The sequence below is a fragment of the Phoenix dactylifera genome, chromosome 17 (genome assembly GCF_051530095.1).
Source record: "Phoenix dactylifera cultivar Ajwa chromosome 17, Ajwa_hap1_PhDact_Kaust_v1.1, whole genome shotgun sequence".
NCBI classification, from domain to species: Eukaryota; Viridiplantae; Streptophyta; class Magnoliopsida; order Arecales; family Arecaceae; genus Phoenix; species Phoenix dactylifera.
Genome location: NC_143206.1, coordinates 10,016,210 through 10,077,705, shown reverse-complemented (window position 1 = coordinate 10,077,705; position 61,496 = coordinate 10,016,210). Strand labels below are relative to the sequence as shown.

Genomic DNA, 61,496 nt, shown 5'->3' with positions numbered 1-61,496 from the left:
AACTTGAGAAGACCATCTTCGCTCTCATCATCTCGGCTCGGAGACTCAGGCCTTACTTCCAAGCCCACACGATAGCTATATTGACCGACCAGCCTATGAAGCAAATATTGCAGAGGTCGGATCGTGCGGGGAGGATCGCCAAATGGGCGGTCGAGCTCGGGGAATTCGACCTCGAATATCGGCCCAGGCCGGCTATCAAAGCTCAGATACTCGCCGACTTCATCGTGGAGTGCACCCTTCCAGACGACCCCGAGCTACCACCCGAATCCGTGGAGGAGGCCCCGAGGCAGCCATGGGTCCTGCACTCGGACGGGTCTTCGACCTCGGGGGGCAGCGGGGCCGGACTTATCCTCACCAGTCCAGACGGAGTGGTGGCCGAGCAAGCTTTGTGCCTCGAATTTCCGGCCTCGAACAATGAGGCCGAGTATGAGGCTCTTATCGCCGGGCTCAAGCTGGCGAAAGAACTAAAAGTGGAAGACCTGACGGCCTTCAGCGACTCCCAGCTGGTAGTGAACCAGATCCAAGGAGATTTTGGAGCTAAAGAGCCATCCATGCAAAAGTATCTCCAAAAGGTGCGGGAACTCATATCTGCCCTGAATTCTTTCAATATTCAGTATATTCCCAGAGCGAAAAACCTCAGGGCAGACCAGCTATCCAAATTGGCAACCTCCCGCATGAGCGAGCTTCCCAAGGGAACAGCGCTCGAGTATCTTCAGATCCCCAGCACGGAGGAACCCGAGCCCACCATGTGCATCGACTCCGAGCCAAGCTGGATCGATGGGCTCGTCTGCTACCTTCAGGACGGAACTCTACCTCATGACGAGACGGAGGCTCGCCGAATCAAGCGCCAGGCCCCCCGGTATGTCTTGTACGAGAACAGACTCTATCGGCGATCATTTACTTCTCCCCTTCTCAGATGCCTCCGCCCCTCCGAGGCGGACTATGCCCTCCGAGAGGTCCATGAAGGGATTTGCGGAAATCACCTGGGAGGTCGGGCATTAGCCCATAAGGTCCTGCGACAAGGATATTATTGGCCCACACTCCAGAAGGATGCAACGGATTTCGTCCGGAAGTGCGATCGGTGCCAACGAAACGCCAATATCCAGCACCGACCTTCAGCTCTACTGACCTCCATCATCGCCCCCTGGCCGTTTGCCCAATGGGGGATCGACATCCTGGGGCCCTTTCCCCTGGCCACCGGACAGAGAAAGTTCCTGGTCGTCTCCATCGACTACTTCACCAAATGGGTCGAGGCCGAACCCGTCGCCCGGATCACCGAGCAAAAGATGCGGGACTTCGTGTGGAAGTCCATAATCTGCAGATTCGGACTACCCCGTATCCTTATATCTGACAATGGTCGACAATTTGACAATGTTCATTTCAGGGAATTTTGCTCTGAGCTCGGCATTGATCACCGTTTCACCTCGGTCGCTCACCCCCAGACAAACGGAGAAACTGAGGTAACTAACCGCACTATTTTGCAGGGACTCAAGGCTAGGCTTGATCGGTCCAAAGGACAGTGGGTCGAGGACTTGTACAATGTCCTTTGGGCGTACCGGACCACGTTCCGACTGCCCACGGGAGAGACCCCCTTCAACCTAGCATACGGCACTGAGGCCGTCATCCCGTTGGAGATCGGCCTGCCTTCTCCAAGGGTGGAGCATTACGACCCCGACACCAATTCCTCCCAGCTCAGGAGCAACTTGGACCTCGTCGAAGAGACAAGAGAGGTTGCCCGGGTCCGCATGGCGAGATACCAACAGCGAACGGCCCAATACTACAACTCTAGAGTCAAGCCCAAGCTCTTCAAAGTGGGGGACCTCGTCCTCAGGAGAGCCGAGGCTTCTCAACCGACCGAGCAAGGAAAGCTCGCCCCAAATTGGGAAGGGCCGTATCAGATTGCCCGGGTACAACGACCAGGGGCGTATAAATTAAAGTCCCTAGAGGGGACCCTGATCCCGCAAAGCTGGAACTCCGAGAATCTACGAATGTACTACCAGTAAAACCCTTAGGGGTTCAAGACCATCAGGACAATGGACTCAGCTTCCTTTTCGCAAATAATTCTCTTATCTTGATGGCTGTAATTCTCTTCTAATGTTGGGTCGTCTGTGATCCTCAGATTCTCCGGCCAAAATCGGGATGCCTCGAGGCTCGACCGTAGAGTCCCAAACTCCCTCGATCTCGAGAAGTATCGCAGGACGATGAAACATCGGCATGACGCAAGGATCCCTCGACTAAGGTCGGGATGCCCCGAGGGTCGACCGTAGAGAACCAGACTCCCTCGACCTCGGGAAGAAGCCGTGAGGGGTGGAAAGGGTGGCTCCACCCGGGGCGCCACAAAGTGGACCCCCGGGAGCGGTCGACGATCCCCGATCCCCGAAGCGAGCGATCCCCCGACTAAGGTCGGGATGCCCCGAGGGTCGACCGTAGAGAACCAGACTCCCTCGACCTCGGAAAGAAGCCGTGAGGGGTGGAAAGGGTGGCTCCACCCGGGGCGCCACAAAGTGGACCCCCGGGAGCGGTCGACGATCCCCGAAGCGAGCGATCCCCCGACTAAGATCGGGATGCCCCGAGGGTCGACCGTAGAGAACCAGACTCCCTCGACCTCGGGAAGAAGCCGCGAGGGGTGGAAAGGGTGGCTCCACCCGGGGCGCCACAAAGTGGACCCCCGGGAGCGGTCGACGATCCCCGATCCCTGAAGCGAGCGATCCCTCGACTAAGGTCGGGATGCCCCGAGGGTCGACCGTAGAGAACCAGACTCCCTCGACCTCGGGGAGCGTCGCAGGTCGGTAGAGCGTGCCCAGACCCGCCGACCTGACGAACGATCCCCCGACTAAGGTCGGGATGCCCCGAGGGTCGACCGTAGAGAACCAGACTCCCTCGACCTCGGGAAGAAGCCGTGAGGGGTGGAAAGGGTGGTTCCACCCGGGGCGCCACAAAGTGGACCCCCGGGAGCAGTCGATGATCCCCGATCCCCGAAGCGAGTGATCCCCCGACTAAGGTCGGGACGCCCCGAGGTCCGACCATAGGGTCTCAAGCTCCCTTGACCTCGCAAAGAGCTACAAATCAATAAAGCCTCCCCAAATCCTCTCAACCTCGACGGACGCCGTTGGGTCCGTGAGAAGCCCGAGCCCCCTTAAAGTCAAGAATGACTCCGGAGGTCGACGAGGAAGGGAGGCAACCTACTCCACCATGCGAAGCATAACTCTGAGAATGCAAGAGGTACATCTAACTAGACGCCCTCCTTGTCAAATTTTATCTACATACTGCTGAGCGGAATCTCATCCAACGTTGGAGTCTTATCTCGCCCCAAAGCCGGGCTTCTCCAATAGGTCGGCTTAAGACCGACCTCCTAACTACATTATGCGTGCTCCGTCCGTCAAGTCTCCACAATTTGTACAAAGTCTTCATATATTAGGGCCCAACTCGGCTCCCCTACGTAAACTCCGATGTTTAGCTGAGAAAGTGGTCCCGGCCACGAGGGCACCAGCCAAACACAGATACCAAGGCAATCTTTGAAAATTCCAGCCTTGCTTACCGAAATCTCGGCAGAGTCCGAGAACGATAACTATGAAAACCTTCGGCAATAACTTGTTTATTAGCCCGCGCTCCCTATGAGGGGTTCGGAGTTGAGTTCGGAAATCCGACTAAACTCCCCGAATAGCAGCACGCACAGACCTAGTCCGGTCTTACTTGAAGGGCTAAGGCCCGACCTCAATGCCTTGGGACTTCTCCGAAGGCCGAACGCGACGACTTTCGCGATTCAAAGATCCGAGTTATGGGACTTAAAGAAATTTGCTAGAAACCCAAGCTCGGGGCTCCCTTTGGTCGGAATGACTGAAATCCGAGAAGGCCAAGACATAACTCAGGAAAAAGGGCAACTTCGTTAAGCAGCCCGAAAACTAAAATACATAGTTATAGGTCGTCAAGGCGGTTAGCTAAGGCTCTAGCCGCATTCACGACAAGAAAGGGAAAGACGAGCACAGAATGATAAAAGTATTCTTCATTGACAAAGGGCCGGAAGGCCAATTACAGAATTGGAGGTCGACCATTCAAAAGCCGACCTCGGATACAATGAAAAAGAAAAAAATACGCTAAGTCCTAAGCGGCGGGAGCAACATCCGGAGGGTCGTCTGGCACAGTGATGACCTCAGGACCTTCAGCCGGTACGAGCTCAGGGTCGGGGGCAGGGGCCTCGGGTGCCGCCCCCGGGGCGCCGTCAGTCTCGGCCGCCGGTGCCACCTCCGGGACGCCGTCCGTCTCGGCCGCCGTCGCCGCCTCCGGGACGCCATCCATCTCGACCGCCGTCGTCGCGGGCTCGGCAGGGTCTTGTTCGTACAATCCTGCCTCGGATGTCAAAATGGCAGGAAGGTCTTGCATATCGGACCCGTAGCCCAAGTCCATCCTCGGACGGACTGTCGAAAGGTCATACTGGGGGCAGTACCGGCGCATCTACAGCCGAAAGTTATCGAAGCCCCGGAGGAACCCATCCACCGTCTCCTCCTCGAGCATGTCGCGGAACTCCTGCGACCCCTTGAAGAGCTCCACGGCGTGATCAGCCCGCTCAAGTGCCCTCCTCTCTCGGGCCTCAAGCTGCTCGATTCGGAGGCAGGAAACCCCGTCCTCATACTTAAGGGCCGCGACCTCGGCCTGGACCTCCCCCAAGCGCGCCTCCGTACCGCGCATGGCCGACCTGGTCAAGGCGTGGGCGGCTCGTTCCTCCCCGAGCACCTCCGCAATAGCGAGGCGCTCGGCCTCGGTGGCCGCCCTCCGAGCCTTGGCCTCGGCCAGTGCCGCCTCCAGCTCGACGATCCTTTTTTTGGCCGGCTCCAGCTGCTGGCCGAGCTGTCGGGCTTCCTCCTGACACCCATGGGCGATGAACGCCAAGGTGTTGAGTTCGTGAATATGCTGAAAAGCGGGAAGCGAAGACATCGTGAGTTGAAAAGCACACAAGTTCGCTAGTAACTCGAGGAAATTAAGAAGGAAGCTTACCCGGGCGGTGTTGCAGTAAGCACTGTCAACGACCTCCTCCAGCGAAATGTTCCGGAACTCAGCTCGGTCCCTGGAAGCATCGCGCGCCGCAACACGGAGCGTGCGACCTCGGCATCATGGATGGCCGAGCTCCCCTCGGGAATAGGGGAGCCCGGCTCAGCTGACTCCTCCCGGAAGACCCGGGAAGGGCCCGGCATGCCCGAGCCCGAGGTCCCGGAGCCGCTCGCTTCGGGGCCCCGAGTCGGCTCGGGCCCTGGGCGCTGCAGCCGGATCGTAGACGGCCCCTCCCGCTGGGCAATAGGGGCGGGACAAGGAGGGGCCGATGGACCCGCCTCGATGACGACCCGCGCCCGCCTCGGGTCAGCTGTGGAGGCCCCCGCCTCGGGGCCACTCGTCCCGGCCGACGTCGAAGCGCCGTCCAACCTCGCCCTCTTCCGAGGTTGGGGCATGGCCCCCCCGGCCTCGGCCTCTCGCCTTCTCAGGCGGGAAAAAAGCGATGTGTTGCTGGTCGGCATATGGGGAATATCTGAAATCAAAAATTTTGTTAAGTGTCAGACCAATGGCAGTAAAAGCAAAGGACAAGGAAAGAAAATAACGCAACCACCCTTACCCTCGGGGCGCGCCGAGCTCAGACCCACGCTTGCTAGGGCGTCCTCCCGCAGGAGCTCGGTCAGGTCGTTGCCCCTCCCGAGGGCTCGCAAAGAGTCCAGGGTCCTCAGCTCCCTCCTTGAGGGCTCGGAGAGCTTGTTGAGGGCCTTCAACCGAGGGTGCCCCCACGTCGGGTCAAACCCCCAAGGCGCCTCGGACGCCAGGAAGAAAAACTTCCCCTTCCACTCATGAATCGAGGAAGGGGCGCCCTGAAAGAGTGACATACCGCCCCGAATGGCGAAGTATAGCCACCCTGCGTCCGCCGGATTCTTCTTCAACAGAAAACACCGGCGGAAAAGACCTACTGAGATCGGGATCCCGTGCCCGAGGCACAGGGACAAGAACCCGACTATCGTCCTTCACGAGTTCGGAGCCAACTGCGCCGGGACGAGCTGGTACTCGGCCAGCAGGTTGTTCACGAACTCGTGAACGGAAAACCGCAGGCCAGCCCAGAGCGTCTCGCGGTAGACCGCGATCCGACCTGGGGGCGGCTGCGTCACCCTGTCCTCCGGCCCCGCGGTTTCAAGGCGAAACCCGGGCTGGAAGAAAAAACGGGAGCGGATCAACTCCAGCTCCTCCTCTGACAGACTCGACCCTACCTCCTCGGGACCCAAACCCATTCTTACAGAAAAATAAAGGGGAGGAAGAAAGGAAGGAAACCCTAGATAAAACAGGGTGAAAACCTACTGGACATCGCCGGAAATCGCTCCGGGCACCAACAGCAAGGTTCGGTTGAGGAAGGAAGTAAGGGAGAAAGACAACAAAAATAAGAGGCAGCCAAATAAAACCTTTAGGGCAACCTCGAGGGGTTTATATAGACCCCCCTGACGGCCCAGATCAACAGGGTCGGTTCCCATCCCCCGACCGGGTTGCGCCACGTGTCGACCTCGGAGGCCGAGGCACCGTATTCACTCCGGATTAATAAATCGGGTACGAAATCGAAGCGTTGTCCCATCGGATCTCGGGGCCTCATCATGGGTCCGCAGAATCAAATCGTCTTGAGGAACGAGCGGACGCCACCCCCGCTCCCCTCATTTAATAAGGCCCTGAGACACGTGGAGCCCCGACGTAGCCTCCAACTCACCAGATCCATGATCCGGTAGCACGAGGTCGGAAACGTCCGACCTCAGATCATGCCGCGTGTCCATTTTGAAACGTAAAACGGCACACTCATTAATGAACGGGGAGCCTCGACCACAGGATCGAGGCGCCGTCTCGTCGAGCTCGAGGACCCTCATCATGGATCCGCCGCACAAAGCGACCTTGGCGATCCAAGAGACGCCACCCCCGCTTCAAGAAGCGTAATGATGCGAGCTTCATCATAAGTTCGCTGAATAAAGCAGCCTCGAGACGTCAAAGGGCGCAGGTTTCACCATGAAAACTCCGAGAAGCGCAAGGGTGCGGACGAGACTCGCCCCCCAACTTTAGCAATAGACTTTACTTCCCACGTCCGAGCCCACAAGCCGCTCGAACTCGGAAGTCGGGGGGTAGTGTTGGGGGGAATAAGATTTTTTCCCCCAAATGACACAAATGCCCCTAAGAAGCCGCACAACCTCCGACCCTGGACGGCCGAAGTCGGCGTCCGACCTCGGAACGCCCGACCTCAAGATGACTGACCTCGAGACCTCCGGTCTAAGAAAAACCCCGATGTTCGAGGTCTACTCTTGTCAACCACCTACTACGGCCGTGCACCTCTGAGGTCCGGCCGAGGACCATACCCTGACGCCCCTCTGGCATTTATTGCGCATGGCCGCCGTAACCCTCCGGCTCACTCAACAATTAATGCGGATCTCCGGCTTACTCCACAATTAATGCGGATTTCCGGCTTACTCCACAATTAATGCGGATCTCCGACTTACTCCACAATTAATGCGGATCTCCGGCTTACTCCACAATAAATGCGGATCTCCGGCTTACTCCACAATAAATGCGGATCTCCGGCTTACTCCACAATTAATGCGCATGGCTCCTGTCATCTACGGACTCTCAGCTCTCCACGACAAATTAGCCCAGCAGAGTCTAGTCGACTATGATAAGTCTCTGATCTCGGCCATACCTCCGACACCAATGCAATAATTCGCCTGGTAGCGTGTTAGTTCGGGTTGTACGACGCCCTCACCGCCGACATCAGTGCAATAATTCGCCTGACCGTGCGCCGACCTGAACAACATGCCGAGCCGTACTACGGCTTCGCCCTGTTACATCGCAGGTAAACCGACCCCCGCCTATAAAAGGGAGCCTTGGCCTCTCAGGAGGGGGTCGGAAGATGGATGCACTCTACAGACACTGTTTATCTCTCTTTTTACACTATTTGCCCCCTCCCTGACTTGAGCGTCGGAGGGCCGGCGCCGGAAAACCCGGCCACCGGTTCGTGTGCAGGCACCCAGACGGAGGACGCCGCCAGCTGACGGATCGCCGCCTCGCCACGAGGACCAACTGCTCCTTCTTTCCGATCACACCAGACAGAGGACGCCGCCCGCCGACCGGTCGCCACCCCGCCGTGGTGACTCGCCGCTCCCTCTCCCTCAACCGAAGATTGCCCCCGGGTCCAATTTCCAGCAACAGCAGCGATTGTGAGTTAGCTGTACCCGGCCAAGGGATCCGACAGGGACGAGCTCCAGGTTCTCGCAGTGGCAAATCTAAATCATAAGCCCGTCTGGATCATTGACGAAGAGCCGGTCGATTGTGTGTACCTCATCTTCGTCCTCTTCAATCTCTCCTCCATCGCCGTCGTATCCTAACGCTGCAAAAGTTCGATGTTAAGCTACTGGAGAATTATTGATTGATTCGATTGTACAAAAATTCGTGCTAGCATATATTTAGTTCGACATTGGTTATAGACCATATAAATCTTGAATATTTGGAACTCAAACTAATAACAACTTCCGGCTAACCTTTGTTAGTGTCTGTTGTTACAAACTGATTGATCCTATCTAACCTAAAAGGAGATGTGGTTGTCCATGGGGTCGAGCTAGGTCGGACAAGCATCGGGCTAGCCGCCATTGTGCTTCTTATGGACCAAGTGAATTCCGACGCTCATAGTTGAATGGCCTGCACCCCAAGAAAAAGAATGCTCTTAAAAGAGAAGTATGAAATGGAAGGTTGGTAGACGAGGTGTGAGCTAATGAGCAACGAGGCTGAGACTGGGGGCCATCGAAGTTGATATCGGAGGATGAAGATACATGCAGTGGCTTACCTGTCTACTATTAAGTGATGGCACTGCTCTAAAATCATAGGCTACGTGGTAGTTAGAGGAGTCGACAATCTTTGAGTGGCGAGTTGAGTGTATATCCGGGAGGAATGGATGCTTTCCATGAATTTCTTTTATGTTGTAAAGCTTGGTTAGTTTGATATCGGCTATGACGTCGTAGCTGTTTGCTTCCATTTTTTATGGAGATCTTTGTACTTTTGAAATGGTATTAGGGGTACAGTTGGTGTATGGTCAGAATCGGAATAGATTAGGATGAAAATCGGAATGACCATATGAAATATTTGATTCTTGATTAGATTCAGCTGACTCAAAAATTAGTTTTTTGAAAAATCAATTAAATAGAGAGAGAGATTTTTAAAAAATTATTTTTTAAATAAACTAGGTGGAATAGAATTTGAATAATGAAGGAAGAGTAGGGTTGGTTTTGGGAGATCCGAGCAACCCTCATTCCTCCAGAGAATAGGAATGAGGATGGGACTTTCTCCAACCGAACAGCAAGAGTGAAAATCACATATTTTTATTTTTATTCCAAAATCCAACTTCTCGCAATCAAATATGTCCCCGGTCTCTATAAGAAAACACTGTCTTTTTGTTGTTTCTTTTGTTTCTATTTGTCGCCATACAAGTACTGCAGGCTGATACGTGATTTGTTGGATGGTTGGGATACTGTCGATGTAAATTCAACACGGATGTAATTTTTTTAAAAAGAAAATTAACAAATGATCATAACCTCATCTATCCTTTCCCTCCATAGTTGAGATTAGGGGCTTCAATGTTTACCTAATTTATATTAGGGCACGGCATTTTTTTTTTAATTTTAATGGTGTTAAGGATATGTTCAGTTGCTTGAAAAAGATCTGGGAAAAACAAAGCCTTCGAAAAAGTCAGAGTTTTCCAGCCATCTGATAGGTACGGTAATTAAAATAATATAACAATGAGTTTTCCAAATCTGACTAAATATCTTCATTTCCTTGGAAAATATTTTCCTTTTCTTTCACTTTACTGCAGCTTTTCAAACAACCAAGCAAACCATAAGGACCTGCAGGCCTTAGAAGAAAATATGGAAGGGAATTAAATACATTTTTTGTTGAACAGGAATTAAATGCTTCTCCACAATGCTGGATCTTCTAACAGGACGAAGGGCTCAAAAAAATAAAAGAAAAAAATCCATGTAATTTTTCTAGCCCACATATCACCCAATCAGGATCCGAGATGACTTGATCATATATTATGTTAGGACATAAGTCTTGAGTTTTGTAAACCCAGATGGACTCAGGCTTGGCACCGGTTTAGATCCAACGAATTCAGCTGACATAAGGTACATAGTTTTACTACCTTCTTATCCCTTTCTTTCAAAGCTAATGAACTACACTTCAGATTGATTCACTAGTGGATGGTTCTGAGGATAAGGAGGAAATTAAGCTTTCCAAATGAGATAACTCCGAAGATATTCGATCCAATCCAAATTGTAATCAATCTAACTCAAACCCAATCTAGCTCCGATTCTACCAGGACCCAGCCGCGACCAAGATTTGGATGGGCAGACGAGTAACTCTCCAACAAGTCTTCATCCAGGTTAGGGGACACCCTGGCTTTGACGTCCCTAATAAGATGTACGAAATTGATCAAATAATCAAATCTCCATTTTAATTAATACATTCTTATAATTATCTATAAGAATGGGTTTAGAATGGATTTCCCTTGCGCTTTGCCTTGTAAGCGTAGCCCAACAAATTGCCCTGTAACGTCTTTTTTTTTTTTTGTGCACGAATGCAGAACCACACAATGCCCAAATGACCATCCTGATATAACTTTATCCACCATGGAGCTGCAATGCAACAAATGGAACCAACTAAACATCGTATGCTTCAATCAAATTTTGATGGAATTTTGCAGGAAGAATTCCACCAAGGTGAACTGCCGTGGGAGATTTGATCATACACTTCTCAGACAAAGTTTAAAATGACCTTGATGCATTATCTTTCTAAATATACAGAGATCTGGGGGGAGATAATAGATGAGGTCCTAAAATTCTTTTTTTTTGTTTTGTCTTGTCTTTGTAAGCTAAAATAACAACAGCTTAAGTGTCAAGACTTTGGACCACAAAGCAAAACCAAAGTTAGAAACAAAATGAACAAACAATCATCTTACAACAAAAATTGTAAACAATCAGCGGCCCAAGAGGTCTGATTCACTCAAAATTGCTAATCTTTTATGGCAAGGGACCTTCAATGCTCCTGTTAAGGTGCATAGGAGAGGACAGGTTATTAAAGATTTATAAATGACACCAGAACTTATAAAAAAATTTGACTAAAAAAAAAAAAGGCATGTCATGTGTACATGGACTAGCTCTGGCGAAAGAATGCCGCCCCAAGGTACACCTTACACTCTCACGCTCTGCCTTGTCTTTATCATTCGCTTCAGTGCTGCAAGCCAGAAGTTGCACTCGTCCCAGTCACTTGTTGTCAGAAGAACCTGACAAATTTAATATTAGTTGAATGAAGCATCCAGGAAAGCTAATGAACTACAAGGACTAGCAAGCCTAATTAATGGGTTAAACAGTAAAATAGGTTACCAGAAGGTAATAAGATTAAAAACAAATCGGATACGGATCAGATACTAGCATATTTATATCTATATTTATTTTATTTGACGAATTCAGATATAGATACGGATGTTAGTCAGACATAAAAATTCATATCCATATTTGTTTTAAATAGAGACGGATACAAATCGGATACCGAAAGTATAGATATAAATACAAATACAAATCACATAATTAAATTTTATAGCTATAGAATTAAAGATATTACTAAGTAGATGATAAATCAAGTTAATAGCATGTTAATATTTAACATGAGCATTTATTTTTACAAAAAAAATATAAGTACTAATATAAAATTAAATTGGATTACAAATAAAATTGGATATTCGGATACAGATTTGATAATTGTCTATCCGTATCTATATTCATTTTTCTTTGACGGATATAAAAACGAATACGAATATTAGTCAGATGCTCAAATTTCTACGATTATATCCATATACGAATAGATTTAGATACGAAAAAGGATCCGGACGGATGTTATCCGATCCACTGTCACCCCTATAAGGTAATCTAACTTCAAAAAGCACAGTGAGTTTTAAAATGTTTTTGGAAAAATTTCGAAAGACAAACCAAAAAATCAAACATGCAACAGGATCTTGACCAAACTGCCAGACATAAGAAAACAAAAAAGGAGAGGGTTTACCAATGCTCGCTTTGTTATAAGATGGGAATTCTATACTCTTAAGAAGAGAAGCTAGATATGCGGTCCACAAAATAGTTCTGAAAAGTCGTAAAGAAACGCCAGTTGCCGGTGACCTTATAATTAGGAGTCAAATAAATATCACTATTATTCTTCAGCAGAAACTATTATATAATCATGTGGGTTAGTGGCACAGAAACAAAAAGCTCTCATAGCTGCAGAATAGCGCAAGCAACAAATGTGAAATAATGACGTATAGGTGTATAATTACTCTAACTACAAAATTGTCCACTTAAGATTTCTTTTTTGTAATTATATGTTTTTAAAAAAATCTGATACCGTGATTAATGTTTTACAGCAGTAACTTTTGTAACAAATCAGTGTACCTGGATGTGCAATGCACCAGCATAGTCCCCACCATCCAACGCTTGGCAGAGTTGACCAAGTTTAGATGCAGCATTTGGAGATACATCCCCAGTATTGAGCTTTGCAAACAAAGCTCCAATTTTCCTCGAGTTGTCCTCAATTTCTCGCTTTTTAGATGGATTTGCACGAGATCCTCCAAGAGCTTCTGACGACTCATGGTAGAGTCTGGTCAACGTTGTGATAACAGGCCTCAGCTCAGCTGTAAGTCCACAAGCAAATGCACGTTAGCACTGCATATACAAGTCCATAACTGAGATGCGTTCTAGACTTAGAACTGATGGCCCATATCTATGAACGTATACTGACACAAATCCCCACAATTACCTTACCCTGGAGAAACAGAAACGTCCAAAAGCATTGGTAAAACAAGAGTGACAACAAAGAAGATAGAAAAAGTAGACCAATATTATCATGTACAAACAATTTGATGCAGGTTCCAATAATGTTCATTTGTTTCACTCGAAATTATTACTTGCCTCTATGCTGCTCAGTGATAATAGGCTCTCGATGCGAACAATATAAAATCAATTACTAAATTATTGGGAAGGAAAAAAAAAAGTAACGCTGGCTCCTTCTTGCATTCAAATTTGTAGTATACAAAAATGAAAAGTAGGGATCACAAGAAAAAACTCTAATAGTCAGCAGAAACTATCCATACCTATAGACAAACTGGATATTCAGAAGAAAATCCAAATGTTGTTGAATCACTTTAAGACAGACGCAACAAGCACTACCTCTCATGGTTAAAGAAATAATTTGAATTACAAAAAACCATTTCTTACAATGCATACATATGCATGTATGTACAAAAATATGCATGTATGTTTGTTTGTGCATGATGCATTTGTGAATTATGAGTTCTATGAATTTGAGATATCGTGAGTGACGAGAAACACAGTTTCTTTATCCTTGATATGATACTTGAATACCGAATGTAATTTTATCAAAATAAACTCATTTTCGATTCCTATTGCAAAAAATCATTGATCATGATTTATACGTAACTAATAAAAAGTGCTTCAAAAGAATTGAATGTTTCAGATTTTCAAGTGGCTGAAATGATCTGATTACTGAAACAGGCGTGGACCATCTCGGCATGGTTCAGGCACCTGGGGCAAAAACATGTTTCCCAATATTGCCGTTTCACCCAAAATACCACTGTTTTGGGTAAAACGACCTAAATGCTTCTTCTTTACCAGTTTCAAGTTAAGTGCTCTGACTTGCAGCTGGCCAACATATAGATTCAAATGAACTTTAATCTTAAATTCAAATTTTTGGCACATGGAGGTAGTACATGTTTCCCACACTGCTTTTATAAGCATGCGAAGCTCAATTTCTGGTCAGGATATTTAGACATTCCAGAGTTACAACAGGGAAAGGAAGTAAAAGCATTGGTCTGACACAGTCCAACGTCTCCAAAATATGGCTTGACGAGTCAAATATGGCTCTAAGGGTAACTGGACTAATATCAACATCATTTTTTTAAGCCATGTTTTGACAGGCCTGGCTACATAGGTACAACAAGGCAAAGTTAGCTAAGCCAGACACGTGAATATGAGATATACATTTTCCAGGCCATTATATGTATGAACCAGAAGTGTGAGAGATGCAGAGCTGATATTTTCAGATAAATAGTAGTGCCATTGATTTTGGGCATGCATGTATTGAAATTACCAGGCACATTTGAAGTATCCACTGTTAGCACTGTAGGAGGAGGAGCTGGAGGGGCAGCAATTGGCTGCACTTGTGATGAGTAGCTTGGACTAGAAGGTTGCGCAGGGCTGATGCTTGAACTCCGAACAAAACTTGGATTGGAAACTGGAATAAAACCCCTAGGTGCAGGGGTAGGTGCCACAGCTGCCAGAAATTTGAGATCAGTAACCGATCCCAGTTGAGATGCACCAAGACCATGAGAAGTGGGTAATGGTGATCCAGATCGATATGTAGGATTAGCTACTCCCTGTCACAAACATGAAAAAAAAAAAACAAAAGCATTAATTAGTTAGAAAACGTAAATATCTTTCCGCAGTGAAGTTCCAAGGATATATAGCATACAGACCGGGTACAGCTGAGAACCCAAGCTAGGCTGCTGGTATTGATCCACGTTTCTAAGGGTGGGTGGGGTTGCAGGAACGAAGGGCCTCACTGCAGGCTGTGATGCAGCAGGAGGTGGGGCAAAATTTGGCTGTTATCAGACAAAATTGTTAAAGGCAAATAGACTGGTATAACAGATGGATTATTATGACTACAATAGCAAAGTACTTACATAAGTAATGGTGAACAAAACATTTAACAATTCTTATCCAAAACTAAAACATATTTTAAAAGGATGCAAGTGAAAATCAACATTTCATTAGCGTGCATTAATATAGTAGCAAGTTTGGAAAGCTTCTAAATGGTACATACTGAATTAGGATTCATTTCATTTGTTGAGAACTTTTCTAGCGCTGCTCTTAATTCAATGAGGTCCTATCATCATATTTAATTAGGGACAGAACCTTGGAAGGTATAGACATCCGTACAAAAGACAAGTAATAAACTTAGAAGTGAAATACGCTACGGAAAAGAAAGCAAAAAAAGTTGAATGTATAGAGCTTGTGTAACAATCAGTAAGCCTCCACACGGGCATGATTATGGTTCGACATTTATTGAAAGACATTTTGGATTTTAACAATCATCAAATCTTTGAAAGGAAAGGACCATTCACAGATCATCAAATTGACCTCTGTCTCATTCTGTAAAGATTCTAGGAAGAAAAAGACATGCCCTCTGGCCCAACCATATATATACATATATATATATACATACATATATATATATATAATTATATATATATATATATATATATATATATATATATATATATATATAGCTACTCTGAGAAGACTTGAAGAGGGAGGTCAAATTAAGTGTCTGTTCAGGATGTCAGATTATGGGCCAGGTTTCCTACTGGCACGTAATTAATACAACAAATGACGTTGGCTCCATAAGAGACTTACAAGACGTGTGAGGTTTGAACAAGACCTATTATCAATCGATTAAATCTAGCAGCATAAAGCTGTTTCAATGCAACTTTAAACTAAGAGAAAGAAAATTGTACTGACTGTATGGAAATAGCAAATTTAAACCAGAAACTCATAAAGTACCAAGAAGGAAATGTATATCAGCGATAGTGAGGAAAAAAGTTATAGCGAAAATAGTTATAGCTTCATTTTTAAGGATTGTTTGGCTCGTTGCAGGCCAGCTGCAGGGTGGGCAAGCCTCACCCCTCAGCCAATTTGGCTACAAGACACCCACAGCCCCAAGTCATGCACCCCAACCCAAACTGCTCCATGCCCTCCAACTTCTGCACATCCCCCCCCCCCCAATGCCCCCTCACCAACTGCTCACCTCTCCTCCACTCTCCTTCAATTCTACCCCTTCCCGCACCTTGCTCCTCCCCCGTTAGCATTGAGCTACCGCTTCTCTCCTTCCCCTTCTTCTGCCCCTCCCCTTGCTGATGCCAGATCACTGCTCCCCCTTTCCTTTCCCTTGTCCTCCACTTGTACCCCCTCACACACCCTGCCTCGCCCCTTGCTGACACCGGATCATCGATTCCCCCCTCCTGTCCACCCTCAGCCACCACTACCCTCTTCCGCACCCCAAACACCCCCAATGTTGGTGCCAGCCACCATTCTCCACCACCCCTTGCCAATGCTGGACCCCTCTATCTTCTTTTTGTAGGTGCCCCCTCCACCTCTCCTTACCCCTCTTCTCTTTTGCCTTCCCTATCTCTCCTTCTTGCTTCTCTCCCCATCATCTTTTCCTATATCTCTTCCAAAGAGGTGAGATCCAACCTTCTGTAGGTCACTTGCATGCAGCTTCGGCTGCAGCTGGATCTCACCTACAAGGCTCCAAACTAGTTTGCAATATTGGTGCATAACAGCTCCTATTGGGAGTATCTTGCCATACTAGTAGTGGACCAATACTCGGTACGAGGGGCATATCGAGTGCCGGCTTGTACCAAGTGTATCGACACTGTACCAACAGGGTACTAGTATAGGGCCCGAAACCAAGATTGTGAACCTTGCTCCAAACATCCTCTCAATCATATTTTGGGATTTAGTTTTAGATTAAATCTGGAGAGCTGAACAAGTCTTAGAATTGTTTCTTTTTAGTTTGGGATCCAAATATTTATAAGAGAAGGTAAATATTTTTTTTTTCTTGCAATAGGATTTGAAGTTGGTTAAAAGTTCATTTTTAGGTCAAACTACACTATCAAAATCTAATGATTATAATAGCTAAGTTCCATGTCCTTAGAACTGCAACATATTGTTTTCCACAAGTTTCGATCCTCACTAAATAGGATTTCACATACATCTACAAATTTTAGTATTCTAAGTGATTAACGATTCTAATCCCATAGGATGGGGCCTTCCTGGGTTTTCCATGGAATAAGACATGCCACCACCCTACCTCTCCCCGACCATCAGGATGGGGACACCGAAAAAGATGTTGGGACATAATGATGGGATGGTGCTGCATTATAAAACCTCGCCAGAAACCCCACAGGGACTTGAATCCTTGTGAGTAATTCTGAGATAGAAATCCAGTGGAACAGGATATTTTCCTCTCTCCTCTTTTACTTATTCTTATTTCTCCCCCCTATTAATCTCATCAGCTGTCCTCTTTTATTAACGCTTTATTACACTGTAAATCAGATCTGAGCCAAACTGATATGATCTCTACAATTAGCCCACATTCTCTCTCTAATAATTTACTAAGATGCCCACAAACCCTAGCTTAATTCTCAAACCAAATGATCTTTTAGATCCTTTGATTGTACCCTCTTGAATTAGATTACCTCAGATACGGTCTTAAAAAAATTATTCAAAATATATTTTTATTTAAAATTACTCAGTGAGCGTTTAGTTTCACTATTGCTTCTTAACACAAAATCCAAACTCCCGATAACAAACCCTAGCAAGTCCCTATGGTCACTTTCTTTATGATGAAAACTGAAATCTATCCTTTTAGTTCTCAGCAGCAAGCAAAGCAATTATTTATAAACTCTATGGTTTTCGTACATTCTTCGCCAAAGATCATGGATCTGAAACCCTTATCCGTTAGGATCCTGTCTCAATTAGTTAATATGCACGGTAAACCAATTATAAAAGCAACAAAGGAAAACTTCTATCTTTACAATTCATTCAGAAAAAAAGGGAAAATTCAATTAAATTAAAATAAATGACCTGTGGAACCTGGGGTGTCTGTGATGGAAGAAACATCTGGGTTGGCTGTGCTGGCTGAAATGACACGGGATTGCTGTACTCAGGGAACTGTGTTTTGTATTGCACAGGTTGATATCCTCCATAAGAGCCAGACGATGGTTGATAGCCTTCACCATATGGACTGGCAGGGACGCTCTGCAGCGGCTGGGATTGTGATTTATCCTAATTTAGAACACAAGAAAGACACACCAGTGTGTAAAAGATGAAACTGTACTATAACTGAATGAAAAATTAATTAAAAATAATAAAAAATATATATAAAAGAAAAACCTGATAATATTGTTGAGAGTAGTCAACAACATTCAAGCCAGACTGGTCAGTTCCATACGTAGATCCAGCATGTGGCACACTGGTTTCATAAGGTGAACTTTTCGGTGCTTCTCTCTCTGCAAAAGAAAAGCATCAACATCAACATACTTCACCATGTCTGTTTATTATAACTCGGAAAAAAACAGTGCAAGCTCCTTTAAAATTTATCATCTTTCATAATGTTTTATTGCATGGGAAAACTGATGTGTGCATATTGCATGGAAAATCAGCAACTTTCTAATTATTTTCACATGAGAATGATCCATAGTAATACACAGACAGCATGTATCTCAAGCAAATAAGAGGTAGAACTAAAGGGAGGATAAAAGTGTTCAAAGAATGCATACTGGAAAGTGGTGGAGGTTCTGAAAAGCACCTATGCACACTCTACTATCAGAGTAATTGGATCCCAACAGAGACGCTATATTATTTTTGAAATGATGAAAACAGAGTGAACTGTTAGAAATTAATCACACTTACAAAATATAAAAAAAACATAAAGAAAATATTATGATTTGGGAAAGAACTGGCATCACAGTAAACACTATGATCCTTTGCACCTAACACAAGATTATAAGCATTGTATAGACTATAGAAGAATGAAAGAATGTCACTTTCCTTAAATTTTTCACAGCTATAATTCGGAAGAATTTCTGCAACCCCACCCAACTTCAAAAGTCTCCCTTCACTATCCACTCTGCCAACAAAATTTTCCTTGGCGGAGGACCATCACAAAGGCATCTGGCCTTTCATTCCCAATGAGATTACATGCCTTTCATTCAAACTGAAATTATTTGCATGATTAAATGATCTATAAATGGGGTTAATGCCAACAAAATTTTCAGTAGCCGCATCACAAAGGCATGTGGCCTTTCATCCCTATTCAGTTTGCATGTCTTTCATTCATATTAAGATTATTTGCATGCTTAAGTGAGCTAATGTGTTGTTGTATCATTAAAAAAGTTTATTCAGTTTGCATGTCTTTCATTCATATTAAGATTATTTGCATGCTTAAGTGAGCTAATGTGTTGTATCATTAAAAAAGGGATGTCCCAATGTAGGAGGCTCCCACCACTGTTGGGTCTAGGGAAGGTTACATGTGCACAGCCTTACCCGTGTATGCAGAGAGGCTGTTTTCGTATTTCAAACCTGTGAACCCAAGTTACAAATTATAATAGACCAATAGCTTGGTGGATATGATCCTATGTAGAACTTATGCTGGACAAATTCATAAGTTGATCAGATCAACTAACATATTCTTTAAAACCTAGATCCTTTAAAGATATACCTATCAAAGGAAGGGAGTTGAGAGTAACTCATATTTATTTAGTTTTCCCTGCTAGCAGAAGCTAGATCCCACGATCACTAAATAATGATGCAAATTTGTAACACCAAGCTAAAATGCAATTGTGTGCAGGGTTTCCGTATGCATTTCTAGGTCTGTTACAACCTCAAACTATCACTAGCTTTGATCTCAAGAGTCCTCGTCCAACTCTAGAAATTAAATAAGCATGCATGGGCTTAACCTCAATCACGAGAAAATCTATTTAAACTTGAAATTACCATTTTGCAGAAACTAACTTAAAAAATAAAAGCAGTAAGTTCTTGAATCATATACAATTCAAAAGCAGCTATGTTTTCCCCGTGTTATATATCAAAAACTTCCTAAGATATAACAATTAGAATGAACAAATGGCTCTTTTCTTTCTTCTACAAAACTCAAATCATAACAATTGCCACATAGATATTGAAAATGACTCTCAGTCAATTTAAAAGTTTAAAAAATAATCAGAAATTAACAAACAAATATGCTGTTAATATGCTAACTTTCAATTGGTCCCAATCATTTCCACTCAAAGGCTCAATTGTTATGCTTTAAATGCTTCTACACTTTCTGCAATATCTATCAACGGACCAATTAGACATCTTAAACCCATAAAGATGGCTTCCACAAAATTCTTGCCAAGTCACGGTGATTCCCTTTTGCCAACTTTATAGAGGAAAAAGATTTATGAAGTCCAAGAGGATTTGTAGGCAGTATAGCTTATATTGCTACTGTTTGGGCTAGCCGGCCTAAAGACTCCACCTCATGTAAACAAAATTCATACAGCTTGGAAAAAATTTTCTGGCCTTTCTTTAGGTTAACTTATTTAAATACTTTTTATCATGAAAAAGAGTTCCTCAATATTCTTCGAATATCAAACTGCAGAAAGTGACACAAGAGGGAAAAGATTAAATAGACTAAATAGTAATAGAATACATTACTTTTGCAAGGATGACAAGTAAAATAGACCTCTAAAATGCAAAACAGCAAGTAAATTTTTATGACATCATGCTACATGGTGACCATCACCCTCAAAAGTCAAAATTTATTATTAAATAAACATAATTTCCTTATTTTCATATGCTGTGTAGTCAGTAGGATACCAAGTCAACCAAATGCTGCCAGGTTTCGTTTCCTGTGGAGTTGCACAAATGAGGAAAATGCTTATAAAAGCTTCCTATAAACAAAATATATACTGACTTTTGAACTAGAAAGATATTAGGATATTCATATAACAGATTGAAGCCCTAGTTGGCCACCCTACCCAAATCAAGAAACTCATAGGCTTAGATAAAATGTCATAAGCTTAATTTAACTCTGAATTGTGCCTAGATGAAAACTTGCTTTCCCGTTGATGTGAAAATTAATAATGCAGGGACTCAAGTAGGAGAAAGGGATAGAGATTTTGCTTTCTCCTCCTTTTTGTTGTGGTTTGTGTGCATGTGTGTGTGTTGGGAAACGGGCAAGAGGGGAGGAAGTGAATGTACAAAAGGGTAGGAAGCCTATACATTCATGAATCTAAGCCAATTTCCAGCAGTCTCATAGTGAACCAAAGATAGGCACCTAAAATGGCTCTAACCTTATGACTTCATTTTGTTCCGTTCCATCCAAACTACATAAAACAGCCATGCTACACATGCAAAATCCATAAATCCATATACTTCGAAATATATAGAGGCCTATGTAAATAGCCAATTATGTGGGAAAAATAACATTTATGTGTTCTTTTTGACTGAAACGTGAGGAAAAAGGGGATTTTGCTCTTAATACTAGGGCCTTATCCCTACATATATGTTGGGTTTAGATATGCTTTGTCACCAATCATTTCAATCCATGCCACAGCCAATTTCATTGCAAGCTTTCCAAATCCTCACAATTTCCAACAATTTTACTTGAGGTCTACCCTTCCCTTTCCTGACCCAATTTGCTCCATTCAATCTACATAAAATAGGTGCGTAAATGCAAAATCCATATACTTTGAATAATGCAGAGGTCTGTGTTGAACGCCTATAATTTGCAAAAAAAATAAAAAGAAACTCTTTTGAGCCTTCTTTCTGACAGAAAAGGAATGAAACCTAGGGATAATACTATTAATATATTTACCCAATCTTTATCATGAGGCCTTATCACAACATTTAGGGTTGGCTTTAAACATGATTTTTCACCGATCATGTCAATCCAGCATCAAAGCCAATTTCATTGCAAACTTTTCCAATCTTTGCAACTTCCAACAACATCACTTGAGGTCTTTCCTTCCCTTTTCTGACCCAGTGACACAAATCGATGAATAGACAAACTGAAGAGCCACTGCTTTGGGGGCCCTCCTCAAATATTAATGACACATGTTCATACCATATCAATCAGTTATCCCCCACTATGCACTTAACTAGTAGAACCCTTCTATTTCCTCTTGTTATCCATTTCAATTTTACCACACATTCATCTGATAAATATGGGAAACAAAAGACCCATGCTTATTCAATAATTCTTTTCAAAAAGTAAAGGGAAAAAAGAACAAAAACCATTTGTAGTAACATTTAACTACGAGCCATATGAATGAAAGCTCCTTCCTAGTTTACCATAGTTCTAACTTCTAAGGCTTGTTGCACTTGTTTCATGAGCATGGAGTTTTTCTATTGCCTAACATTATATCTTAGGTAGGCCTTGTTGTCTCATGAGATCTAATGTTCAGCACAAATTTCACTTTCTTTAATGCATTCATTCTTTGCCTTGTCCTTCCTAGCTTGGACAAATATTGATATCAGCAAACGTTCAATACAAATCTTTCTCTCTAATGCATTCATTCTTTACCTTGTCCTTCTAGATTGGACAAATATTCATATCAGCAAACTTTGAGTTCATCATACTCATCTTATGTTTTCAGTATTTCTTTGTCGGCCAAGATTACAAGGCATTAGAAATATTTATGCTTACATTGTTGCATGGGGTAAGTAAGATTTTGAAGAAAGCACCAATTAGATGTCCCGAGACATGCCACAAAGGATGCTAGGATGATAGTGGGACAATCCCTTCCCAACACTCAGAATGATGCCCCATCCTGGCATCATGCAGGATGCCCCACCCAGACATGAATCCTTGGCAAGCACAAAACCTAGGTAGAAGATTGCTACTAAAATAATAATTCAAATATTCTTATTTTATCTTAAATAAATGTATCTTTCTCCACAAATGATCAAGTGATCTTTTTAAGGATAAGTATGTTGGGACAGCGACCAGCATCATAAGTAGTTGGGGCAAGTGGCAACATTATTGAGTTTATAGTCATGATGAGCTTAAACCAGTGGTAAGCACAAATCCATATGTCTTTGCATAATGAAAAAGAAATAACATGGTGTATGCTATTATCAAATGATATAAGATGATTAATGACTTAAGGACAAAGTTAAATGCCAAATCGGGAATACGGGAGGAAAGCCTTTGCAGATGGGGGCACATACAGTATGATTATTTTCATATTCTTTGATTCATTCTACAAAAGAACAAAGAGGTGCAAAAGGATAAATATAATATCATAGATTTTAATGAATGGAGTGGTTTTTCCAGATATTATGTGACTAGATGACACCTTGACAACTAAAGGAACAGTTCTACAAATGCCTTGGTAATTTCAGGAACACTAACAAAAAAAGAATAAGAGCATCGAACAAGGCAAAAACCATATGTTCGAAAAAATAAGACAAAAAATAATACCTAGAAAACAAGATTAACATGAAAAAATGAAAATGCAAAGATGGACAGGTGATGAAAAATGCAAAGATGGATATGTGGTAAAACTAGGAAGCATAAAATAGGGAAACAATTTAGGAGCCAGATTAAGAACAAAGTAATCAAGAACCAATTAAAACGGTACGGGAATGCACAATGAATAACTATGGAGGCCATAGGAAGGACAGGTGCACAGATCTATTTTAGAGCCAAGGGAAGAAGAAAGGCTGGAGGCAGAGTCATGCTAATAATTGGAAAAGTTTAAAATTACAACAGGTAGCCCCTGATAGGAAGATTAGTGGAGAAGGGCTCATAATATATCCACCAAAAATAGTACGGAGAAAATTAATGGTCATATTTTTTTATTAGGTTCATAAATTCATCACACTGACACTAGGAATGCCTATATAAATTCTAACCCAACTTGCTCAAAAGCTTTATATCATTTTTAATTTATATAGCAAAACCAATGGTAAATTATTAGAATATTCTCCTAGGAACATCAAAATAATGCACATCAACCATGCCCAAAGACACTCAAGTTATGCCTCATATTCTTTATGCATTACATACTCCCACTAGCTTTGCATTCCATGCAAATTCTGTAGGTTGGAAGCAAGTCGCACGGATGATATTCAGTGCAAGATATTGGTTGGTCAGAGCAACTAGACTAAAGTAGAAGCTAGTTAAGGTACAATTATTATGATGAATAGAGATATTCTGAGGCAACTAGTCTGAAAGAGCATTCCGTTGACAGGTAGAGTAGATGTTGATGTATAAAAGAATTTCCCTATTGCCATTATATCTCAATGGGAAGAAAAAGGCATATAAAAGAACACACATAAAACAAAAGGTAGATAACTAAATTTCTAAACTAGCAAAGTCATTCTTCTGAGGACAAACACCAATGTTGTCCCCTGGCTATTGTATGGTAGCTGCCACACTGGTCACAGCATTTTGCTTGCCAAATTGCATCATGAAGACGCAAGCAAGAAGATGAGACAAATCATGCATTCCACGAATTTTGGGTATCTATATTGCTCCATTGTAACAGCCAAAGGATATCACAGCCCACATATTCCATTATCAACAAAATAATGCAACTATGATTATTCATAAATTTTTATCAGATGGATATAGAGATTTTGTGGAAAGTACAGTTTGTTCAATACAGAAAACTCTAGTCAATTAAACCTACAAAATAAGCATACGAATCAGACACTGGACAAAAGTTATCTAATTTATGTTTTACCACCTTCAGCAGAGAGAGCTATTCGATCCCGCAAGATAGCAAGTTCATGAGAAGAATCCTCAGATCCCAACAATTTTAGATACTCCACTGCAGTTGTAAGAAGCCCTTGGCTGGCAAGTAATTCAGCATAGTTCTCCACTAACTTAGACAAAGATGCACTGAATTGCTTCTGCCCACTTGCGAGGGCAAGGACTATAATCTTTTCCATAAGATCCTATTTAAAGCAAAAAAAAAAAATATTATTCTGCTGGTTATGTCATGATAATAGATGACACTTAGGTTACGATGATAGAAAATCACCTGAAGAAGGTCAACATAAGCCCTCCCTTCACATTCAGACTTGAGGCTGCGTGACCAAATTTCCACAGTTTTGTCTATATTTCCAGCACAAATGTAACATAGAGTTGCTGCAAGCGTATTTCCAACAGTCATAAGTCTTGAAGCAAGAGTGTCACACAGGACTGTCCATTCCTCCTTCTGTGCAAACTGTTGCACAATCAAGACATAGAACAACTCATGATCAGAGGAAGTAAATTAAACCCAAAAACAATGATTCACATTTAATGAGTAACAAGTCTCAAATTAGGCAGGCATCCGGTCTCGACGTAAATTTCACCATAATTATAAGCATGACCCAATAAGGTGATTTTATGTAAATGTGATCTACCATTCAGTGTTGTCAGTGTATGAAGTCCATCTAGATGCATAGGCCAGCCCCTCTCACACCATCTAGGAAGATAAAACAAGAAAACCTCCTAGTAACGAATCTATGGCCTATTGGTCATATAGGTGCCTGGCCACTTGAACACTACCTCGAGCACAGGCAGCCACTTATCTGTACAATAAAAATATGCCAAACAGTTTTCCACTAGCCCCATAGAATTCACCAAATAGTAGGAAAAAAGGAAGCTGCTTAATATCTGCTGCTACAGTCCCAAAACCAGGTAAATCATTTATTATTTCATTCTTACTTCTGAATTTTCCTCTTCTTCCACTTATGCTTCATCTTTCTGATTCTATTTAATTCAACTCTTTTAAACTCTTTCTTATTTGTTTCTTTATTATTTATTTCATATACAGGCTACAAAGACCCAAGTATTTCCTTTTCCTTGCTATTTTCCTTTTCCCTCGTTCCTTTCTTTTCATCCCTTACAGCCCCTCCTCCTTCCCACTTCATTACTTATTTTCATTATTTATTTTAAAAGCAATCACATTGCAGTCCCAAAACATTTTTCTTTCTTTTATCTATATTGCCTTGCTCTGCTTCTGGTACCTAATTGGAGGTCTCTCCCCTAATCTAAAACAATTTTCATGGCTCAATTATTTTCTTCTTAAATTTCCCATTCTTTCACTGCTCCAATTAGAAAAGGTGAATCAAAAACACAATGTGAACTGACATGTTATTAAAATATTCTAGTTATGATTATCTGGTAGAAAGAGAATGGCATCATGTTCTACACACGTCTGAAACATGTGTACCAAAATATAAGTAATCTGTGTACACTTCCCAACCATGGATCAAAACAGACAGTACATATATTGTGAAAACTAGATAAATAAAACTGCTCAATATCATTTCATTACTTTTATTGATTTACGCAACTCAAGTGGTATAGATATAAAAAAAAGGGCAGTATGTATAAACATACATATATCTCAAATGCGAGGCAGTACAGGAGGAGTCCGCACATAGCACTGAAACAACTAGGACACTTTCTTGCCTTTTCCAAGACTAATATAAGAGAAAGAAACTTGGGCTACAAACAAGATGGGCCCAAAGTATTCGGGCTTGACTCAGTTATAAGGTGAGCTTTAGATGACGCTCAAGCTTGGCTTGTTTCTTACTTGAATGAGCTCAGGCAATCTCATTATCAAGCCAAGCTGGTACTCTTCATGAATAGTTTGGTTCTTCAGCAGCCTAAGACAAGCAATGACCAGCTGGACTCAACTTTCCATGCATTAACAAGCCTTGAGCAATATCGACTAAAGAGATTGGTAAACAGAGACACCATATCGGAAAGGAAAAATAAATGGTCTCCATAAGACGGGCCTTTTGAAACTATGAAATTAGTTTGATGCAAGTTTTTAAAATCTAGTAGCTGCCAGCTTGTGCTGGCAAATGGCATGTGAGAGCCCATGCTGGCATGTGTTTAGTTCCAATATTGGCTGTGTACTGGGGAGATCTTGGGTACTAATACAGAGCCAAGGAACTCAGTAATACCTTTTGCCTAGCTTATTTGGGTGAGGTCCTAGATCATTACAAATAGTATCAAAGCAGCATTGGCACATGATCTATGTGAACAAGGGGAAACAGTAGCAAAGGCCATTTTGCGGTTGACCACAAGTTGATCATGATGTTTGTGATTGAATTTGGATCCTTAGCCTAACGAAGATAATTCCTCGTTCTCCTTTTGCTTTGACACATGCTAGCCATGGGCTGGCATGCCTTCTGCCAGCAGCACTTAAATCATTGGCATTATCATGACTCATGATTCGCATTGAGCCAGTTTTGTTGAATCCATCAGAGAATAAGTTATGAATATGCAATTTGAGGGGTCATACTTTCCTAAACTTTAAGGCTAGCAACACAACATACCAAACAAACACCTATGAAGTATTGTTTGCAATGTAGAAGCCAAATATGTGAAGGATCCACAAAAGGCAGAATCTAAGGTACACTTCAAAAGTTCGGTTGGTAAGATAAAAATCATTATCCTCAATAGTAGAGATTGATTTTCTAATTTACTTAAGAGCAGACCAAGCCACCACGGAAGACTAGAAATATAAAAAGAATAGCACATAAATGATGACATGTTTTTAGATTTACCAGATTAACATACATCACTAGTAGTGAAGAATGCACCTTTAAACTAGTTGGAACTTAGTTGCCAGAATTGGGAGTGGGGGAAGCTGGTGAAGGTACAGGTACAGAGAAGTAGATATTTTAAGAAATACGCTTATTAAAGAAGTGATTAGGAAACTGGTGTTTGTTCAAGATTCTGGAAGATTCCGAAGTAGGTGCTTTATCCTAGTAGAAGATTCCAGCTACTACGGGCTGGAAAATGCATGCACAACAGCTAGATATTATTATCTATAGATAAATTGAACTAGGTTGATTGTCTTTAAGACTTAGATCTCTGACCAGTAAAAACTATACTCTAAATTTCCATTTTGCTGAATGAAGGAAGCCATTCTATACAAAATTCTGTATTTTTACTCACACCAAAATGTACCACCAAGAATTCCAGAAGCTTGTGTTAGTTTATTTCATAACATTAAATGAAAAATCAGAAAACTTACCGTGCAAAGAATAGCAAGTGTTTCCCTCCACGAATTAAGTGGTCTGGTACTAACAAGGCCCATGAGATCATTACTCACCATTGCCAAGACAACCTGAGTCAATAAAATCAACATCAGGATGTATGAGACGCTATTATGTCCCATCCAAACAAAATAAATCTAAGAAATGCAGCCCATAAGAACCCATTCTAATGCACCAGACAGAAACTTTAACTGGATTCAAGACAATATCAGAATTATAAGTAAAGAGAACACAAACAGGCAAACCTTTAAATAAGGTGAGATGCTGTTCTTAAGATACCGATCACGGGTGCTTTCCCACAATGAAGGACCCCCAACATGTGCAATAACCAGTGCATCTGCCATCCTATTTGCTCCAATGCACTGCAAAACTGCTCCCTTATAGTCTCCAACAACCAAAGCACGTTGAATGTTATCATCAATTGATGGATCAGTAGTCTCCACATGTTCTTGCGGTTCTTTCTGCATTTGCTTTCCATTAGGCACATTGCTGTCTTCAGAGATTGAGCTATCAATGGAAGGTTGAAGATTATTAAAGAAGTCTTCTCCATCATCAGTAGGGAATGCACTGCCTTCTCCACCTTCAGCCAATGCACCATCATCAAAATCAAGTGCATTTGTTAACTTTTTTCCAAGATCATCAGGTGCATTTTCACTTCTATCATCTGGTACACTGAAACCAAGATGAGCAAGTAACTTTGTCCGAGCTGTTCCCTCTTCCTCAAACATAACTTTCAAGAAGCCCCAAGTTTCTTTGTCATCTTCAGATCTGTTGAACAAAATTAAAAATCAATTGATGAATGATAGTCTAATATGTCTTCAGAAGTGTATTACTTCACAGATATCACATACACAGAATCTTGTGATTTCTTATCGCATAAAGCTCGTAGTGAAGTTTTTTCCCCATTTTGAATTGCAGCTTCAAATTCAGTTGAGCGGCTCACCAAACTATGTTCAGTAACCAAATTATGCACGTAAACCTGAAACAAAAGGTAGATTATAATATACAAGATAGAGAAACAGAGGAAAGAAATAGCAAGAGTGTTGCATTACCTCAGAACCACTAGATGGAGTTCCTGGTGCTGAAGGACTTGGTTGGAATGAAACAAGCTTGCCTCCAAAACCAAAAGATACACCTGTTGGACGTTTCAACCACTTTGGAGCTCTCAAGCGTACTGAAGAAACAAGAGAGAGTTGTGAAACCCAGAAGAGGATTCATCCAATAAAATAGCAAAAACATGTGCCACATGAAAGGGATGATATTGAAACAGCTGAATAAACAACCTACAGATGCACTGATGCTGTTAATTTACATGGTTGTCATGGAAATGGAAAAAGAACACAATTTCATTGGTAAAAAAGAAGGTACAGAAATTGCTTTGAGTTTATTACAGACATACAGAATAAGCCAGAAAATGAGTTGAGCATTTTTTTTGTTTTTATTTTCAGTTAATATGCTCTTCGAATGCGCCTTAAAATTTCAGGGCTACATATCTAGTGGGTTTTGAGTCCTAAAATGCACAGAATTATTGTCTAAAGTTGTATTTAAGAATTGGATTGTTTTGCGAAAGGTTTTAAGTCATTGCAGTTGTGTTTTAAAATGCCCTTCTACCTAAAATTTCATGGAAGTAGGAAATTTAATTTTGGAAATGAGGTTTTAAGTCATTGCAATTGTGTTTTAAAATGTCTTTCTACTTAAGATTCCATTGAAGTACAAAATATTAGGAAATTATTCAGTTATCTTGTGCTTGGAAACAGAAAAAATCTACAACAGAGTTCAAGTTATTTAGGAGTTTATGGACTTGAAAATTATCAGTCCTAAATTCATATTCTCTATGGATAATGGAAATGATTGGGGTGCCACTGCACAAAGTGAAGCTCCATGGGCACGAGCACCAGACATGTCCAACTCTTGTTACAGGTAAGCTGGGAGTCTCTTTTGGTATTAGAAACAAGGATTGATGAAATATGCATGATGTATGGGCAATTTTGAAAGAATTGCCTCGCTTTGTTGAGGTTTTCTAAGTTGTTTCTCTCTGTTCTCTCAACTTATTCCCCTCCTATATGCACCCACTAATATTCTCTTTAACCTCTCCAACTGCCTCTTTTTCTGTTACTGTGTGCCAGTTATAAAGAGATTATGAGACCAATATAGGTCTGAAAAATCTCCAGTATTTTTTCTATTTTGGTCCTAAAACTGTATAAAAAACAGAGGAGGATGAAGCATAGTTGAACAGTTTCTGTGAAGGGGATACCGGATATGAAGGGAAAAGCACTTTATTAGGCCAGTCAATTACTGACCTGCCCTAGACCCAAAAAATACCAAGAAAGTATTAGGCTAGGATTTTCACAAAAGAATGCAATCCAGACCAAGCCCTATATCTAAAATATGTCAGCCTTCATACCCAGGTTCAACCCATGGGGCTACTTAATCAAGTGTTAAGTCGAGCTTATTTATGTCAGAACTGGGTTGAGTCACTGGACAACCTGAACCATTTGCAAGTTGCTACAAAGCATAACACAGAGAAAGCTAAATACTTGGACAAGGGCATTTATAAAAATAAATCCAAAAATATAATAAAGAAGAGAAAAGGTACACATTATAAACCTCAAGCCTCACAAGTGCATTGTAAGCTAGACATTGCTGTTGAAATCTTAGGATTATGATCCAGATCGAAACGGCCCTAAACAATCTAGATCTCATCCTTAGATTGAGATTAATTAGGATCATAAGATCTATAATCTGGATTACACTGCACCTTGGATCATAAGATCTAACTAGATTATACTATTTACTTATTAAATCATGCATAAATCCATTCTCTATAATATATTTACAATATGGAATTTAAATTATTTAATCTAATCTCTCAAGCAGTAAAGTTAGTGAGACTATCATTGGAGTTCCTGGAACTAAAGAGTAAGAGGATTTTTTTCAACCGTTCTTCAAAAGTCTCATCCTTGTTTTTTTTTAAAACATTCTACCTAAGAGGATAATTGAATTGATACATATTATTAATCATCTTCAATACCCAAATACAACATTTGTTTCGTTATACATGCTACATATGGGCTTCCATTGATAGAAACTTGGCTTCTTAAATATGGGCTTTTAATTGTATATTCATCTACTTTATAGTTGACTCACATTTTAATTTTTACATTTCTGTTATATTTGAAAAATTTTTGGAAGAAATTAGAAACAACTTATGATCTGCAATCCAATCCATGATCCAATCTGATCTAAACCCCTCTAAGATCTATCACTATATCCTAATCTTAACAACATTGGAACTCAATATGATTGTGTAAAACCATCACCATGAAAGATTTAAGAGTTTCAAATGTAAATATTTCTTAAATTTATAAGTATCAACTGTTTTTAAAATGCATTATCCTCATTAATGGACTAATATCGGTGTCAACATAATGGTAGAACTGAGGAATAATATCTTTCGAAATGATTCTTATCGAAATTTAAAGCTTCATGACATATTGCTATTATTGTCCCATCAGTTTTGGGCCCTGTCTCACAAAGTGATTGTCTTGTCTTGTACCTAGGTGCGCCAATCACATGCACAAGGGTGCAGCAGCGTGAGGATTTCCCTAAGTCATGCAAACAAAGAATTCCAAGAAGTCTAAGAGCAAATGATAAGGCAAAGACTTCACTTCATTGTCTGAAGAAGATTAGAAGGTTACAGAATTCCTGAGATTTTGTCCAATAGAAGAAGGATTAAAGAAGATCTGGAGCTGTTGTCGGAAATTCTGTAGCCCTCATCAACATGGTGCACATATAAATGATCAATAGAGCAAATATATCTTAAAAAGTTTGCAAATGGATGAATGATGCTTAGCACAATATTAGATCCCTTCATAAGGTAAGTAGGAGGTAATAAAAGGGGCGAGGTCCTCATTTGTCATTTCTAAGCATCTAAGTCCAAAGAAATACAACTGCCTTTGAAGCTTTACACTCTCCTGTACCTAGCAAAACGAAATTTGATCTAGGCTTATGTGAAAGGGGAAAATCCCCTTGCACGTAAGGGAGCTAATATATGTGTAACATATGTGTCAACATAAATAAATAAACAAATCAGTGACATAGGGCTGTCATTTACAAACAAGGGTGTTACTACAGCTTCAATATATAGCAATACACAAAGAAAAATACAAGCATCCACCTTGACCAGGTCTGTTTAGATTTGCAGCATAGAGAAGTTTCATATCAACTGAAGAAAAAAAGGGCAAAGTCTAGAAAGCATACCAGAACAACTGAATTAAGTGTTTCTATTCTAATTGACCATGAGAACTAGGCCAAACATAATGGTTAGTAAATAATAAAACCGAGCAAAATAACTTACAGAATCAAGGACTTTAGCACTTCTAAAAGTTTATAATGCTAATTTGAGAAAAATTGATTCATCAAGTTAATAAATAGGGGAAGAAAAACTTAACTGAAATGTTGCAATGTTTTAATTGCAGTACTTTTATAACTAATAAAATACCAGATATAATAAGTGCGTGCATGCCAAGTATACTCAAAGTCTAGAACACAACTATAGGTTTTGTTCTCCTTGAAGTGAATTGTACATTAAAAATACACAAGACATAGTTGTTGCTACAGCAAATAGGGTTGGGCAGAAAAAATACATTAACAGAGAGTAAAGATGTTAGTCTAAGAAAAAATTCTAAGGCAGAAAAGTAGAAAACAGGTGACTTTCATCAAAAGATAAACAAACCCAGAAACTGCTGAGAAATAGAGAGAACAGCTGACAAGCTAACTTATAATGGTATCACACTAATTTCTCCCATTTATTTATGTTGACCATGAGTTTCCCTTTTGCCCCTTTTCACGTTATCCATTCAATTTTCTGTTTCAGGAAACCACATCGAGTCTTTTTTCTGGACATCATTTCCTAGGAAACTCTACATTGTGTGGGAAAAATGTTCCAGTTAACTATGGGTAAGATGCACGCATAGAGCAATCACCTGAAATCTATTATATATAGAAAGCTGTCCAGAATTTTGGAAAATGCATTAGCAATGAGATACAATACAAATGGACAAAATTATCTACCTGGAGCACCAAATTCACCCTCACCAGCACCATACCTACTGCAAGCCTGCATTAAGCACAAAAAATTTAGAACTCCAATAATAACCTAAATTGAAAAAGAATCCAATGCAAGCAAGGAGTATAACTCATAATTCAAATAGAAAAATCTTTATAGTGTACAAATCAGTATCTCCTCGTGATCAAACAGATGACATCACATTTTCATTTTCATATATGAATTGGACTCCATATGAAAAATAAATGTAAGCTTTAAAGCAAAATCTGAATGCACAGCTTTACCAAGCCGCTCTTTGGAAAACAACGAATCTGTGTCAGTAGATTCTCATACGAAGACACCTTGAAAGTATAATGGATACGTAGACAGAGAACTAAAGTTAACATCTGGGCTAAACAAGGGCACTACTCTAAATTCTGAAGAGGCTGAGCCAAAGGAACAATTGAATAAAATAAAGTTATTTAAGTATCCAAGGACCCCACATAGCATGCTTACTGAAAACATGACAAATTACCTCCAAGTTTAATTTGCAATTATTCAGTTACTTGCTAGAAACTTAGAATTGTTCCATAACAAGCATCTTTTAGCATTCCACAAAACAAAAAGAGTATATCTTGCATTACTCAGATTACATCTTATTCTGAGGAAGCAGAATAATCTATTTCAAAATCCTGATAAATTGTTCAGAAAACAAATTCAGGAAAAAAGGCATCAGCTATAATGCTAACAACAAAAAGCCCTATACGCAGGACTCCCGATTCATTAGTCATATATCAATCTGCCATTTATGTTATTTTCTACTCTTGTACATAAAGCTATCCCCAAAGATGACAGAACCAAATGCTAGAAAAATAAAATAATTCTAGTTAGTGCAGGACTATACATGCTTGAGCATTGTAACTTTGAGCAGATTAAGAATTATTATGACGTATAATATGGTTTTACCTCAATATTATATATTCCGATTTTTACATCAAAGGAAGATGCTGATATGACCCCTGGAATTTTTGGGTACCAGTGAATATCAAAATTCCAATTCGTGCTAGCTGGTAATTCACATACTATCTGCAAAACATAAAAAATGGTAAGTCATAGGTGACTTATGCAGTAACTTCAGTGTTCACAATAGTGTCTGTTTAGAGAAGCACTTGAGGCATTAATTGTTTCCATACCTCCCCAGTAACTGTATCCCAGCAAATAGTTCTGTTATCTTTGGCACAAGTAAGCAAAAATGAGCTGTCATATGGACACCAAGACATGGCGATCACACCTGGTTTACGCAGGAAACTCAAAATGAAAAAAGGAAGCAAGTTTGTTTTTCATTCTACAGATGTCTGGATTTATGTGTGCGTTAGATAAGATTAAAAGTAATAAAAATAAAGGAAAAACACCAAGATAACCAGCAGAGGACATCTAAAACAAGAAGGCAAAGCAACCAAGGCCCATAAGTAACAATGCAAGTTGGCACAAATAGTACAAAGTAATACCACTATAGCTGATAACCTATAAGCACTATACATATCATGAACATGCTAAGATACTAATGGGCACTATAACTCATGCATAATATGGCTCATAAGTTTAATACCACTATAGCTAATGCATTTTGAAACATATCCTTTAATCCCAAGAGCATAGGGTCATTACCCAGTTATATTCCCAGCACTTTGGGGTCCTAGGAGGCACGGACTGGGAATAGACCTAATCACCTAACCTTTGGCATCTTTTGCATAAAGTGGCTGCCCCAGGACTTTAACCCGCGCCATTGCGCATGTCAACCTGAGCCTTTTACCATTGCACTGGGCACTAGCCACTTCTTTGTTCCCAAGCCTGAGTGAAAAAGGTGGATGGTTCATACTATGTTGATAGCCAGTTGCAAAAGGCATGTCAAACTATGAAATAGATAAAAAATTCTATAATCATGAATGTTTGTGTGTCAGGTGTCCCCTCAACAAATAAGGATCCATAAAAACAATCATAAATAGTGGGGCAGGCCTGGATTATTAAATAGGTATTATTTACTTCTTTGATTAATTGGTGGTGTTCTCATTATCAAAACTTACTAAATAAGCAAATCTCAAAACAAACTAAATAAATAAATAGAAAGTCATTTGGCTATTTCAGTTCAAAGACCGCCAAAACACTGTTAACTGTACTCCTTAACTAAAGTTTAAAGATCTGTAACATATTCATATGTAGTGACTGCTTTTCTCATAGTCAAGTAAAGTACATAGAAAAGACAACAAATAGTACACTCGAATTTCAAGACTAGAGATGATGACAAATTGTAGGATCAAATATGTAATGGGAAAAGGTACAAGCAGTAATGCAATAAATTATTAATAACATAAATACATATTAAATTAACAAAAAGTATATATATATTTACAAACATAAACAGGCAAAATGTCACGATTTGTAAAGATGAGCAACTGAACCTTTTGTATGCCCTATAAACTCTCTTAATGGAGATATTGTTTTCCTCACATCCCAAACCTGTGAAAGAAATGAAATGAACGATCAAATCAAAAGCATGTAAAATTGGTTGGAATGTTTAGAATCTAGAATGTCTACTGAAACGAAAAAAGATAAAACAGGTTTAATTCTGTTTGAGACTTATTTCATTTCATTTTTCTATAAAAACCAGAGATGAATTGGAAAACTAGTAAGATAAACCAGCAACAGGTACCAAACAAACCAACTGGTTGCAGCAGATTTAGGCTAAAACATTTCAATACTCATGCTATGATAAACAAAGCATAGAACCAAAATTTCAAACTTTAACTCAATTGAAATATGGAAATGATTGCAATAATCAGTAATGCAAAAATATTACTCTAAGAGAAGGTGAACTGTCATCATCGGATGCAATAATTAGTTGGGTAGAAATCTCAGGATTCCACTGCAAAACAGAGCACCTCCTTCTATTTGAATCCGAAAAGCTGTTAGAAAGCACAAATGGACACCAGTTAGTTAATAGTGGCCATGGAGCACTAGAACTTTCCTTTAAATATTGAATATGACCGGAATAAATATAACTTATACACAAAGAACTTGCCTTGTAACGGGTTTCTGCTGTCTTAAATCCCAAACAACTGAAAATATGTAAGGGAAAGGGGAGAAAACCATATGAGTTGCTTATGTGCCCGAAAGGATAAAAACAAAGAAAATAGAGATTTTCCAAACCTGTCATTCCATTAAATGAAGTGGATGCCAATATATGTTGAAATTTGGGATTCCATGACACAAAAGAAACTTCAGTTTGAGAACCAGAACCAACACTCTGTAGAAACATGACAGTTTAAGTCTTTTATACTTTTATGTCTCATGCAGAACCAAATATAAACTTGTATTTTTGACCACTAAAAAGAGAATAAATCAACATCATACTAATATATTGCCACCTTAAGAAATGAAGTAATTCATAACAAACAGAGTTTGTGACAGCATATGACGATGTAACAAGGTTGTGCCTTGAATGCACTGTAAATGCGTGCTAAGACTCCTCGCATTCTTGGAATTGAGATTACATTTCTAACCAAATGTTTAAACTAGCTTTTATTTTTCTACATAAAAGCAATTTTCCAGAAATGCCAACATTTGATTCTGATGGATGACACATGCCCATGATTCGTTTTACTTAGTTGTACCTTTTATTGTTGATATCGATGCACCATATCTTCCCAAAGGCACCTATATCTCTGGAAAGAATCTCTGGGTTCAGGATTCTATAATTCATTCAATTTTATGAACTTGGTCCTAACCTAAATTTCACACTTCCCAATATTTTGCTGAGGTTCCAAACTTTTACCTTACAAAAGTGTATTGTGTCGACCAACTTAGGCATGTAACATGTATCCAAAAGCTAACCAAAAATAGAAATGCATATCAACAAGACGCATATGCATAGTCATAAGACAATGGTGTTAACCTGCTGCCTTAAATGTATACAAAAGTTTAACCAAGTTTCAGCTGTCCAAAAATGAGTCCAAGGGATGGAAAAAAGCACACATACAAACATAAGCATTCACATGCATGCACCCATATATTCAACTGGCAATAAGGATGTTTCTAATGAGTCACAAACAAAGATCTTATTGAAAAAGAAGCCAACTGAAGGTAACATCCAAAACAGGCTAAATTTGTCTACCTTTTTTGTGCACGATAAAGAACCTGAAATAGTTATGCCAATTTCCAAGGACAACCCTATCCCTAAAGATTACTAATATCTAAACAAACTCCATAGGACATAGCTTCAATGCATCAATCTGATGCAGATACCACAAAGCAGAATTATGCTAGGAGTGGCAGCATGGCAAAAGAGTATGATGATAATGCCTAGTGCAGCCTGCCCTCAGATATCAACAAGTAGAAGATCGGCCCGCAAAGAAAATCATAGTTGAATATAGAAAAGAGGCCTAGACCATTTAATGATAATATAATAACCTTTTTGTATATCCAAAAATCATTCAAATCTCATGTATTTCCAGATATTTTAAATGTCAAGCTGAAGTTTAGTAACTTTGTGCCATCTATTCCCTAAAATTCTAGGACTGCCATTTTAGAGGATCACATACATGGTGAATTGCTATCAAAAGATCAAAGTCTGCAATCTCGATACCGGGTACTGTACCAGTACATTATCGGCTCGTTACGTTATGGGTTAGTACAGTATGACATCCCGTACTGAACAGCTATTGAACCATTTTTCTTAAATTTTATCATGGTACATCTTAGGCCCCATTTGACAGAGCTATTGGTAGTAAAGCTTTTGGAAGTAGAGCTTTTTGAAATAGAATTTTTATAAAAAGCTATTTGTTGTTTGGTAACTATATTTCTAAAGCGCCGTGAGACTTTAATATGTGTTTAATCAACAAACTGAGAAAGTACTTTGGTATGACAAAATAACCATAAAGGACATTGCATAGTATTATACAATAGAGCATAATAAAAGATAATATATATTAATACATAAATATATAATATAGTACAATATTATATTAATGTAATATAATATTATTATAATATAGTAAATACTATAGCATAATAATATAACATAACTTGATATTATATAACATAATATATCAATGTATTATGATATAATGTAATATAATATTATATTTATAGTATATTATAATAATAAAGGTATAAAATATTATAATTATTATCATTATATATTAATATTATCATTTTTTGTAATTATTATATTTTATCATTGGTATTTTAGTCCAAAAAGAAAAAAAATTATAACTCAAAATAGCTTTCCGACGGGGCCTAAAAGTATTTTTTTGGAGAAGCTCCATTGTGGAGCTTCTCCCAAAAGCTGTTTTAGCTTTTGCCAATGGAGCTTCTCCCAAAAGCTATTTTAGTTTTATGGCCAAACTAAAACAGCTTTCCAATTTTTTTACCAAATATCCCTATTCTATTTAAAAGTACTTTTGAAGAGCCAAAAAGTGCTTTCTAGCCCTCCAAAAGCTCTGCCAAATGAGGCCTTAGTACAGGTTAGTACATCTCAGTATACATCTTCATACGCCTTGGTACAGAGAGTACGAGACCTATATTGATCCGAATATGAGTTTCATACTAGTTCTAACCCAAAACGGTACGGTACGCCCAATACCAGACAGTTAAAGACAGTACAGCGGTCCATGCTAAAGATAGATTGTCCTCTCAATTTAATCTTATGCATCTTTTTTGGATGGATAGCTAAGATTTTTAAGACACACTTTAAGACTCCCCCTTGCAATTCTATAGAACAAATATTCAAATAAACTACTCTCCAACCTAGAACCCCTTCCTTAAACAAAGCTAAGTTTCTCCCTCCCTTTCTTTTTTACAGTGCGATTTGGAATACTGGAACGGTCGATATTCATTCTTCTTTTTTTTTCGTCCTATCTCTTCCTTTTCCGAAAGAGAAGGAAGCTTTCTCGAAGCCCTCATCAGTCCATATTACAAGGCATGTAAGTTTACCCCAAGTTTTCTGCTTTTCTTATTACTAGTTTTCTTAGTATGCTAATCCTTTATTTGTATTCCAAAGCAGTCCTATGAAGGTGATAAGGAAAAAGAAGTGGGTCTTCAAGTATAACGAGAGGACAGCTGCTTTCTCCCTTTTGGTCTTATGTTCTACATTTTTCGACGGAGGGGTGTCCATTATTTCATGGTTTCTTTGTGTTATCACTTTCCAATTGCAATAGGAGAAGGGTAAGAATAGTAGGACATTACTTGAAAGTCTTTCTTTCAAGCTATGAAAGTATTTTTTAATTAGTTCCTTTTTTTATCTTTTATTTTCCTTTTCATGTTTACTTAGTTCATATCTTAGCATCTGATCGTATAATATTTGATTATAGGAAAAAGAAGAGGAGAAGAAGCAGCAACAATGAATATTAGGAGATTTCCTGCCTGTGTAGGTGTTTTTTTTATTTCAGAAGATGAAACTTATCATCCGGGATAGCACTAATTCATTTTTCACATATATTCAAAATAAAATCTGGAAGGAATCTTTCTTTCCGATTTAACTCATTTCTTAGTCAACACTCATTCCAAGTCATACTATGAACCACAATGGTTATTTGGCTTTGTAAATCTTAGCACTTCCATTTGTATAAGTAGTATCTTTGAAATGTTTCTCACATACACATAAACCTGCTTGCTAAATGGCACTCATTTGCTTCAAATACTCGATCGTGTAATATACTCGCAGACCTACCTTGAGAGGTGGGAAGAGATTAGGTTCAGGTGGATTTGTCAGATCCCAGACGCAGAGTTCCCCTTCATCGGCCCCAGAAGCAAGCAGGTTTGGTGAATGTGTGTTGAACTCCAAACCGCGAACCTGTGGTTAAAAAGACTCATGAACAATAAGAATATAATCCAAAAAAACTTACAATTAAGCATCCACAATGATAAAAAAAAATAATTACCGGCCCTGTGTGCTTCTCAAGTCGTGCAACTAAAGCACCATCTGGATCCTCCGAACTGCAATTCAATTGTATCTTTCTCATTAGAATTGAAAGCCGTGATAATTAACTCTCGGACTAAAAACACTAGGTTGTTAAGATCAAGGCATATGAATCAAAGGCAAAACATGAGAGTAATTTACATTGAGATTTAATATCGAAACACAACCAAAATTGCCAAACATCAAAAATTTGCCTAAAAAAAATCGGAACTTTATCGTTGGAAACTAGATATCTAGTATCGTAATGTTGTTGAGTAGTAAAATCAGACTAATTCTTGATTAAATCTAAAGAGCAGCGAATTGAACAAGAGAATTCTCATCAGGAATACCCGATCAGCTTCAGGGGATTCCAGACGCTGATGCTGCCGTCGCCGAGGCCGCCGGCGACGAGGCCCAGGGAGTAGTCCTCGGACGCGGATCCCGGCCGCCCCCACGAGAGGCGGTTGAAGCGATCTGCGCTGGGGCAGGTGCCGACGACGGGGAGCTCGTGGGCATCGGATTGGAAGTCCAGCTTGAAGATCTCGAGGTTGGCGGAGGAGCTGAAGGACAGATCGACGGCGCCGGCCATGGTCCCCGCCGCCAGGTACGGCGCATCGGGGGCGAAGGCCGCGAGGGCCGATCGCGGCGCGCTCTTGATGCAGGCCATGGGAGGGCCGGAGATCTCGCCGGCAAAACCCTAGCTCACCTCAGATCTAGGGTTTGGGAAACAGAGGGGGGAATTGGCGATCGAGAAGCGGGAGGGCGACAAGAGCGTGGAGATGGGAGGAAGGGACTCGCCTTTTATTGATCCACCACTCCCAAAGCGTCTTGCGTTTCCTTGGGGCTCCGTTCAGGGTCAGGGATTTCGTAGGAAAACGGTGAGCGATAGTATAAGAGAGAGTGATGATAGAGATGATGGAAGGATATGTAACCCATTTGGACTTCAAATTTCACACTCGAATTTACTGGACGGCTGTGATACTGTCAAATCCTGGAAATGTTTTGACAGAATGCATTTGAGAGAAAAATGTTTAATGGATGGATATGATGCAGTGTCGTGCAATGAGATTGATCAAATGAAATAATACCGTATGATGGAAACACAAACGGTCGTGATCTTATGAGAGAGAACATTGATTTTTGAAACATTAAGTTAAAACCGTTTTCGGCATCATTCCCAATCTCCTCGTCCATTATGAAATTTGAAAATAATAAACGGATTGAAGAGCAAAGAGGCCTATGGAGAAGCATGTTTTGTTATCTGAAATCCTAATTTTGCCTTAGAGACTGCCGATGATCTCATTTATATAATATTACAGTTCCAATAGTAGAGCTGCATGGGGCTTGGAAAAGTCTCGTTCGTGTTGATATAGTTCTTCAGGCAACTTACATTGCGTTGGAGGATGACTCAAAAATAATGATTAATTGGTATATCTGAAGGATGGTATCTACTCCGAATTCCTTGAGAGCGACCAGAGAGTCAAATAGTATACTGAGTTAGTTTGCTAGTCATGGTGCAAACCACGTTACTTCGAGATATCTTATTTTCTGATTCTAATGCTAGATCAAGGGGTGACAAGCGTGCATTGTTTTAGCTTATTGAACAAACCTTTTATTTAAACACATTCATTAGATGAGGGGTAAGTTGTCAATACTAAAATTAATCTTCATACCTAGGAAACCAATTTTCGGACAAACTTGAAATGATTTTTTGATTTGAAATAAACTTACTGAGCTTTTTAAACCAACATTAATATGCCTCAAGTTTGCCCCTTATTATGGAATGGCATACATATAATCAACCAGGGAAATCAAAGCTTAAGAATGGAAGTAAAAATGGTCTGATTATGGAACCGCATGCATATGACCAATCAGTGAAGTCAAAGCTTAAGAATAGAAGTAAAAAATGATCTTAATGGTTCATGGTTATACTTTTAGACATAGCTTCAATCAAGTTTAGAGCAATTTATGGGTCATAAACTGTTTGAAATAGGCCGATCACTAATGTTCTTCCTAGTTTAAAATTAGGCAGATACAAGCTTGATCATAGACTAAGCGATGCAGCACAAGATGCAACCAAATAGGTGCTATGACTAACTATACAATACCAAAGTGTCAAAGGGGCCAGCAAATACGCAGGTGAATATTACATGATTCAAAACTTTTTGGTAGATTTTTTTTATAAATTTATTATTAGGAACAATACCAAAGTTTTGTAATAGAATAATTCTAGTATGTATTCTTATTACTGAGTCCTATTTCGAGTATGATTCTGCATCAGATTTAATGCCCAAATTAGAATTAGGATATCATATCCTATAAATATTATACATCGTAAGGATATCCTTTGAGATATTAATAAAATTCTTTTCGAGAGAATTTCTTTTACCAAATAAAGAATTCTTCAATCTAATTTTCTTTTACTTGCATGTTGATTTTTGAAACATAACCTCATTGATCAAATCACTCATTTTTTTCGCTGTGTCACTCAGTGAACCAGGTCAGATTTTGAATTGAGAGCACAAAATTAATTTTACACCTATCTTGATGTATAATGGTACATTCAGTCAGAATTTAAATAAGCATACTCTAAAGTAGCAGAAATGACATCTGCACAATTTTGCTCCAGAAAAACTCTAATCATGTTGTCAATTGTATTGGAGATTCTTTGCATACATCTGATTTTATAAAAGATTTTTCCCCTTAACATGCGAGGCAAATAATCCACATAACCAAAATAATCTCCTTATAAGGATTTTGTACCTCTGAAGAGCAAAAATTTGGTGGCTATATTTTTATTAGAAAGCTCCTATTTAAAAAACTACAATTTTGTTAATGTGGCTTCAGGTACAGTCCCCAAGAACAAGTCAACTCATCATACATTCAAGTCCGAATCATTTATTCTGCATGAAAAAAATGTAAGGGAAACAATATTCTTAACAAAAAAAGGGCGTCCCAGATGTTTCTCAATAAGATTGTCAGAGACAAAATTGCAACTGAGAATACAATATGCTTCTTTAATCAACAAAGTCAGACTTTCAAAAATCTTCCTCCAAAAGCTTCAAGAAGAAGCAACCACTACTGCGAGTCATATATAAAAGAGCATCAAGAAAAATAAGACCTCTCCTTCTCTGCAGCATTAGATTCATAACCAACTTTTTATGGCCTTTGAAGATGACTGGATAGGTGGAGTCCTTGCACTTTGGATATCATTCGGATCTGCCATGAAACAGAAATATCTTTAAATGGAATTCCTACCATTAGAACAACAGACTTTCTTTAGTTGTTTCTAGACATGGTACATGAAATAAATTTTAATATGAAATTCCTTGTCATGAAGATACTAGATAGATTATTAACAAAACATTGCAAATCTATAAATTTACCATCATATACTAGCAGTACACAATACAAATGGACCAAATGCAGAGAGGAAATAGAACAAGAAGTTTGTAAATTTACCATCATATCTGCATCATAACTAGCTATAAAAATGACTACTCAAACAATCCAGAGTTTTCTCAAATATTAACTTCACCACTATATAATCCATCCGTCCTAGTCCTCAAAAAAATTTAAAACAGAAAACATAGGTTCATGTTATTTGCAAAACATGCATGCACACGCACATGTTTGCACACAAGCTTACACTCTACCAACACATTTATAGCAGACATAGCATACATGTCCACAAGGAAGATAGAAAAAGCTAATGATGAAGATTGAAGACAAAAAGAAGTCCCGCAAAAACCATAGCCTTGCCATTTAACCAGCCAGACATAGCAATCCTGATTAGTGCCAGAGAAAGGATACCAGAAAATATGAAGAGAGGAAGTCAAACTAGCAGTGGGTAAAAATTGAAGACAAAAAAAGACACATTCAAGGGATCAAATGCTTGTAGTCTTACGAGCTAGACAAAGTATGCATGACTCTTTTGGAACTGAGGACAACTGAGCCGTTAATACTATTTCAAAACAAGCAAGTCCTCAAAAGATTAAAAGGACCTTGGAGGTCTGGATATAATGTCACAGTATCAAGTAGTAACATACAGCATTCTCTATCTTCATATTATTCTATTATTATCTCATATGTTATTTGATGCGAGGTGAAATTCCTCAGAGTGGAGGATAAATCAGTTATCAACAAACTTTGTAAGAGCATTTAGCTATCTAGATTTCTACTCACATGAATCCACTGACTTCCCACCAAGAGAAGATCTCCATGATATGTCCGAACCTAGTGTCCGAACATTGGTTAATGATTGCCTCCTTCGTATCCTGGCATCAGCTGTCATTGGTGACTTCACATCAAAATTGTTGCTTTTAGCAAATTCCGAAGGTGTTTTTGATTGATACTGGATGTTCCTGTAATTTGAAAATGAAAAAATTGTGAATACTTATTACATGATTTTTTCTTAAAATTAAGTGATATGATTTACAAATGAATTCCTTCCATTTTGCTCAGCCAAACCGGTAGAATCATTTAAAAAATATTAAAATGCTTCAGCATATTACCTTCTTTCAGAGCCATTAATATATTGTCCAATGCTCTGTAGAGATTTCCTTATATGAGATCCTTTGCTGCTAGCATTAATAGTGGAGCTCCTTGACTGAGATTTAGTAACAAAACTGGTCTCATCCGGAGTTGTCACTATCTCATCCAGTTTTGCAGCTGGATCAGAGGTTGTCTGATGGAGATGTATTCGAGATCTGCTCTCCACCTTTGGCAGCTGACTGCAACAAGCTGAATTGCAAGTACCAGGAGAGCATTGGTGGAAGGCCTCTGTAGCAACTATACTGCAGCAGTTCTCATTGTACAAACTTGCTTTTGCAACTGCAGAGTCTTGAAATGCCACTTGAGCACAAAGAATATTCTCTTTATGTGGCTCTCCTGCAGAGAATTTTGAATAAATCTGCCATCCAAAAAGGCAACAAATCAAACACTGTAACCGGTAAATCAATACTTAAATTCTATAAATGATGATGGCTTTACATGTGAAGCTGCAGTTTTAACTTCTAGCTGTTTCTTTTCAACCTTGGAACCTTCTGAGCTCAATCTATGGTTATAAATTGGTGCATAATCTGTAGCAAGCTTAAGTCTTGATATAGGGGACTTCAGCACCTTTCTTTCATCTGGGTTGTTCACTGTTCCATTCTTCAGAACAGTAGGATTCCCAACGCTCAACCTTCGTGGACGCGGAGGGGTGCGCTCTGTAAACTGTTTCAATCTCTCCAAGTTTGGATTATTTTCTTTCATTTTTTGTGAAGAAATAGACTTCTCTCCTTCCTTGATTGCCAATGCCTTCTTGAGACCATCTATCTGCAAAAATATAACTATTATAATTATTATCCACATCAGGTAGGATTATCATGCATGCTTATCACAAACGCCAGAGCATCTATAAGTGGTAGATTTTTAAGAAGCAAAATTTCCAAAGAACATGACTTTCAGATCAAACAGCGGGCATATGAAAATATCACCATTTAAGTTTTTCGGATAAGGCAAGTATGCGGGCCCTTCATGGCAAAATCAGTCCCCAGTACTGTGTGTGAACATATTAAAATCCTACATATTTTTATACCTGCCGCACATGGAAATATTGAACAACTGATTACATTATCTTATATCCTAATTACCTTTTTCATATGAATAGCTAAGAACCTCTTTATATGTCTGCACATATTATCCATGCGATATATCCCACAGGGGCTGAAGACAAGGAGTGTAGAGCCGAAAAGAGTAAGCAACAGTGCAAGTGGGGTTTGTTGGGATTACATAATCCTTATAAAATGGAAATGCCAGCTTCCTTTTAGAAGGTGATTTCCTGTGTCCTTGTCTTCTTAAGTATCGTGAGATCTTGACCCTTACTGAAGCACTCTCTCTCCTCACCTCTACCTTTCTCCTTGTGTTCAGCTCGTGTGGGAGATATCTCAAAGCTGCCACTTACCACAACCAGATATCTGAAAAGGCCCTCACTTAACTGAATTGCAAAGTTTTCTTCAGTACAACATAGGACACTGTAGTACTTCTGTGTCATTTATACATGGAAGACCGTATATACTTGCAATGAACAAATTAGCGAGATATTATATAGAACAAAAAACTTTATTCAACTGTACCTGTTCCTTGAGTTCCCTGATCTCACTGCTTTCTTTGTTCAAATGAGCAGCACCCAGTTCAACAGTGGATGCCCTTTGAGCAAATTTCAATGTACTGATTGTTTCCCCATAAGAATCAGCTTCTGGGCTCACATGAGCAAACATTAACATCTTCGCATTTCCACCTACAATGAACATTTCAACAAAACAAATAAGAAGCACTTCTCATCCATTTTAAAACCCCGCACAGCTTAATAGAAAAAAGCAAAAAGAAAAAGAGGTGAACTAGAACCTAGTGAGTTTTGTAGCAACTGTGTGAGCTTGCTATTTCTATATGGAATGTGAGAATTCTTCTGAGCTAAAGCTGTTATGACATCTCCCAAACAGGAAAGAGATTTGTTGATATGTTGTGCCTCCTTCAGTCTGTCTCCCGTAGCTTCAGATTTATCCACCCTTTCACTGCCAGCAAGGTCCACCAAATGCAGGCAACTATGAATAGCACTGCCTGACATGTCTTTACCGTGCACGTGCACTGTCAACACACTGCACACAAAATTTGTTATGGTCACTACAAGGAGAAATCCAACAGACCATAAGGCTAGTAGCTGCCAGGAGATATAAATTTAGCAACCTATGAGAGCGGCTGCTTCTGTGGTTCATTGCTGTCGAGCCAAATGCACGATTCTTCTCACCCAGTTTCATAAGATTAAGAACATCAGCAGTAGACTGCACAAGGTGCATGGTGGCATCTGGAAGGCTCAGCCAAACATTGCTTGAACAACTCCTAATTTCTAATGTACTCTTCTGGTTAAGAATCAACAAGCCTGTAAGAGAACCACTTTTACATTTCTTAAACAAGAAAAAACAAAACTAACAAAAAATCCAGCATAAAAGGATATTTTGTGTTTGATGCATCTTCTGCTAGAAGGTCGCGGACTTGCTCATTATAAATTTCAACCATCTGAACTCGAATATCATATTTTACATCCTTCCTGATACTTGATAATTGAAATAGATCATTCAGAGCCATATAGTTGATTCCTATGTCTTTACTTGATCCGTTTGATGGGCCACACTGAAATGCAAAAAATATTGGCAAGAATAGGAAGTCCAATGAAATCAGAATTTTCAAGAATCATGTAATATGAGCATTAACAAAAAGAATCTATTGAAAAAACATACCATAGTGTATGTTTTACCAGATCCTGTTTGACCATAGGCAAATATGCAAACATTATAGCCATCCATGACAGATCTTATTAAAGCCTGGGTGTCCCTATATACTTCATCTGCATAATTTTAAGATTGGAAATGATGTTCATGCACAGAACGTTTCAGATAACTAACTATAAATGGTGAAGGGATTACCCTGTGTAGCAGTTGGGCCAAAAACTTTGTTAAACTGAAATATTTTGCGTGTATTTTGTGCTTTAAGTGGATCAATAACCATCAATGAGCCTTCATTTCCAATGTAATCTATAGTACATTTTGCTTCCTCATTGAACATCGGCCTGATCCTGCAAAATACCCGGATATTTCCTGAAAAAAAATATAGTGAGAAATCTTCCTTAACTGTCATAACATAAAATATGTCAGTCCATGGTGCAAACTTACCTCTTAAGTCTTGAAGTGTGTTATACAGCTGCCGGTTTTCTTTGACAGCTTGATGATACCCATGAGCAGCCACAGATAGCCCTTGAATCTGGACTCCTAAACCAAAGTAAAGAAAACTTTTGAATCTTTAGCCCAAACAAACTGAAACAGATTTAGATTATATGGACAAACATCGCCAAATTCATTCGAAATTGCTTCTCCCAGGTTTCATTTGGTTCAGGGCCTTTAGGCTTAGAGGGGGTTTAAAGAGGAATAAAACCCCTATAACCCATTTATTCCATTTTAACACACCAAATGCTAGAAAAATAGCCATTTTATTCCAAGGGCAAAGTGGATATTTTAAAAGGTTGATAAAGCTATTTTTTCCATTTAAGCCAAAGTAAACTATTCCCCCTGTAGCATGGAATTTTACTCTAGGATTAGAGTGAGTTAAGAGGTAACTACCTAGAGGAAGAAGGAAAAAACAACACAACCTAATGGTTAGGCATGGTCTGTGGAATGCAAACTTTAGGAAACTCGCCAAAACTGCGAACATTGATGTCTCTTAGATGCATTGAAATTCAGTATTCCATGCTTTCATATGTTTTAAAAACTGGAACCAGTTCAATGTCAAAATGTGCGTCACTTACCTAGTTGTGCAAAATCGTTTTGTAATTGGGTCTGCAGAGTTCTGAATTCAACCCTGGTGTTTAGTAGCAAAGCCCTGAGTTCCTGCAAAATCAGTGAAGGCTTCAGTATCATTCCATCTAATATTCAGTAAAGCAAATGAAAGAATGATGCTGACTGATGAAAGTAAGCAAACAATCGGGAAACTGGAATTAGAACCTTAAAGAACAATATCAGAGTGGCGAATTTGTTTGTTCATCAATATATCCTGTTCTTATGCTGTGATGAACAAACATATTCAGATGTATACCTTACTTAAGCTAGCTATATAGCATAACTGGGAAAGAAATGAAAGAATTGAGAGGAGGAACAAGTTGTTCAAGTGGAGAGCTTTACACCTTAGCATTTGTCAACCTAAAAAAAGAAGTCCTCTTACTATATCCTAATGAAATATCACATTTGCTTGATAACCTATCTATTTGGAAGTCTGTACAATAGATATATGATTTTATGATGAATGAAGACGGTCCTATATATATAACTTATATGAACCATGTTTCTCATGCATGTTGGACATATATAAATGAAGTTGAGTCGCAGCTCACATACACATTAATACTACATGTAAAAGGACCTCCTAGCTTTTACGGGAAAACAAGGAAATTGTAAATAATAACCTTAGCTCGCTGACCAGGAACTTCATGTATACTATCAACTCTTCTTGAAATGCAACATTTTATCACCAAAAAATCTTTCTGCAATTGCCCAGTGAACATACCTCATTAATGGGTACTTTTCCTACCCGAACAATTTATTTTCTTGTTTCATGCTACCAAAACTCTAAAAATAAACCCGGACTACATAGTAGGAGACCATAGAGCAAACATTTTTGGAATCACTTGAAGGCAATGTTTTAAGTCCCGGCAGAAAGGGGGGCATCCAGGCAATCCCGTCCTATTCCTATGAGAAAACAAGACCGGGATGAGGGTAGGACTCCGAAACCCATCCATGCGGGGAGAGAAGAAGAAAGAGGAAAGAAAAAAAGGAAGGAAACATGAAGAATAAGAAAAAGTGAAAAGAAAATAAGAAGAAGAAAAAGAAAAGAAAGAAAGGAAGGGAGAAGAAAAAGAAAGAAAGGAAAGAAGGAACAATGAAAAGAGAAAGAAGAAGAAAAAGGAAAAAAGAAATAAAGAAGGGGATAAGAGGAAAGTAAAAGGAAAGGAAAGAAAGGAAAGTAGAAGAGAAAGAAAGAAAGAAAGAAAGGAAAGAAAGAAGGGGAGAGAGAGACAATATTTATCGGGATGCATGATCGAGACTGCTGTCAAGACAAGGCGGGACAACGAGGCATCCAGTTCCATGGAGAAACCAGGACACCTTCATGCCACAGGATTTAAAACCTTGCCTAAAGGTACTCTAATTGGTCAAGAACCTAGGGCATTGGTGGTCATCCTTGCTTGGATTGGGTCTAGGTTCAAAAAACTCTGTCCCGCATAAGCTAAGTATAATATCAAGGCATTGTTGGCTAGATATAGACCACTCCTAGCCCAAGTTAGGACTAGCTCAAAACTGAAAGTTTATATATACTTAATTTTGTATACATACATCGATTGATCAATTATTCATGGTTTAACAGATTTTTCTTTGTTCTTTCATCTCTTATATGTTATCAAGAGACATAAGAAATGTACATATGAGGAACATGTCCCCTTTTGACCAAATATAATTCAGGTCCCTCTTCCCCTACATTTTTCCCTTACTTTACTTTTTTGACAAAGAATGGAGATAGTATGATGAATATGATTTTCAATTGCAATTTCTGAACCAATAAAATCCTCTCCTTGGTCTATTTTGAAAGATAGAAAATTGCTTTAACAAGCTTCCAAACTAAATGATAGCTTAAAAATGCCACACCTATTTATATAATTCATTTCAGTTATTGTGATATATAGCACATCTACCTAAAAGTGGCATTTGGTGCATTGAGAATGATCAATGCTTCATTTTTACCATGGATCCCAGGAGGAAAGTACATCTAATTATTGGAATTCAATTTACATCTCTAGTCAAAGGTCTTACGCATATCAAAAGTATCTTCATTCTAGTAAGAACCCAACCCCCCTTACAAAAAAAAAGAATCTCAAGAAAAGGTAAACTCATCTTGGATATTGATGAACTTTGTTGCTAAGTGGTCTTGAATATATACCCAAAATCTTTTGGAAGCAAGGCATTAATTGAAGGTCAAAAGAGTCACTTTCCTATAATAAGAGCATCTATGAGACTCTCCATGTAAAGCAATTCTAAAAGCTAATGATAACAAGCCTCATGGCAACTAGCCATCTGAGTTCAAATAATGGGCAACTAAAAACAAGATCTCACTCATCATGATTTTCAACTCCCACCGCATAAGGGGGCAGTTGGCATTCCTGCATCAAGTATGACTACAACTGATCACTTAATCTAGTCCAATGAGCAGCACATATTCTCACCAGCTAAGCTTGTTACACGAAATCCTAAAGAACAATATTGCATAGCAATGGAGTTACAAAGTGCTACTACGAGCCTTTTTAAAAGAATATGTGTCATGGAAATGGAGATAAAAAGATTATTTTCAAATGTCCAATCTTGCATGTGCCGAAAATTATTTCTATGGAACAACACATGGACATGGGATACCAAGTTGCCAACCATGCAATGAAGGACTAATATGCTAGTATAGATGATTTATTTGGAAAGAGATGAAAATGTCAATTAAATATCTATTTGACAATAATATAAAAATCATGGAACTTATGAATTGAAACATCTAGCTAGCATAAAGGAATACTAACATGACCTAATGTGATTTGCAATCCATAGGTCATGATAAGAATTATCAAAAAGCTATTATCCACACAAAGTGGTATTCAATTGCAATATCATACTAAATTCCCTTATTGCAAGAAGCTAATTCACGTATACCTTTCTTGATGATCTTTATCAAAGTCATCCTAACTAAGAGACTAGTATATTAGATACAAAACAGAAACTAGACCCCAAGAGATTGAAAATTGTTTAGACAGCCCATTCAGACCAGAAAATTCAGATAGCTACCAAGCGAGGAATACAAGAAAGAAAGATCAAAGAAGTCCATCTTCAAGAATAATATGAATATGTACTGAGTACATAACATTGGGCCTTAAAGACCCCATCTTTGGAATGTTCTCTAATATTGTCCTTTTAAAGTTGACGATACTATTAACAGGCAGGGTAAAGCCAATCTGGAGTCAAATTGTCCAAACTGACTCAAAGCTAAAGGTAACTATAGGGCTTCTATAAAAGAAGATGGGCCAAAAGGAAATTTACAATATATGCCATATAGGATTAACTAATGGCATAATTTAATATGTCCATCACATGGAAAACTGTTGCGGGCACTCAAATTATAGCAAAATAAGCTTAGAACATTTCTTCTTTCATTTTGTCACTGCAGGGGAAAAATACATATTGATACAATAGGTGCTCAAATTATGTGGTAGACAAGTGATTCCAACAAGTGCTTAAATTACAATAACTGTCATTTGTCTTTTTAGAATACATTTGGAAAAGTATCATAAATACTGATAACTTCCACCTAGAATATTCATAGGTACTCAAGTAGCTTACCTTTAGTTTGCTTTCTTGTGCTTCCAAGCGATTCCAATGATAGCAATCACCTTTCCCCAAGCACAATTTACAATGCTGCAAAAAAATTAATAATCATCTACTGAATAAACAAGCAACTACAAATACAAATTTGTGAGGAGCATAACATCAACTTTGTTAACAGATCAACTTTTGCAACAATTTTACATGGAAGAACAAAAAAGAATCATATAGATCACATTGTCGCCTTATGAAAATTCCTCTCATGCTTTTAAACAAGCAAATATCATCCAAATCCCATTGTTGACATCTTAAGTGGCTTATGGTTATCATGGTTTACCATTGAAATGAAATCGAGATGTCATATGTGGTATTTAATATATTAATGAAATAAATATGTTTTGTGGGAATAGAGTATGTGCATGTGTTCATGTGTAATATTTAATGAGATTCTAATAGTATTTGCAAGTATTAACTAAAATGGCCTATATCGTCCGCTAGGGACAACAACCTCCACCCATTGTTCCACTCTTCCAAATTGTAGTCTCAAAGAGCTAACTATTTTTCATAGATAGCAGTTTATCATGTCCATAAATTATATCATGATGAATTGTGCATGAAGTTCAATAAATTGTCATGAAGCTTGTTTAATATCTTTGAACAATGTAATGATACAATTCAAACTATATCCCTATCCAGACTTCGCTAGAGTTATACTTCAATAAGAGTGAATTATATTCTGTAATAAGACCAAAGTGTTATAAAAGCTGATGCTTCTCATTTATATTCTTTCAACATAAATAGAGTACTCATGACTCCAATTTCATAAGTTGCATAATCAAGAAAGCAACATATGGCTCATTTTTTTGACATAAAGAGGAATAGATCCCCAAAAGTTAGAGTGTGGCAAAGAAGTTTTACATAATGACACTTATTTCAAGTTTGGATACTGACTTTATTCCTATACCACTGCAGCTATAGTTTTTCCATGATCAGGATTTCCATTTGCAAGATCAATATGATAATAATGTATCAAACAACCAAACATTTATTAAAGCTCTTCATACCTTTAGTTATTTTTCAAACCTATCCTTATGCAAAGGAGTTGCTATTCTTTTAAAGTATTCTCTTTTTGTTGGAGCATAAATATTCAATTGTTTTTTCTCTCCCTAAGCTTTAGTAGATTTCACCATGGGTCCTTCTGCCTCGTAAAATTTCTTCCTTCATACCTTTAGTGATTCTTCTGTCTTGTGGTTAACATTCATCCTCCCTAAGGGAAAATCCTAGTTCCACCACTGCGTTTTGCTAAAAGTGAATTGAACTGATCATAAAGACCATTTGATTGTTGAGCATGGTCCTCTTGCTGCATAATCCATTTTCTCTTTCTGAGTATTGTCTCTTGCTGCATAATCTATCTTCTCAATCTTTCTTTAAAATCAACATCGTTTACCATAGCTGATTTCCCCAGTCCATATGATTATGTGATCTATGTCTAATTTCTATCTCACATGTCAGCTATCATACATAAATTAGTTGCTTCACTTAAGCACAACATATCATACATTGATTATAAGGAGATCTAATCTATATTTAAATATAACTCTAAAAAGAAAAACTTGCCCAACAACTAAAAGTCAACATTCGTTTTCTTTATACACCATCTATCACTGGAGGAACACTTCAATTGTAAACAAGCTTCTTATTACAATTCCCATCTATGTTATATTTTTGCTTCGCTTGTTTTTTACTTTTCAACACAAATATGCGTCATAGTCCTAGCAAGACTGCCACAGCCCTTAAATATTCATTGCTCATGCAAACAGCATGTTTCTGGCTCTTGAGCGCATCTCTTAACATGACCAAATTAATTTGTAACACAAGAGTTAGGAGAGATGTCGATCAAACCTCACAATCAGATCTTTGTAGATCAATTACAGAAGATGCCCTAATACAAGTATTCAGGGTCTTTCAAATGCCATATTCTAAATGCTGTGGATATTTTATCGGTGTGTGCATATCTGTAAATCAAGGTATTAAATAATGCATTATTCTGTTACAGTGGAGCCCACATTGAAACCGTCACCAATAATTATAAAGGTTATAATTGCTGTTATTTGCCTCAACAAGTGTCTTTTAAAATATCTATATTAATATAATCACCGTTATAACACAATCATAACAAAAAATAATGGGCCATAGCAGAAAACAATAGTGTGATCTTTCCGTCCACTTTCATTAGATAAAAAATATTTTTTTCGGACAGTACAATCAGTTTTGGAGGCAAATTTGATGCAAAAAATTTGAAATTTGAAAATAGTATTTTATATGGAGAAAGGTACAAGTGAAAAATAGCTGTTTTATATGTTGTTAGAAACTATTATAATGTTAAATAATGCATTAAAACAGCTACTAATTTTCCCCTATTATGTAATGTAATGGTGGGATGCTCAAATCATTATAACAGCAATAATAATGGGTAGAACACCATTATCTAAAAGACTAAAACCTTCATATAAATGATAAAATTACCCTAAACTCTCATTTGTACAAATCATTTCATCTTAAATTTATCAAGAGTGGCTCCATTTATGTATTTCCATAAATGGTCTAATTGCTGTATTCATTTTTGATCTTTTTATCATTGCATCACTTACAATGAGAAAATGGTCTAATTGGTGCACAAAATGCATGCCAATAAAAAAATGCAAATGCTCCCTTGCAGTATTAATTAGTGCCATAACAAAATACAGCACCAAATATGGCCAGAAAATGCTTCTTCTAGAATTGTAATCCTAAACCTTTGCTCATCCAGGTATAAATTATGAGCACACACCAAGTGATCAATTATTTCAAAATTAAGCTCTAACGAAGTCAAGTTTTCTCCTTTCAATGGCCAAATAGAAGAAAATATTCCCTAGGCTATTTAGGGCCTATTTGGCATCGCTTTTATTTCTTGTTTTTTATTTTTAAAAAAATATTATAGAAATTGAGATAAAAACATGTTTGATATTACTTTTTTTATTTTCTATTTTTAAAGTTTCTTTTATTATTTCTAGAAAAAAAGAAAGTAAAAAATTCTTATTTTCAATATTGTTAAAAATAAAAAAAGTTATTATTTACTACCACCAACACCACCCCACAAATACCACCACTACTTTACTTAGCCACCACAGCTGTCGCCACCACCTTTATCACTATCACTACCCACCATCACCGTTGTCATACCATCTGTACCATTGTCACCATCTCCACCGCATCGCTAGCGCCTCCATCTCTACTACCGTTGTTGTTACTATCACTACCGTCATTGCCTCCACAACACCACCAGCATCATAGTCATTGCCTCTACCACATCTTTGGTGCCCTCGCTGCCACCATTGTCACTACAATTGCCAGCACCATTACCACTGTCTCACATTCACCACACCACCACCATCATCGCCACCTCCGTTGTACCACCATCACACCTGCCACCAACACCATCATCATCTCCACTATCTCCGCTACAACTACCACCATGTCGATCACCATCAATATGTTTATTTTTTAAAAAATAATTAGCAATGCCAAATATGTTTATGTTTTACAAATTAGAAAAAATAGAACATTTTTTTTATTTTTATATTTCTAAAAATAAGAAAATTGGAAGTGATGCCAAACAACACCTTAGTTGCATGCTTTATGTTTTCTCCTATCTTCTTCAGCTTACAAAAATCAGACTATAAGCAAATCTCTTTCTATAAAAGAAGGGCTAGGTAAGGCCTAACATTTTTAAGCATTTCAATTCTAGTTAGATTTGTAAAATAGTTTTAGCCCATGATAGGCCTTGATACAACCTAGATATGCAACCAGAATAAGAGTTCACAACTACAAATAACTCAAGATTATTGTTTTCCTAGAGGGAAGAAAAATTGGTACATGGTTCCACCATTTTTAAAGCAAACAAACTCAAAGTTTTCAAACCCTTCAAAACCCTAAACCAAAGTAAGCACAAACCAGATATAAAGCAGCTTATCTATTTTTAAGAAATACTTTTATTGTTGAAGTACTCCTAAAAAGAGTTTCATCCTGTATATGCAATTTCTATAAATGATTAAGCCTATATGACCGCCCAAATCCAAAATTATTTCGCATTGAATGACACGACCTGCATGCAGCTATGCCAAAATGGAAGGTCCATTGAAGGAAATTGATAAATGTACCTTGTGATCTTGAGTTGTTATTGGACCATTGATCGCCACAGTCCCTTCCAACAAGAGGTCTTGAAGAATTGATTTCAACTATATTTAGAATTGCATTTAGGAGACTTTGGATTAGAATTTCCAATTATATGGCAAGGATAAAAAAAGTATAAATAGTTACAATAAAATAAATTGCACAAAACTACCATATACAATTCCAATAATGTGTATCTAGTATGGCCTCAAAAATAGAAAGTGAAAGCCAGTTTACATATGTTCGAACCATAGAAACATTAACAAAAGTTGAGGTCATGAATAAGAAATAAACATGTATTATGTTAAAATGGAAAATTTTGGCAATAGAAACATTTTTATTGAAGAATTCTTATTAGTTAGCTTCTTCTTCATGTTCAACATAGTCTTCAATTATCCCTAAATTAAGAACCTCATTTAAATAGAAAGTTTTTTAAGATCATTTCTTATTTGGCTATGACAATGTTAAAGTCCCAATTATACATATGTATATACATAACTAGATCATTCTAGATACTCCACATCAATATATGTATGTATCTTTGCGCTTCTGTAGCACTATTCAAGAAAGTTTAGATCATAAATGTGCAACTAAAGTCTTCCACATGTACATCCATCAAGATAACAAGATTAGCAAGAAGAAAGCATTAATTCAAGATGGATTTGGGAGAAAGCAAGTCCATTATGTAAAACATCTTCATGAATAACAAAACTTCATGACCATGTATAACAAAATTTTCACGTGAAAGTCATGAAGAAAGTTACGAGCAAAGTGCGTATCAGTCTATTTTAGCCTATTGGTTCTGGTCAAGCTAAGCCCCCCTCTTGGCTTGGTTTTTAAATAGGCCTAGCATGCGTATGAGATATAACATTTTCATAGAGGGAGCCAATTGGCTGAGTTGGTAAAGTCTCTTTTCTTGAATGTTGATTCAAAAGACCTAGGCTTCATCCAATCCTCCACCCATCCTACTACTCAAAAAAAGGAAAAAAGCTTGGTTAGATGAATTGAGCAGTTTACTGTACCTTTGGTCTCATTTTGCTAGTTTATGGTTAATTCATCCAATGAAATGAGATAGGGTGGACTGGAATACTTCATTGTCACACGAAGCAAGTATTAGGCTCCTCATCGTGCATATTTATATCCATGATAGGCCTGAAAGTCTAAGCATTATCATGGGAATCCACATATTAAACCACATTTTCCTTTATAGTGTTAGCTGCAAACTGGGAAAGAGATGAGTGTTTTGATTATTTTGAATACTCTCAAGGTACCCATTATACAAACTAAAAAATGAGCTAGCAGTATTTTAAGGTGAACTCTATTAATTATACTTTGTAAAGTAGAATTTCATTTTCCCATTAATGCGGAAAAACAAGATCCAAAAGAATGTTTAATTAGTTAATTTTGACAACATATCATGTCGAACCAATAGTTAATGGCCTCCAACCAACTGGGTTCCATATTTTTCCACAAAAATGATAGCTCAAAATTTTCTATCATCAACATACGCCACATAACATGTACAAAGCAATGAACAAGTATAACATCATAACCTGTTAACCCTAAATACATTTTTATATGTTGCACCCTACATAATTTGTACTAACTCCATCTTTGCATCTCTCTCATTAAAAATAAAAATTTTAAAAAATAAAGGCATCACACTTCGGATGCTAGGATGATGAAGGAAAGCTTTGTCCTGACCTTTCCACAATGTCATAACAAAAGATAACAGACTAGGACATTGCAAACCATGGAGATTTCATTGACATTGTTACATGTAAAGCTAATATTAAGATAACGGACTAGGACATTGCTCATTTCTATCAGATTTTTTTCCAGCAAATCTAACTCCTCTGATTTGGCAACACTAAATGTTTCATTTCATTTGATTTTTTTAAAAAAATCTGTTATGTAAAATGGAATGATATATTTAGCATTATCTATATGTACCTGTTGCTCTTTCAGACAGCTTGACATGATTTTACTGAATAGCTTGATTGGATCCTGCAAGCAAATCCAAATAAAATATGTTAATATGTAATGAATTTTCTAGATGCAACTAGACTAGATGATATCCTTAGCAAGAAGTATTACCTTTCCTCCCTGATTCCATGATTTTAAAAGGTTTTCGTCGATGCTCTCCTTTGAATTAAACATATAATCAAATAGCACTCGCATGAGCGAATCCATTGCATCTGAAGAACCACATGGAAGAAATATCAAATCAAGCAAGAAAAAAACATAGCACTACCTAGGATCTTCATGAATACAGCTATGTACATCTCAATCCATCACAAAGCCTGCAGTATCAAACCTCACATACTATGCAAAGTTCCATTAAATCAGCCATAATAAGAATGATGTATAATGTAAAGGTTTTAGACATCTTGCAACAACTAAGATCTCACACAAAATAGCTAGCCATAAGGTATTATTTACATTTTTTGGCCCTATATAAATCCCCAAGATTTACCCAATGCATAACCAATATGAGACTAAGCACACACTCACATGAGTCCTCACATACTCCCCTCGTTTAAGCCCAGTGTCCTAGTTTTGCTAAGGGTCGAAATTCAGTCAAATCCAATCATAAACCCCATGATCGGCCCGTGGTTAGCCCTAAAAGGGCAAGTGCTGCAATTTTCCCAAATCTCACATGGGCTATGGGTTGGGTTTGCTCTGATACTACTCGTAACAATCCAGAACCTCATCCAAAAAAGCTAGCTAGGAGGTATTATTAGGGTTCCTTGGCCCTGTAGAAGCATCCAAGATCCACACAATGCTTAACCAATATGAGATTAAACAAACACTCACATGGGTCCTCACAAATCCTATTGAAAGATTATAATCTAATGTTAAGCGTTATATGTTTTGAAACTAGGCCTTCTATTACTATTCATGGTTTGGGCACTAAGCCTGCATAGGAGGCACTGTTGTATTTCTTGTATTTGCCTATTTTAAAAGGATCGGTCCTCCTCATATGTCCAAGAAAAGAGAGTTTGAAGATTTCATACCCAAGCAATCTGTTCCTCGGTCCAAACATAAAGCAAATGGTAGATGAAAGACAGAAAAGTCACTCAGAGGGATCTGCCTAGTGTCATATTGATAATGAAATATTCAAATCAATGAATATCAATCTTCAAGAATAACAAACCTTCACTCTTTTGATTCTCGTTCTGCATGGATTTTTGTTTCTCAGAGGTGGTTGACATGTCTAAACGTCTACAAGAGACTGAGCTCAATGAGATGGTGGGTGACTGCATCCTGCCAGCAGATTGTGGAACAACTGGGGACTTAGCAAGCTTCCAAGGCCCATTCCCTCCATTACACTGCTTCGATTCATGATATGATTTTATGGCAAGAACACAGTCAACAATCTTCGCTGCTGATCCAGCCTCCAAAGTATCCTGCAGCAAGAAAAACATTGTGGGGCAACGGAGGAAGATATAGTAGAAAGCAACTCAAGAAGTAGTCTTGGTTTTGGATTCTAACCCTTTCAAGATCTGATGCCTCGAAGCTTGGCAGCTTCAGTTGCTCCACGGCAACCAGGAAGTTGCGCACGTTTTCAAAGTACTGATAAGCAGGTAAAGGTTGGATATCCCATGCAGTGCCAATCGATGGATTAGCGACCACCTTGATGTAATGCCAAACCAAATCCAGTTAGATTTCACGAAAAAAGAGAACTGGTAAGCACAAGCAAGAAAAGAAAGAGGCCGAATGAAGGAGTATAACATATTACCTTTTGAACAGCACCGGGCTGGATCTTGTTGATGGTGTTGCATAGTATGAGACCACTCCTCAGGCAAGAGACAAATTCTTTCTCCGAGGGTTCTGGCGACAATCCAAGAGGTCCTGCCATGGTATCGAGCCACCTGGCGGCTTGGAATCGTCTGCAGGCTGCCAGAAGAAGAATAAGTATCAGTTAGTCATATTGGAGGCTCCAAAAACCCAGAATCTCCTGCCAATATTCTAGAAAAAGAAGTACTAAAGGGAGAACACAAGATTTTGTAGAAGAAAATCCATTCGGAAAGAACTTGGAAAATGCCAAAGAGCAAACGTTCGGCAAAGAATGATTCCATTCACAAGCCAAACCCCATGGCAAAGATCAAGACAAAGCCAAGAAAAGGGCATTTGAGCCCAAAAATGCGGAAAGATAAAAATTTTATCCAAACCCAAGAGAACTGAGTTCAAGATTCCATCAAAAAAGAACCTTTTTTTGGCAAAGAAACAAGGAAACGAAAGCAAACTACCCCAAAAGCCTATCCTAACGAAATCTTTGGACAACAATGAGAAGAAAAACATCAAAATAAACCCAAAAAAAAAAGGGCAAGAAGAACAAAGAAAGATGCCAAGTTAGAAAAGAAGCGGCGAACCAGCTTCTTCTGCCTTTCTTGATGCTAAACGACCATCTCGAAAAGAAACACGGCACGGCTCCTCCATTCTCCCCCCCTTCCTTCACTGCTTCTACTGCTGATTCTTGACCAGAGAACGAGACAGATAGATATATATATATAGAGAGAGAGAAAGATCTAAGGCTGGGGTTTTTGGAGGGCGAAGATAGGTGCAGCGATCGCAGTCTTTGAGGGGATCCGAGAAAATTAGTAACGGTTACAGTAAGGGAAAGAAGCGGAGGAATGTGGAAGACGCCTTTTGAATTTGAATCGGTAGGCCCACGACATATCTATATTCTATACCTTTAGCATCAGACGGACCAGATGCTCTCTAGGACATTCAGTGAAATCTTGGTTTCTGGAATATTTTTACCATTACGAAAATATAACGTACTCATTTGGTAATAAGTCATGATCCATTCAAGTTGCTCGGATGGATGATAGGGTACAATTTTTTTTTCCAACTACTATTAAACTGCAATATAACAAAATAATAAATTATAACAAATAAAATACTTTAATAGCCATATATATTTGTTGCACATTAAATAATAAACTTTAATGATTGTCAAACAAAAATTCCTTCACCAATGCTGGTATCCATACGGTGAATAGAAAACTCTACACAAGCTAAGTCTCCGTGTAAAAAATTTTGACATTAATATTAGTATCATTAATATTAGCCCCACAATATGTGCAAGGTACAGCCTTTTCTTCCCTCTTTTCAACCAAATCTTAAAATGTGTTTAGGTAATATAACGAATTATAATAAATGGAAGACTTCAATAGCCAAATTTTTGCGGCATATTAAGCAACGAACTTTAACGATAGGATATTTGTTGCATATTAAGTAATAAATTTTTATAATGATCGAGCATATTAGCATCTATATCATTAATATCGGCATCCATATGGCAAAACAAAAGACTAGCATGAGCTAACTGCTCGTGAGGAATCCCCACATGCATATGCTTACGTATATGATAAAATAATATTGGCAAAGAATTCATAAATAACATGAAAGAAGAGAAGAATGCTTAAGACATACTCATAGCAAAATCTCTTCAGCAATTTAAAATCCATATGCTAACCAACCAACTTAATGCCTGAATGATGAACCATGGCAATAGTAACAATTTGTGAGTGGAAAGACTTAAATATCATGTTAACCAAGTTGGACTCGTGACAATCCTCGGATTTCATAACAAGGGCCACTAA

General features: G+C 39.0%; 2 protein-coding genes and 1 pseudogene across 2 annotated transcripts; all 3 read right to left on the bottom strand.

Moving 5' to 3' along the window:
* Positions 1-8,165: 8,165 nt before the first annotated feature.
* LOC148699631 (glyoxylase I 4-like) lies at positions 8,166-8,680 on the bottom strand (annotated as a pseudogene).
* Positions 8,681-10,807: 2,127 nt separating this feature from the next.
* On the bottom strand, positions 10,808-40,659 carry LOC103701661 (protein transport protein SEC31 homolog B-like). The gene is made up of 23 exons (XM_008783810.6): positions 40,081-40,659; positions 39,714-39,768; positions 39,503-39,625; positions 35,983-36,079; positions 35,855-35,891; positions 35,633-35,738; positions 35,235-35,292; positions 33,969-34,066; positions 33,742-33,861; positions 32,802-32,847; positions 28,781-28,902; positions 28,580-28,707; positions 27,974-28,496; positions 27,707-27,799; positions 24,707-24,892; positions 24,410-24,620; positions 18,066-18,181; positions 17,757-17,957; positions 14,585-14,710; positions 14,200-14,485; positions 12,486-12,724; positions 11,192-11,326; positions 10,808-11,088 (listed from the first exon to the last, which is right to left on the bottom strand). Exons 1-22 carry the CDS (start codon positions 40,395-40,397, stop codon positions 11,234-11,236), a joined length of 3,381 nt encoding a protein of 1,126 aa, XP_008782032.4. The 5' UTR covers positions 40,398-40,659; the 3' UTR covers positions 10,808-11,088; positions 11,192-11,233.
* Positions 40,660-42,608: 1,949 nt separating this feature from the next.
* On the bottom strand, positions 42,609-60,539 carry LOC103701726 (kinesin-like protein KIN-14A). The gene is made up of 20 exons (XM_017841465.5): positions 60,261-60,539; positions 59,627-59,784; positions 59,380-59,520; positions 59,042-59,294; positions 57,982-58,082; positions 57,838-57,891; positions 55,872-55,949; positions 51,691-51,765; positions 48,072-48,153; positions 47,443-47,538; positions 47,197-47,367; positions 47,011-47,117; positions 46,728-46,903; positions 46,460-46,624; positions 46,121-46,371; positions 45,850-46,013; positions 44,723-45,049; positions 44,245-44,642; positions 43,916-44,094; positions 42,609-42,949 (listed from the first exon to the last, which is right to left on the bottom strand). The coding sequence occupies exons 1-20, from the start codon at positions 60,325-60,327 to the stop codon at positions 42,876-42,878; spliced, it is 3,117 nt and encodes a 1,038-aa protein (XP_017696954.4). The 5' UTR covers positions 60,328-60,539; the 3' UTR covers positions 42,609-42,875.
* Positions 60,540-61,496: the final 957 nt, after the last annotated feature.

Excerpts from the sequence above, each read along its gene's own strand:
- LOC103701661 (XM_008783810.6), bottom strand. The coding sequence starts at position 40,397 with ATGGCCTGCATCAAGAGCGCGCCGCGATCGGCCCTCGCGGCCTTCGCC. Across the intron at positions 34,067-35,234 it reads GTTTATAGGGCATACAAAAG|GTGTGATCGCCATGTCTTGG; the intron begins GTTCAGTTGCTC and ends TGCGTAAACCAG. Across the intron at positions 28,903-32,801 it reads GGGTGAATTTGGTGCTCCAG|TACGCTTGAGAGCTCCAAAG; the intron begins GTAGATAATTTT and ends TTGTTTCTTCAG.
- LOC103701726 (XM_017841465.5), bottom strand. The coding sequence starts at position 60,327 with ATGGAGGAGCCGTGCCGTGTTTCTTTTCGAGATGGTCGTTTAGCATCA. Across the intron at positions 59,521-59,626 it reads AGCCCGGTGCTGTTCAAAAG|GTGGTCGCTAATCCATCGAT; the intron begins GTAATATGTTAT and ends CATTACATCAAG. Across the intron at positions 47,539-48,071 it reads AAACGATTTTGCACAACTAG|GAGTCCAGATTCAAGGGCTA; the intron begins GTAAGTGACGCA and ends ACTTTGGTTTAG.